The 72,089-nt window shown below is 42.2% G+C and overlaps 3 protein-coding genes across 3 annotated transcripts in view; 1 reads left to right on the forward strand and 2 right to left on the reverse strand.

Moving 5' to 3' along the window:
- The first annotated feature begins 18,501 nt into the window (after window positions 1–18,501).
- Window positions 18,502–40,982, forward strand: LOC124278831 (protein O-mannosyl-transferase 1-like). The gene is made up of 20 exons (XM_046714606.1): window positions 18,502–18,570; window positions 20,016–20,098; window positions 21,865–22,046; window positions 23,024–23,127; window positions 23,354–23,404; window positions 24,210–24,356; window positions 24,654–24,762; window positions 25,999–26,064; window positions 29,016–29,109; window positions 29,465–29,620; window positions 30,658–30,890; window positions 31,932–32,024; window positions 32,954–33,050; window positions 34,524–34,616; window position 34,660; window positions 34,761–34,874; window positions 35,678–35,895; window positions 36,854–36,980; window positions 37,554–37,731; window positions 40,367–40,982. The coding sequence occupies exons 2-20, from the start codon at window positions 20,033–20,035 to the stop codon at window positions 40,545–40,547; spliced, it is 2,310 nt and encodes a 769-aa protein (XP_046570562.1). The 5' UTR covers window positions 18,502–18,570; window positions 20,016–20,032; the 3' UTR covers window positions 40,548–40,982.
- Window positions 40,983–49,546: 8,564 nt separating this feature from the next.
- On the reverse strand, window positions 49,547–52,920 carry LOC124278812 (E3 ubiquitin-protein ligase TRIM56-like). The gene is given in 3 exon segments (XM_046714583.1): window positions 49,547–50,661; window positions 50,664–51,374; window positions 52,749–52,920. Coding segments are annotated over 3 exon segments (1,650 nt in total). The 5' UTR covers window positions 52,792–52,920; the 3' UTR covers window positions 49,547–49,765.
- A 13,886-nt stretch (window positions 52,921–66,806) lies between these two features.
- The window catches only part of LOC124278832 (L-proline trans-4-hydroxylase-like), a 10,004-nt gene continuing 4,721 nt past the window's right edge, over window positions 66,807–72,089 (reverse strand). Inside the window, exons 5-10 of the mRNA XM_046714607.1 lie at window positions 71,424–71,534; window positions 70,879–70,970; window positions 69,755–69,845; window positions 68,980–69,109; window positions 67,997–68,148; window positions 66,807–66,986 (exon numbers count right to left, since the gene is read on the reverse strand). Coding sequence (XP_046570563.1) covers window positions 66,885–66,986; window positions 67,997–68,148; window positions 68,980–69,109; window positions 69,755–69,845; window positions 70,879–70,970; window positions 71,424–71,534 — 678 coding nt within the window. The 3' untranslated portion in view covers window positions 66,807–66,884. The remainder of the gene's footprint in view (window positions 66,987–67,996; window positions 68,149–68,979; window positions 69,110–69,754; window positions 69,846–70,878; window positions 70,971–71,423; window positions 71,535–72,089) is intronic.

Here is a 72,089-nt window from a genome sequence, read left to right on the forward strand (position 1 = left end):
TTTCATGCCAAACTTTCGTAAAATGTATCTCACATCTCGGGTAAAAGTCTCCATTTTGCCGATGACATTGTAGTTGATGTCGCACGGACGACAGAAATGTCTCTGTGGAGAGAAGTGCCATTCACTCATGTCGGGTATATTGTAGGAGAGAATCATATAGAGAACGGCATCTGTGAATGTGACGGAAGATCCGCATTTTTCAGCTTCTGTGTCAGAGTTTGTCCTCACGCGATCGATTGTTCGCTGCGCAAAACTACCTTTTTCGTAGGAAGGAATGTACAGTCTGTCAATAAACGCTGAAAAAAGTCTTTCGTAAGGATCTCGAACGAACATAAACGTTTTGTAAGGAGACAGGTCCTGTACTCTTCGGAAACGTTGTCTCATCCCAGCGACGTAGTGGATGGCGTTCCCGTTGATTGAAAATGGAGACGACTCAGACTGATTTGAGTGCAACCAATAAATAAGTCTTTGCAACGTGCTAGAGCCAACTTTAGGGATTTCACAAAACGCAACCGCACTAACTGGATCAACAGTGTATACCAAGTTGTACCACGGCTTAAATGAATGCTTCTTGCAAACGCTTTTAACACGTGCAACACGGACCGCATGTTCCAGTTGAAGGTCATCCATACTTTGCCACCGAGCGAGATCTACTCTGTCCTGTAAACGAGAAAACATATACTGATTAGATATTAGTGATATCAGAATTTTTTTTTGAACGTATGCTTTCTTGTGTTTTGTTTTTACTATGTTCAAGTTCCGAACAGCATTCTGTAGTCTGAACCAGACAATCCAGTGATCATGAGTATCGACCCACAGAAGCGGGATAAGGGGACATCAACCAGTTCGTCAAGCCTCACCGCCCGATCAGGTGATTGTGCTGATTGTGTATCATCTTGGTGATAACGAAATTTGGTGCTTCTTTTTGGCCAGGACTCTATTACTTGCAGACATCTATCATACTGGGGCTCCTTTCACCAAGCAACCTTTACTAATGTTAACCTTACCTCCCATTCTTTAACATTACACTAAGGTTACCTAATTGACTTACGGTCGCCTTAGTGCTTTGTGAAAGGAGGTCCAGGTTGGGCAACCCTGTGTGTGACGTTAAACAACGACACAAAGGCTGTAGTCCTTATGCTTGGTTGGTTGTTTACACTCGATATCTTAGTTGTGGCGCATGAAATTATTTTAAAGTTCCTACCTTCTGAGAAAACAAAATCTATGTCAAGAAGAATGTGTTTTGGAAGCATGTTACCTGTATGAAGCACGTATACTGTAAGACTATTGCATTTTGTGTTAGATGTGTCTTATGTTTTGTTGGTTCGTTCTTTAACGCCGTACTCAGCAATATTCCAGATATATAGCAGCGGTCTGTAAATAATCGAGTCTGGACCAGACAATACAGTGATTAACATCATGAGCATCGATCTACGCAATTAGGATACGATGTGTGAACCAAGTCAGCGAGCTTGACCACCCGATCCCGTTAGTCGGGCCTTACGACAAGCATGGGTTACTGAAGATCAATTCTAACCCGGATCTTCAGGAGTCCATATCAATCTAAAGATAACAACAACAACCCCCCACCAACCAAAAACAAACCCCAAAACCAAAAAACAAACAAAACAAAACAAAATTGAAACAAAAGCGAAACAAAACAAAAAAAACAAAAAACAAAACAAAATAATAACAATAAAAAAACAACACTCAAGTCCCTTTAACTTGCCTTCGTTGACACGGAGGACGTCACCGACAGATCATCTGAAGCAAACATGCAAAGCCCTTTTACTGGCCTTACAAGAAATATATCATTCTACCTGTAATCAGTTTTAAAGTTAGAACAGTAACGTGTTATCGCGGCGCATCAGTTGAAAAACACATTTGAAAAACACAAGTCAAAACATTGATTATACAACAGTCTCCATTCCTGTTAACTGGGTTACGTCCTATTGCGCAACTTAGTACAATAACCACTCCAGAATTTTGAGACCAATTCATTTAACTGGATACATAAATATTAATCAGTATTATCTGATACATCTAAGCACTTGTATATAGCAACACTACGCTCCTTCTAATCCTTGCAAACACGTCGTGCAGCGTGCTCTGTCGTACAGAGAGTTCTGACAAACGGAAACTTGGAAATCGTGGAAATCTCAAAACGAGGCTCTGCCGCTAGAAAAGTTTGGCGGTCTGGTACGAAATTGATATTATATCAATCACATTGTGCGTTACAGAAATACACTGAATAAGCACAGAAAAACACATAACAGGTGTAACCAGTAAGCCAGATGCATTGTGAATCATTTTACGACCTCATCAAACTGGGGCAGTCTGTGACGTCTTTGTTAAGGTGATGCTGCCTACACGTCGCCAAACAATATAGAAATACGATGTTATTGAAGTTTAAAATTAAAATTCATTTGTAAATACCATTTTCTTATGGAACAAAAATTGGAATTCAGTGTAACCATAGTTGTTTGTGATGTCTATTTTCACTTTCACACGAGAAAATTCGGATCGGCTGTAGGTCATTGTCTGAATAGGTTAATGAGACTCATGTTTCGGTTTGAATCCCGTCGTGATTCAAGTGTTAGATAAATGGGCACAAGTATATTACTAATGGACAAAGACCAGTAATAAAAACTTGACCAGACTTGACCTTAAGCAGGTGATTGACATCATGAGCAACAATCTAGTAATTGCAATACGATGACATGCATCAACCAAGTCATTGAGCACGTCGCCTCTGACGACAAGCCTGGGTTGCTGAAGACCAATTATAACCCGGATCTTCAAAGGTGAGTCACATCGTGAAAATAGATGAGCAATTTCCAGAGCTACCTGTGAAGATCCGTGTTAGAATTGATCTTCAGCAACCCACGGGATCGGGTGGTCAGGCTCGCTGACTTGGTTGACACATGGCATACATCGATTGTCATGCTGTTCATCATGGGGTTGCCTCGTCCAGACGCGATTATTTACTAACCGCCGTCATATCGCTGAAATATTGCTGAGTGCGGCATTAAACAACAACCAAACCAAATCCAGAGAGCAACACTGAAAGTTTCAACATCTTACCTTGAAACACTAATATAAACACGACCAGCGACGCCAGGGCAACGACTGTGAAGAATGTAGTTGCCAGATGAGAAATTGACGCCATTTTCGTTGTCTAGAACAAAGTTGAGAAATCAGAAGTTGTCATTCACTGCGGTGATCTGGGAATGATAAACAAACATCAATCACGGTTGTGTGTGAGTGAGTGAGTGAGTGAGTTTAGTTTTACACCGCACTCTGCAATATCCCAGCTATATGGCGGCGGTCTGTAAAGAATCGAGTCTGGGCCAGACAATCCAGTGATCAACAGCATCAGCATCGATCTGCGTAATTGGGAACAGATGACATGTGTCAACCACGTCAGCGAGCCTGACCACCCGATCCCGTTAGTCGCCTCTTACGACAAGCATAGTCGCCATGGTTGTGTGTGTTATCAACCTGTAAGTTTTGTGACAGCAGCTGGTAATTAATTCAGTCTGGACCAGACAATAACACAATTCATAATATGTTTTCGTTTATTGTTTAACGACGCACACGGCAATATCCCAGCTATATGGCGGCAGTCTAAATAATCGAGTCCAGACTAGACAATCCAGTGATCAACAGCACCGATCTATGCAAATGGGATACGATGACATGTGTCAACCAAGTCAGCCAGCCTGTCCATCCGATCCCGTTAGTCGCCTCCTACGCCAAGCATGGGTTACTGAAGACCAATTCCAAACCGGATCTTCACGGTAGGTCACGCGATTAACCGTTAAGCGACAGACAAAGTATCTTACTACAAAGCCCCATGTCATTTGGGGGTTAAACGACAATCAAAAAACCTTACTGCACTCCATGTCATTTGGCCTCAAACGACAAACAAAATATCTTACCACAATGTCCCATGTCATTAGGGGTTAAACGACAAAGCAAATATCTTACCGCACTCCATGTCATTCGGCGTTAAATGACAAACAAAATATAGTATTAAAAAAAGAAACGCATAACCCAGAAGTCTGTTGCGAAAATGTTGTATTTTCGAACATGTATAACTCGTCCACAAATAGACTTTATAGAATGAATTTTTGCATCAGTTTAGAAAAAGGAAATGTCTATACAACCAAGTGGATAATTTTAGATAACGGAGACGCTGAGCGCCATGGTGACGACATAGCACGGGCCCGACGTCGGATCTCCTGGCTCTCAGCCCAATCTCTCTCAACCTGTTCCGTACAGTTTGACCGAATATCCTCCAAAGTCCAGACACCCTGGATGCTTTGCTCTCACCCGTGGCAGTACGATCACGCAAATGTAGTACCCGGATGTACCGATCTTGGGCTGCAGTGGTGACTCGAGGTCTGCCTGTACTGGGAGGGTCATTTGTTATACCTGTTTGGTTGTAACGAGCTGTAAGCCGTGATATCGTACTCAGACTAACATTCAGACGCCTGGCAACAGAAGATTGGTGATCTCCAGCGTGCGTTCTTTCGATGGCGATGATGCGTAGTGATTTGACCTTGAAACTCCTTCAAAACAAATGCCGATTTCCGAAAGTAATCTGGATTTTTATAGCCAGACAGTGTATGCTCTTTGCTGCACAATTTCAACTGGAAGGTGATTTCTGTTGCGGTGTGGTGATGCCTTTTAATCCTTGTAAGAAATCTCATCAATATCAACATTTTCAGGTAAAGTCGAATTTTTACTTGTGCAATGGTGTAAAATCATGTTATCAACACTTTCGTTACATATTTTGACGATTGTTTGAACACAATAGGTAAGTGATTGATTTTAAAAAATACAAGACGCCTATGCTTTTCTATTTTTGGATAGTATATCTTTCCACAACGCTTCATGTCATTCCGCGTTAAAACGACAAACAAAATATTTTGCCACAAGGCTCCATGTATTGGTCCAAAGAGATACTTTTATCACAGATGCGTGGATCCAGTTTCTGCTACAGAAGCACTGCATGTACTCACCGTTTTCTGTGCTATTGTGTTCTGTCTGGCTTCGTGTTGGTTCCAGTACGAAGAAGAATGGATATGACGTCATACGCCGGGCCCTGGATAACTGCGCACTTGTCAATGGACCCAACCTCATATGTCGATGTATTTCCTTCGGGTACATTTAATTTAAATGAAAATGTTTTCAAATAATGTTCAGCTACACATATATAAGACATGAGTTTACACTATATGCCATGTCAGTAAGGGACTCATTTACGTTTATGGCAAAATTAATTATACCTTCGAGACACTTACTAAAGATAGCATCGTGTTGAAGGATTTAATCAACGTGAACTTTCAGTAATCTTCAATCTTTGATAAAATTAAGATGTTTATATATTGTGGAATTAATTAGATGTGACGATATTTATGGCGACAGATGTTCTGTTGAAGGTGTTAAGATGTTCCTCTGGTCACTGTAAGGCTGATATAACGCCGATGGGACGATGCATTTCGGCTTCATCGCATTCCTTTATCTTCCGTCTGGTAGTAACCTGTCGGTCTGTTGGATTGGTGTTACCAGATGCAACCGACCCCTAAAGATCGGTGTTAGAATTGATCTCCTATAACCCATGCTTGTCGTAAGAGGCGACTAACGGGATCGGGTGCTCAGGCTCGCTGACTTGGTTGACACATGTCATCGTATCCCAGTAGCGTAGATCGATGCTCACGCAGTTGGTCACTGGATTGTCTGGTCCAGGCTGGATTATTTAAGGACCGTTTCCATAAAGTTGGAATATTGCTAAGTGCGGCGTAAAACTAAATTCACTCACTGAAACAGATGTAACCTGTCTCACCATTCACGGACTGCAGGAACCGTAGATCGCGGTGTAATCAAACGACAGCTGAACGCCGGCATAACCCATCTCCATTAGACTAACGCTCGGACTTTATATTATTTTGACAGAAACAAACAATTCCTTATAAAATGAAAAGGAGCCCCAGTGAGAAGGGAGATCCTGACCTTGAGGATATGTAGACTTGCTTCAGTTACGGCTTTAGCATTGCAGAAAGGGCGGGACAGATGGAGAAATGATACGGTTCATGGCCCGTGAAACAGACTATTACACAGCCTCTCTGCTCCTGAGGACTAACAGTTAAACTTACTACCAGCTAACAGGAAAAGATCATGACTTAGGTTGTTTTGCTCGGGAGTTTGTCATTGACAGTTGGTTTTGTTTAGTACGGACTTGGTTTTACAATGATTTTTCCCCGTTTCTTGTTCAGCGAAAGTTTCTGATGTAATCCATGTCCAACATAATGAAGTTAAGGTTTGGTGGTCATTATATTCCATCAGATAGTGTAATTAAAATTGATTTTTGCCTCTCCTGAAAAGCTGCAAAAGGTGACTTAGGTTGTTTTGTCTGGTAAGCTTTCAGTATGCAGATACAGAGAAGTTTCCCATGACGTTGCGAGTGTATCCCCAGCTCTCTACCGATGAAAGAATACCACGAGAAGCGACATTTTGCAAGAAGCGACTCATGCAGTTATCACGAAACGAAGCACGGAGCACATCGCCAACCTCGTGCTTAATTGGAGAGATGACACCGAACATACAATGAACAGCATTTCGGTACATGTGATGATTTCGGGGAGACAGGATGTAAACATCTTTGTTGTTAACTTGGGAAGAAGAACACAGTTTGCCACCTCGTAACGTTTCTCGTAGCACATTCTTACGATTTTATGGGCGTTTCACGAAACTCTCGTAGGCTTGGCGTGGTATCGTAAGATATATCGTAGGTGTTACGAGATCTTAGATTTACGAGAGCTTTGTGAAACGGGGCCCTGGTCTTTGACAGTTACGATAAACAACATTCTATTAGACGTTTGAATCAACATATCATTTTGGATATGGATCTCGCATTATTAAAAATTATCAACCTTGCATACTACCAATGCTTGCCGAACAACATGAGTTAAACAACAAGTCATCCAACCAAGCTACGCTTCAGCTATTGCTGCCTGGACCAGACGTTCCCATGATTGACATCATCTGCGCAGTTCTGACACGAATACCTGCGTCAAACAAATCAGCGAGTCTGACCACCCAACTTCCTCTAGTTGCCTCTCACGACAAGCAGGGGTTGCTGAGGACCAATTTTCAGGAATTACAGCTATTTAAGAATTTGAACATAAATGCTTGTTTGGGGATCAAATTTGGGGATCACTCTCCTTATCTATAGGAGAGGTGTAGTGCAAAGTCATGTTTTGATATTTTCACTTAATCGTCAATTGTGACATATTACATCACTTGAACTCGGGGAAGTTTTACATAAATGAATATGTTGAGATGTGATTCTCTTACAGTCTAAGTGTCTTTTCAGTACTTTGTCAGACCTCCTTGCCCTGCAATACACGACTGAATGCGCCTAGGTACACTACCGATCAAAGTTTGTAGGAAAACGTGTGACAGCGCATCCCAATATTCGACCACTTCTTTCTTCATATGTCTAAGTCCTTTTTGGTTTACTCTGTCCTTCATTAGTCCCCATACATTCTCAATAGGGTTAAGATCTGGGCTGTAGCTGGGCCAGTCTAAAACTTGAACATTTTCGTCCGACAACCACTGTTTTGTGTAGCCTGCAGTGTGTTTTGGGTTGTTATCATGCTGGAAAATCCAGTTATCGTCATACAGTGTTCGGGCCGTTGGAAGGAGGTGACCATTTAAGATGTCAACATATCGTTCCTTCGTCAAATTTCCAGTGACAATACACAACGGCGTCACTCCACGTGATGATATCCCACGCCACATGTGAAACTTTGGGCTATGTTTCTGGCGTTGGTGGATAGGTTTCAAGGTATTTTTTGTCCAAATTTTCACACAGTTCGGAAAAAAAGATAGAACTTTCATCAGAAAAGAAAACATTATCCCAATCTTGATTTTCGCGAGCCCTACAACAGTATTTAATCGATACTGCTCATTTTCATCGGCCGATGTGGAAAGTTCACGGGTGTTTAGACGTTTATATCGGATTCAATCGTGACCAACTCGTGTCTTTCCAGATATAGAACAAGCCCAAAGGGGGCTCGTGTTTTCATAAAAAAAATAAACCTCTTTGATAATAATACTAAGAAGAAGAAGAAGAATTCTTGAACATTCTATATATTCTAACGTAATCATTCTCAGTTTTCATTTCCAAATGTATATTTCTAAATACTGTTTTAAAGTTGAAAAAATACAGACTAATATATCCCCACTGAAATTAAGTTTAATAATTAAGCACAATAATTAAAGTTACAGCTAATCAGTTATATATAAGTTTATATTGTTTTAAAACAAATAGCTATTTAAATCACTTAAAAATATTTCTCACATACAAATGGATATTCTAAGATGCCTAGGGGTTAGAACAATCGAAAAATATACATTATCAGACATTCTAATTCAACTTAGTATGTAACACGAGTTCTGATTGGTCAATGCTATAAATTTCCGACCGTATAATCAGCATATACGGTCGCAATTTGAAAACCGATTCACCAAAACCTTTAAATGTATCCCTACACTTTTGGGGTAACGCTGCTTTGCAGGACATTGTCATTTGCAGAAGCCATAGGTCAATTAACTGCCCTATCCAGTTGTGTTAAAAACGACAAAATAGTATCATAAATTTAATTCAAACAACTTACTCGCAACGGGCTGTTGACCCAACACTGTTTGACAACAGAACTGATAATGACCCGTAGTTAAGGAATCAGCGGGCCGCTCGTTTCTGTAACTAGAGGGCGGTTTCATCATAATTCCTTCCATTTTATCTATAATACTATGATCTATTCATCATTGTCAGATTTAGTCTGTGTGCACATAATAAACGTGTGTAGTTTGAAAAGGGAACTACTTTTTCTGGCGATGGTGTAAGTTCAAGGAGTGATATGATTAACCTTTGACCTAGAGGAACTTTGACCTGGTTTAAATAATGAATTTCTTTCACGAAAAAACAGCGTAAAACGAGTTGAATTAGAATGGGGATAACTGTACTGTGTTTGACGAATTGGGGACGTATACCGGTGGTTATATAGCCGCAAATTTAACGTTATATTAAACGTTATATCGGCTCCGCTTGCGCGTCGCCAATTTGCAAACACAGTACAGTTATCCCCTAAATAAAGGTATAATTTTTTGATGACGTAACAATTGAATGACGTTATCCCGTCACTGCGCCATTCTAGTGTGCCCCCTCGTAATCGAACCATTTTACATTACATCACAATGTAAGCGACGTCACGATGCATGTCAGTTGTCATCGCCTCGTACAGCCTCCTACAGTAAACTACTGCGTTGCATCCCGTTTCTTGGTTTGCAGTTGCTTCACTCACCTAACATGACTGGTGGAAACAATACGGTTATGTTTTCTGACGTTTTAAATGTGTCAATTCGACTCACAAGTTTTCAGCGACACGGTAACGTTCGCAATGTTTACATTCCCACAATGCAATCGCGGAAAGTCGCTTGACTACTCAGCATCGTCTGGATGTACTGATCTAAACATACGTTGGTAGTAGAAATGCGACGTTCAAATGGTTTACGTTAATCACAGATGTAAAATAATTTAGAGAAGATATTTAATCCGAACGTAAACCGTCATCAAACTGTTTATCATTCGTTTTTTTCTGGTGACGTTCGTCTTAACGGGGGGGAAGGGAAGACACATCAATAGAACAGCGCGCCAGTTAGCCCTGTGCGAGGATTCTTGATTTAGGTCACCGACACCGTCGTTTGTTTTCTGCCTTAAATTAATCGTAATTATCCTTAGAAATTATTAAATTTGGCATCTTAGAAAAGAAATACAGTTCGCTCTACCACCATGTATAGTGTAATGAAACACAGTTTTGCCCTGAACTATTATAGTTAAAGCACGAGGACGCTTGCGTCCGAGTGCTTTAACGTCATAATAGTTCAGGGCGAAAGTGTGTTTCATTACACTATACATGGTGGTAGAGCGAACTGTATTTCTTAATAAAACTGCAATGAATTTATAAAGCCAAATAGATCGTCCGAGAAAACACTCGGTGGGAAACACGAGATACGTTAAGTAAGTTTAAAACAAAAGCAAGTTTGTGGATTTGAATCTCTCTGACATCTCTGTCCACGGAGGGCAGGCTGCAATCACTGTTAATTGGTAGAGGCCTGAAGATGCATTCATTGAAATCTCTGTCCATGGAGGGCAGGCTGCAATCACTGTTAATTGGTAGAGGCCTGAAGATGCATTCATTGAAATCTCTGTCCATGGAGGGCACGCTGCAATCACTGTTAACTAGTAGAGGCCTGAAGATGCATTCATTGAAATCTCTGTCCATGGAGGGCAGGCTGCAATCACTGTTAACTAGTAGAGGCCTGAAGATGCATTCATTGAAATCCCTGTCCACTGAGGGCAGGCTGCAATCACTGTTAACTAGTAGAGGCCTGAAGATGCATTCATTGAAATCGCTGTCCATGGAGGGCAGGCTGCAATCACTGTTAACTAGTAGAGGCCTGAAGATGCATTCATTGAAATCTCTGTCCATAGAGGGCAGGCTGCAATCACTGTTAACTAGTAGAGGCCTGAAGATGCATTCATTGAAATCTCTGTCCATGGAGGGCAGGCTGCAATCACTGTTAACTAGTAGAGGCCTGAAGATGCATTCATTGAAATCTCTGTCCATGGAGGGCAGGCTGCAATCACTGTTAACTAGTAGAGGCCTGAAGATGCATTCATTGAAATCTCTGTCCATGGAGGGCAGGCTGCAATCACTGTTAACTAGTAGAGGCCTGAAGATGCATTCATTGAAATCTCTGTCCATGGAGGGCAGGCTGCAATCACTGTTAACTAGTAGAGGCCTGAAGATGCATTCATTGAAATCTCTGTCCATGGAGGGCAGGCTGCAATCACTGTTAACTAGTAGAGGACTGAAGATGCATTCATTGAAATCCCTGTCCACTGAGGGCAGGCTGCAATCACTGTTAACTAGTAGAGGCCTGAAGATGCATTCATTGAAATCTCTGTCCATGGAGGGCAGGCTGCAATCACTGTTAACTAGTAGAGGCCTGAAGATGCATTCATTGAAATCCCTGTCCATGGAGGGCAGGCTGCAATCACTGTTAACTAGTAGAGGCCTGAAGATGCATTCATTGAAATCCCTGTCCATGGAGGGCAGGCTGCAATCACTGTTAACTAGTAGAGGCCTGAAGATGCATTCATTGAAATCCCTGTCCATGGAGGGCAGGCTGCATTCACTGTCACTTGGTAGAGGTCTGAAGATGCATTCATTGAAATCTCTGTCCATGGAGGGCAGGCTGCAATCACTGTTAATTGGTAGAGGCCTGAAGATGCATTCATTGAAATCCCTGTCCATGGAGGGCAGGCTGCAATCACTGTCAACAAGTAGAGGTCTGAAGATGCATTCATTGAAATATCTGTCCATGGAGGGCAGGCTGCAATCACTGTTAACTAGTAGAGGCCTGAAGATGCATTCATTGAAATCTCTGTCCATGGAGGGCAGGCTGCAATCACTGTTAACTAGTAGAGGCCTGAAGATGCATTCATTGAAATCCCTGTCCATGGAGGGCAGGCTGCAATCACTGTTAACTAGTAGAGGCCTGAAGATGCATTCATTGAAATCCCTGTCCATGGAGGGCAGGCTGCAATCACTGTTAACTAGTAGAGGCCTAAAGATGCATTCATTGAAATCCCTGTCCATGGAGGGCAGGCTGCAATCACTGTCACTTTGTAGAGGTCTGAAGATGCATTCATTGAAATCTCTGTCCATGGAGGGCAGGATGCAATCACTGTTAACTAGTAGAGGCCTAAAGATGGATTCATTGAAATCCTGTCCATGGATGGCAGGCTGCAATCACTGTTAATGAGTAGAGGCCTGAAGATGGATTCATTGAAACTTCTGTCCACGGAGGGCAGGCTGCAATCACTGTTAATTGGTAGAGGCCTGAAGACGGATTCATTGAAACTTCTGTCCACGGAGGGCAGGCTGCAATCACTGTTAATTGGTAGAGGCCTGAAGATGGATTCATTGAAACTTCTGTTCATTGAGGGCAGGCTGCAATCACTGTTAATTGGTAGAGGCCTAAAGATGGTTTAATTGAATCTCTGTCCTTAGAAAGCTGGCTGGGTTCACTGTTAATAGGTAGAGGCCTGAAGATGGATTCATTGAAATTTCTGTTCATTGAGGGCAGGCTGCAATCACTGTTAACTGGTAGAGGCCTAAAGATGGATTCATTGAAATCCCTGTCCATGGAGGGCAGGCTGCAATCACTGTTAACTAGTAGAGGCCTGAAGATGCATTCATTGAAATCCCTGTCCATGGAGGGCAGGCTGCAATCACTGTCACTTTGTAGAGGTCTGAAGATGCATTCATTGAAATCTCTGTCCATGGAGGGCAGGATGCAATCACTGTTAACTAGTAGAGACCTAAAGATGGATTCATCGAAATCCCTGTTCATGGATGGCAGGCTGCAATCACTGTTAATGAGTAGAGGCCTGAAGATGGATTCATTGAAACTTTTGTCCACGGAGGGCAGGCTGCAATCACTGTTAATTGGTAGAGGCCTAAAGATGGATTAATTGAATCTCTGTCCTTAGAAAGCTGGCTGGGTTCACTGTTAATAGGTAGAGGCCTGAAGATGGATTCATTGAAATTTCTGTTCATTGAGGGCAGGCTGCAATCACTGTTAACTGGTAGAGGCCTGAAGATGCATTCATTGAAATCGCTGTCCATGGAGGGCAGGCTGCAATCACTGTTAACTAGTAGAGGCCTGAAGATGCATTCATTGAAATCTCTGTCCATGGAGGGCAGGCTGCAATCACTGTTAACTAGTAGAGGCCTGAAGATGCATTCATTGAAATCTCTGTCCATGGAGGGCAGGCTGCAATCACTGTTAACTAGTAGAGGCCTGAAGATGCATTCATTGAAATCCCTGTCCATGGAGGGCAGGCTGCAATCACTGTTAACTAGTAGAGGCCTGAAGATGCATTCATTGAAATCCCTGTCCATGGAGGGCAGGCTGCAATCACTGTTAACTAGTAGAGGCCTAAAGATGCATTCATTGAAATCCCTGTCCATGGAGGGCAGGCTGCAATCACTGTCACTTTGTAGAGGTCTGAAGATGCATTCATTGAAATCTCTGTCCATGGAGGGCAGGATGCAATCACTGTTAACTAGTAGAGGCCTAAAGATGGATTCATTGAAATCCCTGTCCATGGATGGCAGGCTGCAATCACTGTTAATGAGTAGAGGCCTGAAGATGGATTCATTGAAACTTCTGTCCACGGAGGGCAGGCTGCAATCACTGTTAATTGGTAGAGGCCTGAAGACGGATTCATTGAAACTTCTGTCCACGGAGGGCAGGCTGCAATCACTGTTAATTGGTAGAGGCCTGAAGATGGATTCATTGAAACTTCTGTTCATTGAGGGCAGGCTGCAATCACTGTTAATTGGTAGAGGCCTAAAGATGGTTTAATTGAATCTCTGTCCTTAGAAAGCTGGCTAGGTTCACTGTTAATAGGTAGAGGCCTGAAGATGGATTCATTGAAATTTCTGTTCATTGAGGGCAGGCTGCAATCACTGTTAACTGGTAGAGGCCTAAAGATGGATTCATTGAAATCCCTGTCCATGGAGGGCAGGCTGCAATCACTGTTAACTAGTAGAGGCCTGAAGATGCATTCATTGAAATCCCTGTCCATGGAGGGCAGGCTGCAATCACTGTCACTTTGTAGAGGTCTGAAGATGCATTCATTGAAATCTCTGTCCATGGAGGGCAGGATGCAATCACTGTTAACTAGTAGAGACCTCTGTTAACTAGTAGAGACCTAAAGATGGATTCATCGAAATCCCTGTTCATGGATGGCAGGCTGCAATCACTGTTAATGAGTAGAGGCCTGAAGATGGATTCATTGAAACTTTGTCCACGGAGGGCAGGCTGCAATCACTGTTAATTGGTAGAGGCCTAAAGATGGATTAATTGAATCTCTGTCCTTAGAAAGCTGGCTGGGTTCACTGTTAATAGGTAGAGGCCTGAAGATGGATTCATTGAAATTTCTGTTCATTGAGGGCAGGCTGCAATCACTGTTAACTGGTAGAGGCCTGAAGATGCATTCATTGAAATCGCTGTCCATGGAGGGCAGGCTGCAATCACTGTTAACTAGTAGAGGCCTGAAGATGCATTCATTGAAATCTCTGTCCACTGATTTCTGACCAGTGAGTCACATCCTCTAGCTTCCTAGGCGATTGGGTCACATCTTCTGGCTCTCCGTAATGCTACAATAAATAGTGTATAGAGGACCTATCACGCCAAGATCACGTCACACGACCCGTCAAGCTAATAAATTTTAACAGGTAATATTGAACATATTTACAGATTGTTTCTTTTACAAGAAGCAACCTTCGTATATGTGCATTTTGTATGCTATACTGCATACATGTACAATATGACCGATCTCGCAAAATAGTGTATTTACTGGCTGAAAGATATTTATCATAAAACACAATATATATATGGGAGTTTGCAACTTCTAAAGAAGTAATTCAAGTATCACATTTCGTATTTTCCGCATACCTTTAACGTTACTAATAACCTGCCACAAATCAATTCCTCTTACAATAACATATTTTATTTTCTAAACTATCTTTGCCACATTCGTCACTATATGCGGCAGAAGTAAGCAGGCTGTTGTCTAAGCAAGTCGCAAGTACATTTGCTCACGTGCATTCATCTTAACACCAAATAATCAACCGTTACTGAACGTCAGTGGTGACTGATGTCAATTCGTGCTCATTGCCTTCGCTATTGAGCGGGTCACCACCCCCCCCAACCCCCACCCCCTTCCATTGTCAGCATTGTCTCCAGTTGAGAAGAATTAAAAGATAAATTGACTCTACTGAACCTTGTGTTATATTTTCCGCCCAGGAGTATATAACTAGACTAACGCTTTGTCCCTGAATATATATAATTTCGATAGTAACAAATAAACCTATTTAAATTGAAAAGGAGCCCCCAAGTGAGTTGGGAGATTCCTGAGGAAATCTAGACTTGCTTCATTTAGGGCTTTGGCATTGCTGAGAGGGCTTGGCTGTAGGGGAAATAATGTGGTTCAGGGACTGTGAGACAGACAAGTTTATAACTTGTGCTCAAGTTACAGTAATGACACTGACTTATTAGAAACAACTTATCAGAAGACAATTATTTTCGTGGAAACATACAGTGTTCGAAACAGTTTCCAAATTTTGCTAGCCAGTCGGTCTATAGCTATGCCTGAAAGTTACTAGCCCACAAAATAACTCACAAGCCCGAAATTTGAATGTAGAAACTAAACAAATAGATACGTATAAGATATTGTCGGCATGACACGGATTTCATCATTATCATATTTATCAGGCCATAATCTTGCGTGTTTTGAAAGTGTATTATAACTTAACAAGTCGGATAGTGATATATTTACAAAATGACTCCATGAAAATTCACTAGCCAGTCGGGCCAGTGACTGTGGAGATTTACTGGTCCGACTGGATTTTTAATAGCTACGGGCTAGCGGGCCAGTGGCTATTTCGCACACTGGAAACATACCTTCACTCTTGGTTCGCTGTGAATAGCTGCAAAATTGCCGTTGCCGCGTAAAGCAGCTTTCAAGTTTCACTCGCCTTCACTCTTGGCTTTGTCGTGCGGAACTTATCTCGGAATCCTTGTGCCTTAGACTCCCTCTCTTTCTTCTCTAGCGGCTTATAATTGGTAGCTGGTCTTAAGACGTTCCCTGCAGACTCTCAAGCGGGGACTCCTTTAAAGGTGAGTGAGTGAGTGAGTGAGTTTAGTTTTACGCCACACTCAGCAATATTCCAGCTATATGATGGCGGTCCGTAAATAATCGAGTCTGGACCAGACAATCCAGTGATCAACAGCGTGAACATCGATCTACGCAATTAGGATACGATGGCATGTGTCAACCAAGTCAGCAAGCTTGACCAGCCGATCCCGTTAGTCGCCTCTTACGACAAGCATGGGTTACTGAAGATCAATATTCTAACCCGGACCTTCACGGGCGCACTCCTTCAAAACCTAATTGGGGTTGTTGCCCCTTAGTTCCTGAATTCACGCAGTCGTAGGAAATCCTGGAACTGTGTAAAGAGTCACACTGGGCTTGCAGGACATTGCATCTTAATAGTATAAGAACTACCTCCATGGATGGCGCAGACTTTGACCAAGTGAAATTTTATCATCCTCCTCTCATGAAGTTTCAGTTGCATAGCTTCGGATGAAAATACCATGAGAATAATTAGGTCCATTTATCTAAATCAAAATTCACTTGGGGTTCATATTTTAGTGGTTATATTGTTACTTTGAGCAAGATTACAGTGTGTTACGTGGTATAGTTCATTAAATATTTCATTATGATTTTTTATTCCCAATTATGTTTGTGTGTCATCACGTAAATCTGAGTAGGTAAATTAATTTCTCTTTCAAATGATCACGAAGTTACCTACAATGTGTTTATTTTTTAAAGCCATTTACCTGAGTAGGTTAATTACTTTACTCCACAAGATTCAGTTAAATAGCTAATCCCTAATTAGCTGGGGTTAATCCATTCTATCAGATAGGGGAGTAAGGTGTGTTTTCTTTGCTACTTACCTTCTCCACTGTCTCACAACTGGGAGTCTCACAACTGGGAGTTCTCACAAATGGGAGTAGACCCAGGAAGATATTTTTACAGTATATTGTAGTACCATGGGATTTCGCCCGTCTGTCTGTTTTGGGGCTACCTACAACTTGACAACTATTTCGCATTCGTGACCAACTCGTGTTATTTCCGAAACAAGCTTGTAGATTACGGAAAGGGGTGAGTGATGACGAATGAACTATTTCGTAGATTATTTTCAAACTTGGTGAAAACTTTCTAAACCCAAAACATCTTGCTTCCAAAGGTTGGATTTTTTGAAAGAATACGTCTATTTTTCATGCTTTACTTACACAGTTGTGAGATATTTTACTTGAAAACAACTGCATGGATCTTTTCAAATTTAGGGAACAGTTTCCGTAATGACAGAGGAGGTGGAATGCAGAGTTACATTTCTTAGATGTGTTTGTTTGGATTTTTTTAACTTGATCATTTGAGCAACCTGAAACCTGAAACCCTGAAAACTACTTCATAGTTATTTTTCCACAGTGTTTCAGTGTTTTGATTTCGATCAGTGGATATATTCCCCCAATTTTAAAATAAATAAATAAATAAATAAATAAATAAATAAATAAATAAATAAATAAATAAATAAATAAATAAATAAATATTTCACTTTTATAGATTGAGAACATGTTCAGGCCTCCGACCTAAAAGTCCGGAGATATATTGTTGTACCAAAGAAGTGCGCCGTCCTTTCGTCGGGTGATCTTGAGATACTAGTTTTTTATATGTTTTTTACTTTCGAATTGCGAAAACACTAATACTTGAAAACTGTTGCCCGGTTTATTTTAACATTTGGGAAATCTTTCTTACTATTAGGGAGAACCAGTGCCAAGATATTATGTGATGGAAGAGATGTCCAATTTTGCTTTCTCTCTCTCGAATGGACATATGTACGGTTAAACATTCAAACATTTCAGAGACTTTTCATGACGAGCAATTTCTACTTATCATTTTTGTAAGGGTCCTTCATTGACTGACTGACTGACTAACTGAGTATGGTTTTACGCCGTTTTTAGCAATATTCCAGCAATATCACGGCGGGGACACCAGAAATCTTCATTGACGTCTTCCTCCTGAATGGAAAGACCTCATCAGTGACCTTTGCCACGTATCACTAAAATAGAAGGTCACAAAACCTGTTGCCTAGATGATGTGACCGGGTTAGAATTGGCCTTTTGAACAGCAACCCGGGCCATGCTTGTAGATTGAGATTGATTGATTGATTGATTGATCGATTGGCAGCGAAAAAGAGTCGGCCTTCTAAATTTATCACAAGCTTGAGAGTTCTATTACATGTACTACAAATGCATTTTATATAGTATTGAATGCTACATAGGGGCTGTTATTTATTATTTGGAGTTAGGGTGGGATGGGGGTAGGGCATGTCACAATATATCGGAGGTCGGCAAACATGATAATGGAATATCATCCCACCCATCACCATCATACATTATCAGTCTCTTAGCATTGTAACATGTATTTGTACTTTGTAGACTGTGTTCAATATAAAACCGAATATGTAACCTTAAACGGAGCCCCATAAACTATTAATAGAATAACCCCAGAACAGGAACTTTCTACAGCATATCCATGGGATCGTGTTATTGTTGCAGAATGATATAACAGTATACGCTGGCCTCGTGTAATGTTATTTTACGTGAAATTTCATTTTTACGTTTGAGTCGTAAATGTGTCTGTCAATCTCTGTTCGGTCACTGTAAAATATTTAATTGTGGTTGGCAACTGACTCGCGAATTTAGAGTTACCTCCCATGGAAGCCAATCACGACCATCAAGTAGAGTTGCAACCGCACTTGAGAAGATCGACACTTGGGAGTTATTTAGAACAGGGTATAAATGTTTCACGTTTTTTCATATTCATGAATTGATTCTATGTCGACATTTGTGTGTATTTGCTGAGGTTTTCATCCCAGACAGTAGACATCGTAGAAGAGTCCAACGTCATCTGCATCCACCTGTCAACGTATCCTCATTATGTCATTTACTTATTCATGGTAGTTGACAGGTGTATTTCAGTTCATATGAACATAAGAAATATAACCATACCCCTTCAGTGCGACCTTTACTCCTGAGTGTGTTCACGATTTAAAAAAAATTCAGGCAGCAGGTGTGATACCGTACGTATTTTGAGGCAAGGTTTAGATCTAACATGTTTAAAGTTTAAAATTACTGGATCTGTATGTTAATATATGTCGTCATTTTAACTTGATGTTTATGTGGACCTGTCTGTACCACACTTTGAGTCAATGTCACATGATCAAATGGCTTGTTTGTTGTTTTGCTGACATTTGTTGTAAGAACAAGAAATACAGGTTAGGCTAGGTCATGCATCTGTCCCGGTGATGGATTGAGATGACTCCATGCTACATTCTCAGGATGGGTTCATTTATACTTGTTTAGATGTCAACTGGTATTTACAATTCCCAAACTAATTTAACACTGGGTCAAAATACTCCATCATCATGATCATGATCACAAAGCCTTGTAGTCATGGTAATGCAGAAACTAGCAGGTATGGGACGCAATCTGTGTGAGTACAAAACAAATCCACCATGACACTATCTATATTACCTTACACGTTGATGTCAGATTCATAATGACTTGGACCCGTTCTACTATTTCACAGTATCATGTAAGCATTACTTATGTTCCTGTCTCAGATTGCCAGATTTCTGATATTGAATATGGTACAAACCAACTGCAATGTTGTATTTTGAAATAATGATGTATGACACCAAGCTATGACCATTCATGATACTTTTCATGTGAAGTAGAAATAGGGGAAACAGCTCTTAGTATTTTTCTGTCTTTTGCTGTTTCTTGATGCATGTTAATAATGATCAAAGTGGATAAAGCTGAAGGCCTAACTGTGGTATTCTTACCTATCACCACAGCAGACAATACATGTATACCAACAATATTATTTGTTGTGTGGGAAGATACTTTCATCATTCATTGTCCACTGCAGGGGGAATGATTGGATGTTCCCTCTTATGTTAGTTCATGTTCATGAGTCATGAGTTTCTTGTACAATGTTGTAGCCGTGTGTTTCAAGCCAGTGTGATCAGGACCATGCTCCATTTAGAGTTGCTTTGAGTTAGAGATAATTATTGCAATGAACGTGTTGAATGTAATGTGTCAGTACTTTTTCCATGTTCTAAAATACCTTTGAATTGAAGAAAATAATGACATTATTACAACAAGAATGGGTTGCTGAAGATCAGTTCTGGTTTAGTGTATTGGCCTCTCATGATGTGTGTCCTTGTTTGTTTCAGAGTCTGACAAATCAAAGATGGAGCAGCTGAGCAGTGAACATGGTGAAGAAACAGATTCAGTGTCTCTAGGCAGACGAGATCAGGTAATCACACTGCTGTTGAATGTCTGAGCTGAGCACTAGTTACTGACTGATATCGGGTTAGGGTGGCCCAGTGGTCTAAGATACCACAATTTATGGTCCACAGTTTGGCCCCAGGTATGCCTAGAAAACCAGGGCTCAATTTAAGCATTTAGAACTTGCACTGGTGCAACCTGAAACTGCTAAATGCAACCTCTCATGTATATCAACTTGCACACAGTGCATGTTAATATTTTGTGTACAAAGAACACAGACTTCAGCTGGAAAACAGAATGATGAGGAACTGACTTGGAACAGTGACTCTGATTATTGCAGGAACAGTGATTGAAGGACTTACTGTTCATGAAAGTTTAGGAATATTGGATTATAATTGATAATCGTTCACCACAATCCTCCGATAATCGATAGTGGACTTGGTTTCCTATTCCCAACACTAGTGTCAACAGGGATGGATCTACTGAGAATGTCTGCTAGCCTGAATAGTGATAAGGGGCGGTGGGGTAGCCTAGTGGTAAAGCGTTTGCTCGTCACGCTGAAGACCTGGGCTTGATTCTCCACATAGGTACAATGTGTGAAAACCGCCTTCCGTCGTGTAGTGGTTAGAGCGTCCGCCCGGAGAGCGGAAGGTCGCGGGTTCGATCACCGACCGCGTCATACCAAAAGACGTTAAAATATGGTACTTGTTGGTCCCTGCCTGGCGCTCGGCATTAATGGGTACAACAAGGACTGGTCGGCTCGGAGTCAGTATAATGTGTCTGAGTGGGGTATTCATGCTTCACTGCGGCATGGTATCTCAGTGGGCTAGCACTATAAAACCAGCTTCAGTCTGGGCTAGTACAAGCAGCCGCACATACACATACACGCGCATGCATGTCATCATATGAGCGAAATATTCTCAAGTACGACATTTAACCCAATTTCACCTCACCTCACAATGTGTGAAGCCCATTTGGGGTATCCCCCGCCGTGATATTGCTGGAATATTGCTAAGTAAAAGTGTTGTAAAACTAAACTCACTCACTCACTCACTGAATAGTGATAACAAACAGGAACTCACTTAAAATTAACAAAGTCTACCAGCCGTCAGTATTTCAGCATCAGTGAAATGAATTGTACTTGTGGGCTATTGTAAATTCTATCCCAGTAGTAAGCAAGCTACAGTCTATTCAATACTCTGCTGAATATATGTTTGTTTCTCCTGGTGTTTCTCCCACGAATGTCTTCTGAATTGTGATGGGGTATTCTTTGGGGGCAGTAGTCTAAATAGTTAAATAGTCCAAAGTTATCTCCCTTTGGCCCGACTATATATGTACATGTCAGAACAACAAAAGTAATAAGAACACAAAGATCAGTTAACTGTTGGTTTCCCTGATTTAGCCTTCAACTTTGTCATCTTATTAGTTTTGTTATTCTTACATGTACATATGTATGCTCTCTGCCTCCCAGCATTGATGAAGGAGTAAGGATATACTCCGAAATGCTGTGTTTCTCATAATGGAGAAGTTTTCATCCATAAAACTCTCCTCCTCATCTTTATGCTTATGTTTCTTATTCTTATGTTTGTTAATTCAAGACATAAACAACTGCTGCAGTTTCCTTACTCGTAAAACTATATTGTTTCAACAGGGAGTGTCCTCGATCGTCATAATCGTAGTATTATTGGTGCCTGTTTCGTTTGCACAATGTTATGATTGTGTCCCATTATTTTTGAGCTCCAATTATCGATCTGCATGTTATGAGCAATAACCATCACTAATGTTTTGTTCCAGGGTGATGGAGCTCCTATTCCCGGTGAAGTGACTGTCAGTGACTGTTCTGCCCTTGAGTCGACTCCCAGACCCCGAAACAAACCCTTCACTGTACAGCTGGAGTGTGATGTCATGCAGTTCATTCTCACAGCTGTCTCCTTGGCAACACGGACCTGGCAGCTGGGGCTACCCAGAGCTGTTGTGTAAGACATGCTTCAAATTTCTGCGCACCTCCATTTTCCATAATGTGACCTCATGGCGGTTGGGTAGTCTAGTGGTTAAAGCGTTCACTCATCACGTCAAAGGCCCTGGGTTCGATTCCTCACATGGGTAAATGTGTGAAGCCCATTGCTGGTGTCCCCTGCTGTGATATTGTTGGAATATTGCTGAAAGTGGTATAAAACTAAACTCACTCACTCACTCATAATGTGATCTCATAGTAATTATGTAAACAACCAACCAATGCATAAAGTAAATATACATGATTTTTTTTTTGGTGATAGAATATTTTATTAGTCAGTGTTTCAAGCATGACACAAATACTTTCTGCCTGTGATTCAATTATGTCAAGGAAGAATAGTTTCTTAGTCAGGACATGTTCATGCTCATATTAATATTCATACGACTTTCATTACAAATTTTGAAAAGGATCTTTAGGACATTGTGGATCACAGTCAGTGAGTATGCTAGAATGTGAACACATCTGAAATTGTTAGCCCAAACATGAAGAGTTATACCTGAAACAGTGTTTGTTAGATGTGAAAGTTGTTTCTGTCTTAAGAGCTGAGATGATGATTAGGAAAATCTTCAGAATCCCTGTATTGTTCATAATCAATCCAAACTGAGTAGACCCGTGAAGATCGGATTAGAACTGGTCTTCAGTAACTCATGCTTGTCGTAAGAGGCGACTAACAGACTCACTGACTTGATTAACACTTGTCATCGTGTCCCAATTGCGTAGATCACTGCTCATTCTGTTGTTCACTGGATTGTCTGGTCCAGACTCGAATAATTACAGACCACTGCCATATAGCTGGAATATTGCTGAGTGCAGTGTGAAAACTAAACACACTCACTCACTCATACTATCAACCACTGGTTTGTCTGGTCCAAGCTGAACTAATAACAATACATGATATAGTCTGTTGCTGACAGATTGCTGTTGCTGATTATTTTTCAGATTTGATGAATTGCATTTTGCCAAGTTTGTGTCCTTGATTCTGAGGAATGTGTTCTTCTTTGACATCCACCCTCCACTGGGGAAGATGCTCCTTGCTGCTGCAGGTAACTCAAGACTAGATGATGATGTATTGGCATTTCCTTAAGGTTTAAAGATCCGGGTTAGAATTACGAATCAGCTGAACTATCAACCTTCGTTCATCTTTTCATCGTGATCAGTGATTGGAAATAGAGTGACAGAGTAGATAAAAATGATGAATTGACTTAGATTTGTTTTGCAGTGCTTCATTCTGACATTCAATGCCATGTAATGCTGTGCTTTAATTTACAGGAAGCTACTCAGGATTTGAAGGCAATGTCAGCTTTGACAGAATTGGATCAGGTATTGATGGGTGGTCATGCTTGTTTGGGTGGGATTGTTGGCTTGAGTAGGACTCCTGTCTATTAGTGTGAGATCAGGTGGTGAGGCTCTGTGACTCGGTAAACACACTCCACTGCATTGCTCATGATATCAATCACCTGTTTGTACCAGACTTGATTTTTATGCCCCCGGCATCATTTTGTTCCAGGAGCATAACTGAAAAATGTATGATTCGTTCAATATTCTTCAACAAAACATGGTAGATATATCAAAGAGAACCTAAAAAATGGTGCCTTTTCCTATTTTCAACAAATTTTTGTGGTGTCATTTTTATTTTTATTTTTTTTTGATTTCCATTGAAACATGTTGGATTTAGTCTCAAAAGGGAGGGGTGGGCTTCATTTCCGGAGCACAACTCTAAAACCTTTCACTATCATTCAACAAAAGTTAGCCGATATATCAAACAGATCTTGAAGTGGTGCCTTTTGTTATTTACAGATGTTTGGCATTTTTATTTGTCATGATTTCCATGGAAACGATTTGGACTTAGCAATTTAAAGTCCAGCTTGATTTTTTTAGACTGTCAGATGATTTGTCCTTTCAAATATGTGGGGGCCGGGGGGATTTGTCATCTACTGATGACTCTTGTTACAGACTGTTGTTATATATCTGGGATATTGCTGGGTGGGGCATTAATGATGATACACAAGAAACACGCATGGTAGCAATGTTCTAGTCATAAAGTAACGAGTAAATTACTAAGGGTGGCAGGGAATTCTTGAACTCTGACAAGGCAGGGGTTTTAACTAATTTTACTTGTTTACAGAGTACCCAGACAATGTTCCTGTTCTGCAGTTGCGTTTAATTCCCGCTGTGTTGGGCAGTCTCATAGTACCGCTGGTGTATCAGATAGCTGTGGAGCTGGGTCTGTCTCGCTGGGCAGCTCTGCTAGCCGGTGCCTTCGTGCTGCTGGGTAAGTGAGTGTGTTATACCAGATAGCTGTGGAGTAGTTAGTTTGGTTGGCCTCAGTTACCATGGTCAGTCCTAGTTAATCCATCTCCTACTATCACTGATAATGTTAAACACCACTAATCAGAGGTTCAGGTGTCTTTTGTTATTAAGTTTCCTTTCAGAGTTTTTTGGTTGAAAACTTAAAATAATATAACGATGGTTATAGTTGTCGAAAGTTTTCCTTCATATGGGTTCAGGATGAACTTTGTATGTATCAGGATGAACTCTGTGTGTCATAAGGTCAATGTTATTTGTTCAGACAATGCCCTGCTGGTTCAGTCGAGGTTCATGCTGATGGAAGGCATGCTCATCTTCTTCTCCTGTCTCGCCGTGCTCAGCTACCTCAAGTTCAGGAATCTCACACACAGGTGGGTACTGAAAAAATGACAGGCGGGTACTAACATACTGACAGGTACTAACACATTGACAGGTGCGTAGTGACACAATGACAGGAGGGTGCATACACAATGACAGTTGGGTACTGACACAATGACAGGTGGGTACTGAAACAATGACAGGTGGGTACTGACACAATGACAGGTGGGTACTGACACAATGACAGGTGGGTACTGACACAATGACAGGTGGGAACTTACTGACACAATTGACAGGTGGGTACTGACACAATGACAGGTGGGTACTGACACAATGACAGGTGGGTACTGACACAATGACAGGTGGGTACTGACACAATGACAGGTGGGTGACACAATGACAGATGGGCAAAGACAGAATGACAGGTGGGTAGTGAAACAATGACAGGTGGGTACTGACACAATGACAGGTGGGTACTGACACAATGACAGGTGGGTACTGACACAATGACAGGTGGGTAGTGACACAATGACAGGTGGGTACCTACAATGACACAATGACAGGTGGGTACTGACACAATGACAGGTGGGTACTGACACAATGACAGGTGGGTACTGACACAATGACAGGTGGGTACTGACAGGGTGGGTACTGACACACAGGTGGGTATGTGTGCTGACACAATGACAGGGTACTGACACAATGACAGGTGGGTACTGACACAATGACAGGTGGGTACTGACACAATGACAGGTGGGTACTGACACAATGACAGGTGGGTACTGACACAATGACAGGTGGGTACTGACACAATGACAGGTGGGTACTGACACAATGACAGGTGGGTGCTGACACAATGACAGGTGGGTACTGACACAATGACAGGTGGGTACTGACACAATGACAGGTGGGTACTGACACAATGACAGGTGGATACTGACACAATGACAGTGATTGCAGACACACGCACACATGCACAGTTGGGACATGGAACATGTGTATTCAGTGTTTTCAGTGTCCCTTTAAAGGACAGTTTTACAGTTACGTTAACGTTGTACCTATGGTGGTAATGATGATGGTACTGATGATGAAAGGTACTAGATTGATATCAGATAAAAAAAGGGAAAGTTAATAATTAAAAGGGGCAGTGTTTTGTTTATTTTAGATCTCTGTAGATACTGATGCTACTGTAGGATTACATCAATATTAACTGTTGGCATGACATCTTGGCATTGATTGATTATCAGTTCCCTCTATCTATGAGTACACCTGTGTTGTCTGTGTTTCAGGGAGTTCAGTGTACAGTGGTGGTGCTGGCTCTGTTTATGTGGGCTGGCGCTCACCTGCACATTCAGGTGAGTCAGACAGTTAGACAGTCAGTGAGACAATACAGTGGTGGTGCTGGCTCTGTTTGTGTGGGCTGGCCACCTGTACATTCAGGTGAGTCAGACAGACAGTTAGTGAGACAATACAGTGGTGGTGCTGGCTCTGTTTGTGTGTACAGCTGGCTGGCTCACCTGCACATTCAGGTGAGTCAGACAGACAGTTAGTGAGACAATACAGTGGTGGTGCTGGCTCTGTTTGTGTGGGCTGGCGCTCACCTGCACATTCAGGTGAGTCAGACAGTAAGACAGTCAGTGAGACAATACAGTGGTGGTGCTGGCTCTGTTTGTGTGGGCTGGCGCTCACCTGCACATTCAGGTGAGTCAGACAGTAAGACAGTCAGTGAGACAATACAGTGGTGGTGCTGGCTCTGTTTGTGTGGGCTGGCCTTCACCTGCACATTCAGGTGAGTCAGACAATGAGACCAACAGCGACACACACAGTTAGTGAAACAGGAGTGAGACAATACAGTGAGACAGGCCATCAGTGAGCCAGACAGACAGTGAGACAATACAGTGAGACAGACAGACAGTGAGACAATACAGTGAGAAAGGCCATCAGTGAGCCAGACAGACAGTGAGACAATACAGTGAGACAGGCCATCAGTGAGCCAGACAGACAGTGAGACAATACAGTGAGACAGACAGACAGTGAGACAATACAGTGAGAAAGGCCATCAGTGAGCCAGACAGACAGTGAGACAATACAGTGAGACAGGCCATCAGTGAGCCAGACGGACAGTGAGACAATACAGTGAGACAGGCCATCAGTGAGCCAGACAGACAGAGACAGACAGTGAGACAATACAGTGAGACAGGCCATCAGTGAGCCAGACAGACAGTGAGACAATACAGTGAGACAGGCCATCGGTGAGTTAGACAGACAGTGAGACAATACAGTGAGACAGGCCATCAGTGAGCCAGACAGACAGTGAGACAATACAGTGAGACAGGCCATCAGTGAGCCAGACAGACAGTGAGACAATACAGTGAGACAGACAGGCAGTGAGACAATACAGTGAGACAGGCAATCAGTTAGCCAGACAGACAGTGAGACAATACAGTGAGACAGGCAATCAGTTAGCCAGACAGACAGTGAGACAATACAGTGAGCCAGGCCATCAGTGAGCCAGAGAGACAGTGAGACAATACAGTGAGACAGGCCATCAGTGAGCCAGACAGACAGTGAGACAATACAGTGAGACAGGCAATCAGTGAGCGAGACAGACAGTGAGACAATACAGTGAGACAGGCCATCAGTGAGCCAGACAGACAGTGAGACAATACAGTGAGCCAGACAGACAGTGAGACAATACAGTGAGACAGGCCATCAGTGAGCCAGACAGACAGTGAGACAATACAGTGAGATAGGCCATCAGTGAGTTAGACAGACAGTGAGACAATACAGTGAGACAGGCCATCAGTGAGCCAGACAGACAGTGAGATAGGCCATCAGTGAGTTAGACAGACAGTGAGACAATACAGTAAGACAGGCCATCAGTGAGCCAGACAGACAGTGAGACAATACAGTGAGACAGGCCATCAGTGAGCCAGACAGACAGTGAGACAATACAGTGAGACAGGCCATCAGTGAGCCAGACAGACAGAGACAGACAGTGAGACAATACAGTGAGATAGTCAATGAGACAATGGAGTGAGACAGACAGTCAGTGAGACAGACAGAGAGTGAGACAATACAGTGAGACTGACAGACAGACAGACAGTGAGAGTCTCCCAGTGAGACAATACAGTGAGATAGTCAATGAGACAATGGAGTGAGACAGACAGTGAGCCAGACAGTCAGTGAGACAGACAGACAGTGAGACAATACAGTGAGACTGACAGACAGACAGACAGAGGCTCCCAGTGAGACAGACAGACAGTGAGACAATACAGTGAGACCGATAGACTCCCAGTGAGACAATACAGTGAGACAGACAGACAGTGAGACAGACAGACAGTGAGACAATACAGTGAGATAGACAGACTCCCAGAGAGACAATACATAGACAGACAGACAGACAGACAGACAGTGAGCCCGACAGTTCGTGAGACAAGACATTGATACAGACAGACAGTGAGACAGACAGACTCCTAGAGACAATACAGTGAGTCAGACAGACAGACAGTGAGCCAGACAGTTAGTGAGACAATCCAGTGAGACAGACAGACAGTGAGACAATACAGTGAGACCGATAGACTCCCAGTGAGACAATACAGTGAGACAGACAGACAGTGAGACAGACAGACAGTGAGACAATACAGTGAGATAGACAGACTCCCAGAGAGACAATACATAGACAGACAGACAGACAGACAGACAGTGAGACAGACAGACTCCTAGAGAGACAATACAGTGAGTCAGACAGACAGACAGTGAGCCAGACAGTTAGTGAGACAATCCAGTGAGACAGACAGACAGTGAGATAGACAGACAACGAGTCAATACAGTGAGACAGACGGGTAGTGAGAGAGACAGACAGTTAGGGGGACAATCAGGAGACAGACAGACAGTGAGAAAATATAGTAAGCCAGATGGATGATGAGAGAGACAGAAAGTGAGACAGGTAGTGAGGACAGACATATTGGCAGACAGGCAGGAGTGAGACAGACAGATAGGTATTGAGTGAATGAGACGACAGACTGAGACACACAATCAGACAGACAGTGAGACAGTCAACACATTTGTACTTAAAGTAGCGAACCCTGTACCAAAAGCCATGTTAAGATATTTGGTGATCTAAAAATATATTAACCAACTCAAACAGGAACATAATAATGACAAGCAATAGAGTTACTTCCCTTCCCACAAAGGCTGATGTTTCTTATTACAACACCAAAAAGCTGAAGAAAAATATTGTATTGTAGATGGAAGGATCCAGTAACCATGGTAACCAAGTAATTATCAGTAAAATCTGTTTCAGCATCAAGTATGTGGGTTTCTTCACATCGGTGCTTGTGTTGTTTCACATCTTCAAGGACTACTGGAATATGTTGTCTGAATTTTCCAGATCAGAGGTGAGGTCGATTACAAAACTCTTGTCCCTTGATAGTGTTTAGGATGACAGTATCGGAATCTCTGGGCGTGGCATCCCAAGTCATAACAAAAGGATGTTTGTTCGTACCCAGCCTGATGCTCACCTATAAGGATGCTTTAAGGTGTACACTGGATTCCTCACAGTCTCCAAGGCAATGCCTAGCAACATTTTCTGTTAAACTGACGTTGTAGAGATGAAGGGTCAAAACGTCATAGCAACATTGGATAAAAGTCTTTAGAATGTGCTTTTGTTATAAATGAAAAATTAATGAAATTATAATTGCTTTGACGTTTGATGCTTCGTACTGGTCTATACAACATTTGTGTTTTATTCAGATTTCTCTAACAAAGCACCTGGTTGCCAGAGTGATGTTTGTCATGGCCGTCCCGGCTGCTGCATACATTGCCATGTTCTTCTGCCACCTCTCCTTTCTCACCAAGGCAGGGCCACATGACAACATCATGACAAGTGCCTTTCAAGCTAGTCTGGAGGTGAGATATGTCTGTTTTCTTTGTAAACTCAAATGTTGTTACCCCACAAAAAGAGAGTGATTCTTTTTCAGAGAGATCGTCCTTGGGGTACATATATGCTTTTTCTGCGGCTGAAAATGTCCTGTGACAGTTGTATCAATGTTTTAATAAAATATTGTACAATAAATAAAATCTTTTTTATCTATTATACGGCCCCCACCACGTGGAGTTACCTCCCTGCTACGCATGCACAGCCAACTAGGTAAGCACCTAGGCCCGTATCATCATTCCTTCTGCTGAATAAATCAGTGAACAGAATTGCGGGGAGGTGGGCGGCCCTACCCCCAAGGACGACTCTCTTCAAAGAATTGGAAACCTCTGCAGGTTTAGTTATTTTTAGTTTTACGCACATTCAGCAATATTCCAGCTATATAGCGGTGGTCTGTAAATAATCAAGTCTGGACCAGACAATCCAATGATAAACATCATGAGCATCGATCTACGCAATTGGGAGGATACGATGACATGTGTCAAACAAGTCAGCGAGCCTGACCACCCGATCCTGTTAGTTGCCTGTTATGACAAACATGGGTTACTGAAGATCAGTTATAACCCAGATCTTCATATGTTTGCCCCCCAAAAATGTCAAGATGTTATGTTGCTCAGTGACAACAGTTTGACAAATGCAATCCACGCCAGTCTGGAGGTGAAATATGTCTGTTTTCTTCCTAAGCTCTAATGACAACAGCTGTTACCCCATGAAAACCTCACAATGCCTAATGTCATGTTGGTCAGTGCCAACAGTTTATAAAATACCCACAGCAATAAAAAGGCATGGACTTTATTAGTTGCATTCAGAACTGGCCTCTTAAGTTTGTTATTGAGGAACAGAAATCAGATATGGTGGACTGTCCTTCTTACTGGGAAGTTTGAAGAAAATACGTGAAGTGTCAGAGGAATTGAAATTGAATAAAAGACCTGGTTTGAATGAAATTGCTTTCCTTTCATTTCTGTAGTTGCATAGCAAATTCCATGTATGCTTCCCATTTTATTTCCAGGGAGGTTTGGCAACATTAACCAAGGGACAACCTCTCTATGTGGCGTACGGTTCCCAGATTACCCTCCGTCACACACATGATAACGTGCCAGGGCGGCCATGTTGGTTACACTCTCACCAGACTGTTTATCCAATCAAATACCCTGATGGGCGTGGCAGCAGCCACCAGCAGCAGGTCACATGTTATATATTCAAAGACGTCAACAACTGGTGGATCGTTAAGCATCCCGACAGGTGAGTTATGCTGGAAGAGGGACTGGTGCTCATTTCATGGACGGCATGTTGTTGGTTCGGTCCTTGTGGCTTAAAGGACTTAAAGATGCATCTTCTTGTTTCCCTTCCAGTGCTTGGGAATAATGGGATAAATTCTGGAAATGTTCGCTGGTTTTCTGTGTACTGTGTTTGTGTAGGGATTCATGGTACACTGGTGTACTTCATGGAATGTGATAACGGCATTACTCCAGATGAAAACAAGCTGACCCCAACCCCCTCTCAACACACAGAGAGTGATAGGCAGACAGACAGACAGGCAGACAGACACACACACACACACACACACACACACTACTACTACTATACTACACACACCGCAACAACCACACACACACACTATACATACTACACACACACACATGCACCCATGTGCACGCACACACACTACACACACACACCGCGATGTGCACACACATGCATGCACAGCCATGCACAAACACACTACTATACTACTACACGCACAACCACACACTACTATACACTACTACTATAATACTACACACACGCACACACACACGCTCACTTCACGCACACACACTACTATACTACACTACACGCTACACTGCTACATGCTACTGCTACGCACACATGCGCACACACACACTACTACTACTATTACTACGCCACGCACACACACACACACACTACACTATATCACTACACACGCACTGCATGCTACATTACGCACGCGGCACACAATAATACACACACACTACTACTACACATGTGCACACACGCACATGCATGCATGCATGCACACACACATGCGCACACTACTACTACACAAGCACTATACACACAAGCACACACACACACACACTACTATAATACCACACCCACACGCCATGCATGCACACGCATCGACGCACGCACACACACACACACGAGTAATGATCTTAAACCCTGAGGTTATACCCCTTATCATCACACCTTATATTGATGGTGGACCATGGCTACTATGGTACCTAGTCAAATCAAATGCATCCTCTCTTCCTGTTGTAGAGACAGCCTGGTGGTTGATGAGAAGCCGCAGCCTGTAAAAGATGGCGACATCGTACAACTGGTCCACGGCATGTCAAGCAGGGCACTCAACAGGTGACTTTGTTTTGTAACATTTGGAAATTTGGAAATACAAGTCAAAATATTGAAGATGTCATAATCAGGCAGTGAGTGTAAAGATTTTGTGCTTGCAAGTATTCAGATTTTGTGCTTGCAAGTATTCAGATTTAGCGAAATCAGAAAAAACTTTCCGTGTTGGTTGTTGCACTACTGATTTTTCCTCAGGAAGCAGCCATTTAATATTTCACAAGGAGTTCCGGGGTTTGTGGTAAGCTACTTTATGAAACTCTGAAGAAAGAAGTCTAACACCTTGTTTTAACCACAGCGCCTTCTCTCTTCTCTGGACACCTGGAGACAAACTATGTCATTGATGTAAAATTTCTTTACATTTAGTTTGGTATTTTCTGGAACAAATTGTTAGGAAAGGTAGAGGCCATGCACTTAACCTTCCCCACCCTTTGAAATCAAATGGTCAGTCCTCAATGATTGCTCTATAGGTGGTATTGGATCCAGGTAATGTACAAAGGTAGATAACTCCATGGCAAATATACCTTGGCTGATGTACTGGTACATTGATGTTGTGGATCATTCTACATCTTGTTTTCCTGTTACTTGCTCAATTACGCTTTGTGTATTTGTTGAGTTCGTCTCTAGATTGAGACATGGGCTAGATGTATACCCCCAGACTTTTGGATATTTAATTATTTAATGAGAAACAGGAGTGGTCTAGTCATTTAATGCGCAACTACTCCTGGTACAGAGTTGTGTCCCTTAGCTGTAGCAGAAAGCTATGTTTGCAGGTTCTCAGATCCTATGATCCTCACGCTAACGCGTTCGGTTTTAAATTAAACATTTAGCAGTCTTAAATCAACGATAAAGGACCGCAAAATTGAAAACAGAGTAGCTTTATCTTCTAAATATTCACTCATGGTACAAGATGTCTAATAATGATGATCTGCCTTCAGCCATGATGTTGCGGCACCCGTGACGCCTCAGAACCAGGAGGTGACCTGCTACATCGACTACAATGTCTCCATGCCGGCACAGAACCTATGGCGAGTTGTAAGTGGACGTTTGTAGTTTTCGTTACAGATTCCGTCAACCAGAGTCATAACAGCAAACTGAACATAAAATAATGTAGTCAAATGTATTCTATTTATCCGGAATTCTCCATGTTTGGTGGATTAAAATTATGAAATGATACACCAATAATTATTCTAACTGAAGTAATTATTCATGATAGGGCTGTTTATTGGCAAATAAAATGAATTATATATTCGATAAAGGTACTTGTATTGCGATACATATTGTGATATATTGGAAGCTAAAGTGTTTAACAGTAAGTGACACTGATTGTACGGAGAGTATGTACATTGTATGTAAAACATGTTGTGTTGTCAGTTAATTGTGAAGGGAAACATAAGCTGTGTATAGCAATGAAATGGGATTCGTTCAATGTTATAATAATAATAATAGGCCATTTACATACCGCCTTTCCACGTCACAGGGATATGCTCAAAGCACTTCCTGAGCTTAAGTTAAAAGTTAAACTATATACAGCTGGCAGGTACGGATGATTGGAAGTCACTTGTAGCGGAGAAATAGATGAGTCTTTAGTCGTGTTTTGAATGTACTTAGGGAAGGAGATGATTTTAACTCGATAGGGAGAGAGTTCCACAGAGAAGCTGCTGCATATGAAAAGGTTCTTGAGCCAAATGATTTTAGATTGTAGCTCGGGACAGCAAGTAACAGTTGTTGTGATGAGCGTAGAGTTCTTTCTGGAGAGTAATGTGTCAGAAGGTCTTGAAGGTAGGAAGGTCCTGAGTTGTAGAAAGACTGATAGGTGAGGCAGAGAATCTTGAAATCAATCCTTTCATGAATACGGAGCCAGTGTAGAGAGTTTAGAATGGGAGAGATGTGACAGCGAGGACTGGTGAGAGTGATGATGCGTGCAGCTTTGTTCTGGATTTTCTGAAGACGATGGAGTTGAGACGAAGAGATGCCAAACAGTAAACTGTTGCAGTAATCCAGGCGGGATAAAATCAGTGTCTCTTTAAGGAGAGGAAAGAAGAAATAAATCAAACTTTGAAAATATTTGAGAAGCTTTTCCCAAAATAGAAAAACCAAGAAAGCAAAATCTTTATGAGAATTATCATAATAGGACTTTGAGGGCAAGGAGGGTTTTGAAAAAATATTTTATGAGTGTGTGTGTTTGTGTGTTTGATGTAATACACCGCACTTAGCAATATTCCAGCTATATGGCGGAGGTCTGTAAATAATCAAGTCTGGACCAGACAATCCAGTGATCAACAGCATGAGCATCAATCCACACAATTGGATTATGGTGACATGTGTCAACCAAGTCAGCGAGCCTGACCACCAGATCCTGTTAGTTGCCTCTTACGACAAGCATGGGTTACTGAAGACCAGTTCTAACTTGGATCTTCACGGGTCAAGAACACAAAATTGTGATTTGTTTTATTACCTTTGTGGATGAGGAGAGACAGTGAGACTACATCTCCACTGTTGTTGCAGGTTATCACCAACAAGGAAGGAAATGACGACAAGTGGCAGACCATCAAGAGCCAAGTACGACTCATCCACATCAACACGACCACAGCTCTCAAGGTAAGGAAGGTGAAGCAGACTGGGTTCAAGTCAATATGTGGAGGGTTGAGTTTGAGTGTGGACAAATCACATTTCCCCCTGATTCAAACTGAATTACTCGGTATTTTCGGTATTTTATGACAAAGTATGTATCCATGGTTACAGACAACGGGAAGCAGCTGCCGGACTGGGGTCATCATCAGATGGAGGTTGCAGCTGACCGAGTGGTAAACCAGGATGCCACCATCTGGAATGTAGAGGAGCATCGCTACACCAAGAGTGAGTTGTGTGGTCTGTGTGTGAGTGAGTATAGTTTTACGCCGCTTTTAGCAATATTCCAGCAATATCCCGGCGGGGGAAACCAGAAATGGGCTTCACACATTGTACCCATGTGGAGAATCAAACCCGGATCATCGGCGTGAGGAGTGAACGCTTTAACCACTGGGCTACCCCACTGCCCTGACATTGGAGTAATGTGGGGCGCAAATGAATGAAAGCTTGGGACATGTGTTGCTCAATTAAGTGAATGAGAGAAGCCATTGATGAGGGTATAATGATACACAAGTGCACTGGTGCAGTGTGAGTTTTCATGAAACAATGTGACCCTTGAGTGAGAGTCAGATGTGGTATTCTGAGTACACCCCACTTCGGATGGCTACACAGATTGCATAATCATTGTAAGTGATACAATTTGCAGTGCATCGCTATGTGTGGTAACCTGGTTCTAGTGGACTTACGTTGTTTCAGTGTAATATTGACTTTGATCTTCTGTTACATGAGGCACCGTGACAGTTTTCTCGCAAATTCCCCAGCATGCATCACCCCCGAGGTGTCATTGCGTCAAGAGTAACGAACAACCATTTGTCTATAACAGTCACTTATGAGGCATGCCAGAAACCTGTGATCTTGAATTTAAGTCCCAGATTTGTCCAGATAATGTTTCTAGTTTAGTCAGAATATATCCATGTTGGTGAGTCTCCCCAATGCGTTAACTTTTTTAGACAGGCATCTGTTTGGCTGGTCGTCGCACAAATAGTTCATGAATGTGACATTATACCAAACTAACTCCCTTTCCTTGACAGGTCTTGAGAAGGAAAAGCAGTCGCTGGACCTCCGCCAGTCCGAGATGATCCCCCTGGAGCCGACCCACCTGTCCTTCTGGTCCAAGTTCCTGGAGCTGCAGATGAAGATGATCTTCTCTAACCAGGATGCGGAGATGGAGCATAAGTACAGCTCCGACCCCACCGAGTGGCCCTTCATGGGCAAAAACATTGCTTACTGGATGAGCCACTCCTCTAATGTAAGTTGGACAGGGTCTGAATGACAAAGAATAATCTACAGTTGACATAACTCTATTTGGGAAACACAGCAGGTTTTTGCAAATATGTTTAGCAGAAGCATTAGTGGAAAGTTATTTATGTATTGGGTGTATTTTATATAGCTGATTCAGCTGTATCTCTTTTTGTATTCATGTAATGTGTCTTCTAAGGCATTACATATAAAGGTGGCTTAATTATTTATGACAATGTGTTGGATCCAATGGTGTTTATTGTATCTGACAAATGAAATGTTTTGTCGAATTTTTCTTGGTCCGAGACAGATACCACATGACCCCCAGCTCACATTGTACAGATTCCATATGACACCCACCCACCCAAACAGAACCCACCTGGTTCCCCAATCTTACCCCAACAGAACCTGATTCCAGCCCAACCTGGAGCATACCACCTCTGATCCCCACCAGACCCTAAACCAACCTGAAACTGTGTCAGCCTGCTCCCAAATGCCAACCTCATCTCAACCTCATCTAAACACCATCTAACATCATCTCAACATCATGCCAAACTTGTCCACAAACTGCCTCATTTAACTGCTCCTGGACTCCAACCTGACCCCCAAACAGCCTTGACCTGAACAGCTTTTGATCTGACCCTGATACAGCCTTCACTACCTATCCCAAACAGCCTCGCACTGACCCCCAAACAGCCTTGACCTGACCTGACCCCAAACAGCCTTGATCTGACCCCCAAACAGCCTTGATCTGACCCCCAAAAGTTTTGATCTGACCCGAAACAGCCTTGACCTACCCTAAACAGCCTTGACCTGACCCCAAACAGCTTCGACCTACCCCAAACAGCCTTGACCTGACCCCAAACAGCTACTTCCTTCCTCACTGCCTCCAGCCGCCCATTCCTCCATACATCTATACTATCGGACGATGTTGCTGTGCACTGAGACTTCTGTGTGTGTTGTTCCAGGCCCAGATTCACCTGCTGGGCAACCCGGTGGTGTGGTGGTGTGCTTCCCTCAGTGTGGCTACCTACCTCGCTCTCATAGTGTTCTATATACTCCGGCGACAGAGAAACATCTACGACATCACTGATGGTAGGCTTTCTTCTCAGATGTTTTATGAATCCATTTGGTTTTATTCTGTAAACACCCAACTCTTATGTTTCATTTGTTTAGATTATTGGGGCGGTGGGGTAGTCTAGTGGTTAGAGCGTTGGCTCGTCACGCCGAAGACCCGGGTTCGAATCCCACATGGGTACAATGTGTGAAGCCCATTTCTGGTGTCCCCCGCCGTGATATTGCTGGAATATTGCTAAAAGTGGCGTAAAACCATACTCAGTCAGTCAGTGTTTAGATAATTTGACAAGGAAATCTGGGGTTATTTCTGTTATTTACTGAACTGCCTTGCCTGAACCTGAACCTGAACCTGAACCTGTTCAGAAGAAAGAGAGCACAGCTAGTATTATCCTGTGGTAAAGAATACAGTACTGACATGTTTTAAGTACCAGGAATGCACCTATTTAGGCCTTTATGGACTGCCTGTTCTTAGGAGTAATAGTTACTGAAAGTTAAATCCTTGGTTTAATGTACAAGTATGTTAACAGCAGAGATGAATAGCTTGATGTTTGAGACTTTTCTTGTTACCTTTTGGAACTGTTTGCGTTTCAGCGGAGTGGGATAACTTTGTGTTCCAAGGTGAACTGCTGGTTGGGGGCTACCTGTTGTACTATGTTCCGTTCTTCCTGGTGGACAGAACGCTGTTCCTCCATCACTACCTGCCAGCTGTTGTGTTCAAGATCCTGGTGCTGGCAGCCCTCATTGACCACCTGTCTCATATTTCTCACAGGTATGTGTTGTCTCATTATCTCTGGCATACCTTTATTGTCACAGTCACAGGTATGTGTGTAGTCTCATTATCTCTGACATACCTTTATTGTCACAGTCACAGGTATGTGTGTAGTCTCATTATCTCTGACATACCTTTATTGTCACAGTCACAGGTATGTGTTGTCTCATTATCTCTGACATACCTTTATTGTCACACTCACAGGTATGTGTTGTCTCATTATCTCTGACATACCTTTATTGTCACAGTCACAGGTATGTGTTGTCTCATTATCTCTGGCATACCTTTATTGTCACAGTCACAGGTATGTGTTGTCTCATTATCTCTGACATACCTTTATTGTCACAGTCACAGGTATGTGTGTCGTCTCATTATCTCTGGCATACCTTTATTGTCACACTCACAGGTATGTGTTGTCTCATTATCTCTGGCATACCTTTATTGTCACAGTCACAGGTATGTGTTGTCTCATTATCTCTGGCATACCTTTATTGTCACAGTCACAGGTATGTGTTGTCTCATTATCTCTGGCATACCTTTATTGTCACAGTCACAGGTATGTGTTGTCTCCTTATCTCTGACATACCTTTATTGTCACAGTCACAGGTATGTGTGTAGTCTCATTATCTCTGACATACCTTTATTGTCACAGTCACAGGTATGTGTTGTCTCATTATCTCTGACATACCTTTATTGTCACAGTCACAGGTATGTGTGTAGTCTCATTATCTCTGACATACCTTTATTGTCACAGTCACAGGTATGTGTTGTCTCATTATCTCTGACATACCTTTATTGTCACAGTCACAGGTATGTGTTGTCTCATTATCTCTGGCATACCTTTATTGTCACAGTCACAGGTATGTGTGTAGTCTCATTATCTCTGACATACCTTTATTGTCACAGTCACAGGTATGTGTGTAGTCTCATTATCTCTGGCATACCTTTATTGTCACAGTCACAGGTATGTGTGTAATCTCTCATTATCTCTGGCATACCTTTATTGTCACAGTCACAGGTATGTGTTGTCTCATTATCTCTGGCATACCTTTATTGTCACAGTCACAGGTATGTGTTGTCTCATTATCTCTGGCATACCTTTATTGTCACAGTCACAGGTATGTGTTGTCTCATTATCTCTGGCATACCTTTATTGTCACACTCACAGGTATGTGTGTTGTCTCATTATCTCTGACATACCTTTATTGTCACAGTCACAGGTATGTGTTGTCTCATTATCTCTGACATACCTTTATTGTCACACTCACAGGTATGTGTGTAGTCTCATTATCTCTGACATACCTTTATTGTCACAGTCACAGGTATGTGTTGTCTCATTATCTCTGACATACCTTTATTGTCACAGTCACAGGTATGTGTGTAGTCTCATTATCTCTGACATACCTTTATTGTCACAGTCACAGGTATGTGTAGTCTCATTATCTCTGGCATACCTTTATTGTCACAGTCACAGGTATGTGTTGTCTCATTATCTCTGGCATACCTTTATTGTCACAGTCACAGGTATGTGTTGTCTCATTATCTCTGGCATACCTTTATTGTCACAGTCACAGGTATGTGTGTAGTCTCATTATCTCTGGCATACCTTTATTGTCACAGTCACAGGTATGTGTGTAGTCTCATTATCTCTGGCATACCTTTATTGTCACAGTCACAGGTATGTGTTGTCTCATTATCTCTGACATACCTTTATTGTCACAGTCACAGGTATGTGTTGTCTCATTATCTCTGGCATACCTTTATTGTCACAGTCACAGGTATGTGTGTAGTCTCATTATCTCTGGCATACCTTTATTGTCACACTCACAGGTATGTGTTGTCTCTCTGGCATTATCTCTGACATACCTTTATTGTCACAGTCACAGGTATGTGTTGTCTCATTATCTCTGACATACCTTTATTGTCACAGTCACAGGTATGTGTTGTCTCATTATCTCTGGCATACCTTTATTGTCACAGTCACAGGTATGTGTTGTCTCATTATCTCTGGCATACCTTTATTGTCACAGTCACAGGTATGTGTTGTCTCATTATCTCTGGCATACCTTTATTGTCACACTCACAGGTATGTGCTCATTGTCATACACTCAGGTCACAGGTATGTGCTCATTGTCATACACTCAGGTATGTGCTCATTGTCATACACTCAGGTATGTGCTCATTGTCATACTCGGAGGTATGTTTATTGTCATATGCTCAGGTATGTTTATTGTCTTGTCATCTGGCGTGTTAATTGCCATTCTCATAGGTATGTACCAACATTGTAGATCTGCATAGTTGTTTCCCTTACTTGTACCAGGATCTGGTGATTGTTGATTTTATACCAGGTCTGCCTTGGTAATGATCCTGGCTCTGAATTATATGTTTCAACAAACATATAACTGAAATACTTTTCTGTTAAACCCCTTTCCACCTCAATCTCCTTTCATTTCATGTACAGATTTGTGTCCCTTAGTTGTGCCTGGATCTGGTGCTTGCAAATTTTCTAATGCCCAGTCTGCCTTTATTAAGATCCTTGCTCTCTGGGCACTGTGCCATTGCCAAAATGTTTATATCAAATACACAGATACAACTAAAATATTTTAGTGTTAAACTCTCACCCTTTTTCTTTCAGAAACAGAATAATATCATCTGTAGTCACATATACAACAGCGGCACTGTTTGCCTGTGCTGTGTATGCTTTCTATCTGCTGACACCATTTACGTACGGGAACCAGCCTCTTTCTGAGGAGGACATACAGCGCTTGACGTGGCAGGAGTCGTGGGACTTCCTCGTTCATGCAAGGAAGGTGTGACAAGGTGGATGGGGAGACATACCTCAAAATGCATCGAGATAATAGAGGACTTACCTCATAACAATAACACATGTAATATATTCAGTAACCAGGGATACAGATGTCAAACCCTGGAACAGTCCTTGAAACAAAAAGTGATAAAAGGACATGCCTCCAAAATAGGTGCAATTATTGTAAGTCTGTGTTACAGATGGAACTTACAACAGTCATAGAAATCTTAGCATTATAGTTATCGTAAGTCTGTTACAGATGGAATTGCAAACGTCATAGAGATCTTAGCGTTACAATTATCGTCAGTGTTACAGATGGGACTTACAAGGGTCGTAGAGATCTTAGCGTTACAATTATCATAAGTCAGTGTTACAGATGGGACTTAAACACTCATAGAGATCTTAGCATTACAGTTATCGTAAGTCAGTGTTACAGATGGGACTTTTAAGGGTCGTAGAGATCTTAGCGTTACAATTATCGTAAGTCAGTGTTACAGATGGGACTTTAACACTCATAGAGATCTTAGCGTTACAATTATCGTAAGTCTGTGTTACAGATGGGACTTACAACAGTCATAGAGATCTTACCATTACAGTTATCGTAAGTCTGTGTTACAGATGGGACTTACAACAGTCATAGAGATCTTAGCGTTACAGTTATCGTAAGTCTGTGTTACAGATGGGACTTACAACAGTCATAGAGATCTTACCATTACAGTTATCGTAAGTCTGTGTTACAGATAGTTACAGATGGGACTTACAACAGTCATAGAGATCTTAGCATTACAGTTATCGTAAGTCTGTGTTACAGATGGGACTTACAACAGTCATAGAGATCTTACCATTACAGTTATCGTAAGTCTGTGTTACAGATGGGACTTACAACAGTCATAGAGATCTTAGCGTTACAGTTATCGTAAGTCTGCATTACAGATGGGACTTACAACAGTCATAGAGATCTTAGCGTTACAGTTATCGTAAGTCTGTGTTACAGCGCAGTGATGATCATAACTCCCATACTCTAACCTAGCCTTAAGATGGTCATAGTACTAGTTTCACTTATAGTTTCATAAAGGGATCTTAGCACTAAGATGATCATAACAACACATATTTTAACATAGACTTATGGCAGCTGAAACACTAACATCTTTTTGTAGAACAGTTCCCTGGGGCCACTTAAAATAACAGTCTAAGGGCTAAGACTATTGTCAGCCTAACTATGGGAGTTATCAAGGTCCTGTCTAAGACTGTTGGACAAAATTTAGTCGAGATAAAATGGTACTGTTAGGTGCTAGATAATTACCTACCTTTCCATTACCAAGGAAAAAACTGTGTAAAACATAGGCCAATAACCTTTTCTTGATACATTTTGAAAAATAAAATAAAATGAAGAATCTATGATAAAAAGTATCATTTAATTAATCGCATGTTAACATTTGAGAGAAAATATCAAAATCTGCAGTTAATTAGAAAATAAATCTTTGAAGGACATTTAGAAGTGGAATGCATAAGAAAAGCAAGATTTATGGATGTCTGCTTCTTTATTGTGAATAACACGACATTTTGGAGCGTATGCTTACTCCTTCATCACCTGAACTTCACAATAAAGAAGTTGCATAAATCTTGCTTTTCTTAACTAGAAAATAGTTAGGTATTGTAAAATACTTGTCCCCAGAATTGTGATTTGGGGGAGAAATGTGGCAAGCAGGTAGTTTCTTGTGCTTGTGGCCTTATTGTACCTAGTTAATCAAACAGAGCTGAGATCACCAATTGTCATCTGTCCGTCCATATCTGATAGGTGTTGTAACATGTTTTATTGTTGTATATAAGACATTCAAGGTGGAATTGGTCAAATGTCCCTTGTTTTCTAAACTGTGTACAATTTAGAACATTTGTATTTCTTAAGTCTCACATCGATTTATCGAGGCCTTTCACACCCAAGCTCGAAGCGGATGTCAGTTGTACCAAATTGAAATTAATCATTTGAATCAATTATTCCATCAGTAAAGAGGAGACTCCAATATTAACAGTTGATTAATTGGGAACATTGTGGTAGCCCAGTTGTTAAAGTGTTCATTTGTTCTGTTGAAGGCCAAGGTTAGATTTCCAAAATAGGTGCAATATGTGAATTTCATTTCATGTGTCTCTTGCTTGATATTGCTGAATTATTACCGAAAGACCCGTGAAGATTCGGGTTAGAGTTGGTCTTTAGCAACCCATGCTTGTTGTAAGAGATGACTAACGATCGGTGGTCAGGCTTGCTGACTTGGTTGGCACATGTCAATGTATACCAATTACATAGATTGATGCTCATGATGTCAATCACTGGATTGTCTAATCCAGACTCGATTATTTACAGACCGCCATCATAAAGCTTGGAATACTGCTGAGTGCTGTGTTAAACAATAAACAAACAAAGAGTGAGTGAGTGAGTTTAGTTTTACGCAGCACTCAACAATATTCCAGCTATATGGTGGTGGTCTGTAAACAATCGAGTCTGGACCAGACAATCAGGTGATCAACGCATAAACATCAATCTAAGCAATTGGGATACGATGACGTGTCAACCAAGTCAGCGAGCCTGACCACCCGATTTGTTAGTCGCCTCTTACGACAAGCATGGGTTACTGAAGATCAATTCTAATCCGGATCTTCACGAGTACAAACAAACACTGAGTTTGCACTACTCCATTGAAGGCAATCCTGAGTTTGATAAATGACGGACTTTTGTTAAAGTTCCCTGATCTGGAATAAAATAGGAAGGTTGTATATATTTTAGGAAATGATTCCCAGCAGTCAAACTACTATAGCCGCCATGTATACAGAAATATGTCTACATTCCTCCGTGATTGTATTTTCATTTGAGGTCTCTCTGTTGAAAACAACTAACCTCAAATCAGTTCTGACATTTTTGTTTTACATTTTATTCTTGCTGTACCACAAAAATCCAACATAATTTGACAAACCCATGTTGATCATTTTAGCTAAAGTATTGTCTCCAATGTAGTGTTCACAGTTGAGGGAGGGATAGTCAATCAAACTGCCAAACAGTGTTATGTGGTATAGTTTCCAGAATAACTGTATATTTTAGTTTGTGTTGTACACTGTGGCAGGTCCAACAACTGCCCAGTTGTTTTAGGCTGCCATGTCGTAACGCCTTATACTCTAACATCGACGATCGTGTAGATGTTATGTGTAATGTTCATGTTTGTGATGAGGATGCTCACTGATCTGCATGGGATCCATTGTATGTCGTAAGTATCGTATATTAGGCTCCGGTGGGTATTGCAGAGAATTTTCATATTGCGATATATTGCAGTGTGAAAGCATATATTGTGATATGTTTTGCAATATATTGCAAGAAGTTTTATTAAACAAAAAAGTACTTATAATCGAGTTAATGCTTGATTTATAAAGCAAAAACACCACAAAATCACTATGCTTGGTTCAGATCCAAAACATTGCGAAACACTTGAACAAAAATTAAGAACACAACTTAAAACCGAACTTAACAATCCAGTTAAGTGTAATTTTCACCACGATCATTCCCACCACCAATACTACAATTGTCACAATCATCAAGGTTTCTGAGTGTTACGAAGTTTTCTGAATGCATGTCAAAATACCGGTTTTCGACCAGTGTATTGCAATGCGTATCGTTTTCATGTCTGAACTGGTAAATATCGGTTAACCGGTTGCTAGTATATTGTGCAGCCATAATATTAGGAATAACAAATGTGTTGTAAATAGGACTGTGTATTGGCCCATAAATTGTATTGTGATATATTGCGATACTGGTACCCGTATTCCAATTTATCATCCAAAACTGTGTTCCACGGGAGATATTGCTTGTGTGAGATCATATGATATCTCCTAGGACATATCGTTTTCACAGTAGATTTTGTACAATGCCCTGACAATGCTATGATGTCATCAACTTGATGACGTCACAATGCTATGACATCGCTGCACTGCAAGTCTAATGTTAGTACAGTATTGAGAGATGTACATTTGTCATTGAAAACTAATGAAGAATGATTTTGGATGATAAATAGATTCTCACTCTCATGTCTACTGATATCAATTATATCAACACTCGTTGATAAAGGTAAAGATATTTGTAACTTTATCAACTCGTGTTGATATAATTGATATCAGTAGACACTTGGGTGAGATTCTGTATATATTGGGAGCTAAAATGTTTGACAGTGAATAACACTGATTGTACATGCAGAGCCAATTTTGTGCATACTAAACCCTAAAATACATGTTATGGTTCTGATAACAGAAACCTCGAATTAAAATTTGGTTTTAAGGGATTGTATTTACTTTCTATTGTATGTAAAGTATGCTGCTTTGTCAATTAATTACAATGGAAAACCTCAGTGTGAATGAAAGTCTGTGTCGATTTTTCTTAAACCATGGAGATAATCACAAACCCCATATATTTTTATTACCCAGTATACCAGTTCTGAGAAAAAACATTGCAATACTTATCATTTGAAAGGCTTATATTGCGATATACCGGTATAACGGTAATACCGTGCATTCGTAGTTGTAAGGCTGACTGACTGACTGAGTTTGGTTTTACGCTGCTTTTAGCAATATTCCAGCAACATCACGGCGGTGGGCTTCACACATTGTGCCCATGTGGGGATTTGAACCCAGGTCTTCGGCTGACGAGCCAACGCTTTAACCACTAGGCTACCCCCACCCTCCCCAGAGTTGTAAAGAGCCTTTGGTGAACTTAATGTACATTTGTGTTTTTTTATATATGTTACGATGCTGAAATGCACAAGGGTGTTAATCTCTTCGTCATATAACATCATCCTTGTTGTAATTTTATGTTTAAGTTGTAACTTCATTCAATGACTTGACTTTTGAACCATGAATATAATAACCAACCATGAATATAATGAACATATGATCCAAGAAATCAGGGCCCTGTTCCTCAAAGCGATCGTGTGCATCAGGAACAGTTTCAGCGTAAGTCTACTTTAAAATGTCATTTTCCAGGTCAGACATGTTACAGTTGTGTCTTTAGCTCGTTAAACATCGTTTGAAATAGAGCAGGAAGCTGTATTTCAAGTGGAGGAACACTTTGGAGATGCACCATTTCAGTGTAGATCCTAACACCATTACCAAGCAAATGCTACCAGTGTTAAGATCTACACCGAAATGTCGCATCTATTCCAGTAAAGAAGTTGTCTATAAAGTGTTCCTCTTCATCATACCAGCTTCTAAATTCCACTTAAAGAAGGTGTTTGTCACCTGACACTAGCAGGCGCGTAGCAAGCCAATTTTGTCGCGTAAGGCCAATAGGTTGCAAAGCTATATATTTAAATAGCATTGAGGGCTTGCCCAACTTTATAGCCACACTCATGTGTAAACCCGGGCTTTTTATGATAATGGTTGCTACGCCCCTGACTAGCAAGACTTGTGAAATCAGTGTGAGAAACAAGCGGAAGTGAAAACCATTGAGGGGCAACAATTGTCCCGGAAGCTGTGTTAGTCATCAAAGGCACCCGTGAAGGTCTGGGTTAGAATGAACCTTCAGTAAGAGGCGACTAACGTTGTCAGGCTCGCTGGCTTGGTTGACACATGTCATCTGTTCCCAATTGGGCAGACCGATGCTCATGCTGTTGATCACTGGGTTGTCTGGTCCAGACCGCCACCACATAGCTGGAATATTGCTGACAGACCGCCACCATATAGCTGGAATAGATCTAGCTTGTTTCAGGAATAGTCTTTGGCCAATGGGCTAAAGATGTGTTTTCAATTGAAATTGTCAGATTTGTTTCAGGGATCCATGTGATGTGGTTTGGAGAATATGAATTGTGTTTGAAATGATAAGTATTTTGAAGATGATACATGTTTTTATATCTGTACGTTGATTAATGTCAGTGATGTGTCATAACTGTTGTATGGTCTGTGCGATGAAGTCACAATTTGTTGTTTTATGTAACTGCAATATGTGTGATGTATTTATTTTGTGCAGAATCTCAATAAATGTATATAATTGGTGGTTGTTTTATCATGGAAAATTAGATTGAGCAGTGCCCCAGCAATGTATGTAGAGGAGAGTGGAAAGTTCCTCAGCAATGTATGTAGAAGAAAGTGGATAGTGACCTAGCAATATCTGTAGAAGAGAGAGTTTAGTGCCCCAGCAATGTCTGTAGAGAAGGTGGATAGTGCCCCAGCATTGGTTGTAGAGAAGAGTGGATAGTTCCCAAAGCAATGTCTGTAGAGGAGAGTGGATAGTGCCTCAGCAATGTCTGTAGGGGAGTGGATAGTGCCCCAGCAATGTCTGTAGAGGAGAGTGGATAGTGCCCCAGCAATGTCTGTAGGAGGAGAGTGGATAGTGCCTCAGCAATGTCTGTAGAGAAGAGTGGATAGTGCCTCAGCAATGTCTGTAGAGAGAGTGAAGCCCCAGCAATGTCTGAGTGCCTCAGCAATGCCCAGCAATGTCTGTAGAGAGGAGAGTGGATAGTGCCCCAGCAATGTCTGTAGAGGAGAGTGAGTGGATAGTGCCCTCAGCAATGTCTGTAGAGGAGAGTGGATAGTGCCTCAGCAATGTCTGTAGAGGAGAGTGGATAGTGCCCCAGCAATGTCTGTAGAGGAGAGTGGATAGTGCCTCAGCAATGTCTGTAGAGAAGAGTGAATGGTGCCCCAGCAATGTCTGTAGAGAAGAGAGGATAGTGCCTCAGCAATGTCTGTAGAGAGAGTGAATGGTGCCCCAGGAATGTATGTAGAGAAGGGAGGATAGTGCCCCATCAATATCTGTAGAGCAGATTGTAAGGTGCCCCAGGAATGTATGTAGAGAAGAGAGGATAGTGCCTCAGCAATGTCTGTAGAGAAGAGCGGATAGTGCCTCAGCAATGTCTGTAGAGGAGAGTGAATGGTGCCCCAGGAATGTATGTAGAGAGGAGAGGATAGTGCCTCAGCAATGTCTGTAGAGAAGAGAGGATAGTGCCTCAGCAATGTCTGTAGAGAAGAGTGGATAGTGCCCCAGCAATGTCTGTAGAGGAGAGTGGATAGTGCCTCAGCAATGTCTTTAGAGGAGAGTGGATAGTTCCCAAAGCAATGACCCTTGAAGACCCGGGTTAGCAATGATCTTCAGTAATGGATGTACCCAGAAGGTAGGCTGTGCCCCATCATGTGTCTGTAGAGCAGATTGAATGGTGCCCCAGGAATGTCTCAGTGTAGAGAAGAGAGGATAGTGCCCCATCAATGTCTGTAGAGCAGATTGAATGGTGCCCCAGGAATGTATGTAGAGAAGAGAGGATAGTGCCCCATCAATGTCTGTAGAGCAGATTGAATGGTGCCCCAGCAATGTATGTAGAGAAGAGAGGATAGTGCCCCATCAATGTCTGTAGAGCAGAGTGAATGGTGCCCCAGCAATGTATGTAGAGAAGAGAGGATAGTGCCCCAGCAATGTCTGTAGAGCAGATTGAATGGTGCCCCAGGAATGTATGTAGAGAAGAGAGGATAGTGCCCCAGCAATGTCTGTAGGGGAGAGTTGATAGTGCCCCATCAATGTCTGTAGAGGAGAGTGGATAGTGCCCCAGCAATGTCTGTAGAGGATATGCCCCAGCCTGCAGGATGTCTGTAGAGGTGAGAGTGCCCCAGCATTGTGCCCCAGCAATGTCTGTAGAGGAGAGTGGATAGTGCCCCGGCAATGTCTGTAGAGGAGAGTGGATAGTGCCCCAGCAATGTCTGTAGAGGAGAGTGGATAGTGCCTCAGCAATGTCTTTAGAGGAGAGTGGATAGTTCCCAAAGCAATGACCCTTGAAGACCCGGGTTAGAATTGATCTTCAGTAACCCATGGTTGTCGTAAAAGGTGACTAACGGGATCGGGTGGTTAGACTCGCTGATTCGGTTGACACATGCCATCGTATCCCATGATGTTGATCACGTGATTGTCTGGTCCAGACTCGATTATTTACAGACAGACGCCATAAAGCTGGAATATTGCTGAGTGCGGCGTAAAACTAAACTCATTCACTCCCAAAGCCAAATCTTTAGAGGAGTATAGCGCATCAGCAATAATGGAGCTATTCAGTACAGTCACTTTATCAAACCACACGTAAAGATCCGTGTTAGAATTGGTCTTTTAAAAGCAACAAGTGCTTATCGTGAGAGGTAATTAACGGGATCGGGGGGTAAGGCTCGCTGACTTGCATTTCATATCTCAATTACATAAAACGATGCTCGTGATGTCAATCACCAGATTGTCTGGTCAAGACTTAGTTGTTTTCAGACATCTCTCATATAGCTGCAAAATTGCTGAGGCAGCGTTTAATCAACTGACTCTGTATTAAACCAACGAATCAAGCAACGGCCAGGTGTCAGCAACTGGGATACCACCAAGTTCATAGACAAATGAGCGCTCAGGTTACAGCAACTATATATTTCATTCAACAATCACCATGCGTCGTGCCCCTCGGCCACCTGCTCTGCACACTGCTTCACAATCAGGCCATGGTAGATTATGTACAAAATTTGTCGGGTTCATTTGTCTTCCATGATCTGCGCACAACAATTTTCATTACCTGACTAGGTAAGGAACTCGTCACTATATGACCCCATGTCTGTTGTATGCACAACATGATGGACAAATTTAGTGTATACAAATCCCCATAAAATGGTAGTTCCCGCAGATATTCTACGATATTTCACTTGAAGTCCAACATGGACATTCTTGTCATTCCTTAACAATTGTGCAGCAAATAATTTCCTATCTGCCAGGATCTGATGGGCGAAGATCCAAGATGGTGTTCCGATTATGATCTTGGGTCCCGATCCACAAAGCGTTTGGCGTAACACTAAACTCACTCACTCACAAAGCGTTCGTAATGTTACGACCTATCGTAACTCTATACTACATCATTGGCTGACGAATGACGTAGTGCTATGAACGCTTTGTGGATAGGGTCCCTGTAGGTTAAGATAACAATTGTTAGATGCCAGAAACTGACGCAAGAGCCAAGAAACATCATGAAATCAAAGTCGATGAAATATATGTTTACTTCCCAAAAAATCTTTGGTTTTTATGAAAGATTGATTTCAGTTTCAAACAAACAGTTTTGATTCATACACGCACACCCTTCCCTACCCCACAACACCCCCACGCCCCTCCTAGTAGTTTTAATCCCTCTGAACATGACCCAATTAAAACTTCATGATTCTAGCATTACAACATCTTTAGCAGAGTTAGCTCATTAATTTTCACGATAGTTTCCCCAAAACATAACCACTGAAATGATCCCACAGGAACATCGTACAGAAAATGTAGATAAACAGTGCATGGGACAAGAAATCAAAGACAGAAGCATCCCTCTGCCCTGGTCCCCGGCAGTCATAGCTTGTATCCACAAGACCATTTGCCGTCAAAGCTACAGGTGCTGAACCATCTTCAGACCCCCGTCCAGCCCCACAAGCCCAGGTGTTTCCTGCAGCGCCTGCTGACCTGTCTGGGGACAGATTGTTGTCAACAGGTGTGTGGAGGATGTTTCCATCACCGGTGACCGCCTGCTCCCCACCTGGGGGACCTACAGCTGGAGAATCCCTCTCTCCCTCAACACCAGCCTCTTGTGACTCCTGGTCATCGAAGTCTTCTGAAGTGTACTGAGTTGATACTTCATTGGTTCGAATTTCTGCCTGTGTGAAATCAGTTTGTGTTTCTACTTCTTGGACTGATTTTTCTATTTCTGGCTTGAAGATACCCAGCGAGAAGTCCCCTTGGAACTTGTAGTTCACAACAGTGTCCTCGATACGTGTGTTGGAGTCCAGCTCTTGTATGTCCACCTGGTTCTCTACCAGACTCAGCTGATCCAGCCTCTTCCTCAACATATCCCCGATCTCCAATACTTCCACAGGCTTGCCGTTCGACAGAACGCGGCGACAGAATTCTACAGAAGATTTTTCCTGTTTTATTTGCTTCTCCAGGTTCTCTTTAACTTTGGTTAATGTGGCAAGTCGAGATTCGATCAGTGTTTTGGACGTTTGTTTAGTCAGTGTAATCTCTCTTTCTGCAGCTCGAAGCACAGCCTTGCCTGTCTCCATTATTGTTCTGATGACCTCGCGGCTTTGTTTATCGGCTTCATCATACATGTGCTCAACGTGTTTTTAGTTTCTTCAATCTGGGTCACTTTAGACTCGACTTGACAGAACATGGTCTCAAGAAGCTCCTTCTTGCTGGTGTACGCTTGTGGAATTGTGGAGTACGTATGGTCCTTGTGATCCACTAGTAGGCAAGACAAGCAGGCCACCTTCTCGCACGTCTCGCAGTAATACTCCAGCTCCTTCTGGTGGGACACGCAGGGGAAGGTCTGGGCCTCCCGAAGATGCTGATCGTAGTCTCCAGATGCGAACTCTCCCAGAGGGAGAACCTTGTGGTGGACGGTAGTTGTGGATAGTTGATGTCCTTTACTGCAAGTGTCACACAGGCCGTCGCCACAGGTAGTGCATTTACTCACTGCTGTCCTGTTTTCACGCCTTTGCTTGCACACGGTGCACTTCAACACCTGCCTCTTGGTGTTATAAATCTCCATCAAACTGTTGATGAAGAAGCTGCACCGCAGGTCCTCCACGCCTGCCTTGTACAGTCTCACCTCCTCCCTGCATTCCGGGCACCTGATAATGCGGACCTTCTTGTTTTTGATCTCCACCATTTTCATGAGACAGGCCTTGCAGTAGGTGTGGAGACACGGCAGCGTCCTGGCCTCCGTGAGAACCTCCAGACAGATGTGGCAGGACAGAACCTCTTCCCGAATAGACTCCGCCATGTTGTGATTCTCTACTGCCTTCGACATGCTCTCATATAAGAAAGCCTGGCCTGAAATAGATATATAGCCGATGCATGAGTGAGTGAGTGTGTGAGTGAATGAGCGAGTAAGTGAGTGAGTAAGAAATAAGCTAAAGGTCGCGGGCGACGGGTTCGATCGCCGTCATACCTAAAGACGTTAAATATGCTATACTTGTTGGTTCCGTCCTGGGGAACCAACCTTGGACTGGTCGGCTCAGAATAATGTGTCTGAGAGGGGTATTCATGCTTAACTGCGGCATGGTATGTCCGTGAGCTAGCACTATAAAATCAGCTTAAGTCTGAGTTAAGTCTGGTAAGTTAGAAATATATGCGTAAAATAGAAATATATGCGTCTTTGAAAAACACGGAGCTACGGAATTCTGGGAGTTGGAGGAATGAACGTGGGAAAGTTTCCTAACCCTAACCCTATTCGTTAAACTAGTCCTAAAGAAGATAATAACGGGTATCCAAGTCCAAAAAAGGTAAGTACACTAAGATAGCGAAGTACTTACAACTCGAGTTGTGTTCCAACATTTTCTGCGCAGTTCTAAAGTTTTCAAAGATGGCGGAGGTATCCGGTATATTCTGTAATCTTTCCAACCCAACCACATACAGCTAAGTTAATGACTAATAATCATTAAACAACTTGAAATGACAAAGCTAAAACTGATGCTAAAAATAATGTAAAGTATTGTAAATACATGTTTTAATCTTTTATAGATCAAGCAGCTAATATACCTTTAAATTCATCAGTATGACATATCTAAATGTATGTGAGAGCATGATTTGACTGGTAGTTTGAATGTAATTCTAAATAAGAAGTTGGCTTTTTTCAATGTAAATGTCACCATCATAAGATATTGTATTTATTATTTGTTTTAGGAATGTGATAATCCCGAATATAGTGTGTTTACAGACACACCCCGGTGTCATTCACAGGGTATATACACATGATTTATCATCAGTATGTTCAATTAAAAAAAATATGTAGCGTTTTATGTATTAGTAATAATAGCCGTAAGTATTAGTAATGATAAGTAATTTATAAGGAACTAGTTATGTGTAACTGTATGTGTTGCATGTATAGTTTAATGCTATAGTATATTACAGGTGATTGAGTTATCAATTCAGTGATTGATTGCAGTGGAATACACCTCCAAACACACCCGCAGCATGTCCTTTGTGATGAGTGAGTTTAGATTTACGCCACTTTTAGCAATATTCCAGCAATATCACGGCGGGGGACTCCAGAAATGGGCCTCACACATTGTACGCATGTGGGGAATAGAACCCGGGTCTTTGGCGTGACGAGCGAACACTTAACCGCTGGGCTACCCAGCGCCCCTCATTTGTAATGACTGACCCCTGTAACTCCTGTCGTTTCTAATATAACTGCCTACTCACGTATGTCGTATGATATCAAGCTTTCTGCACCAGCACAGTCCATGTGTTCCTGCTGACAACATTTCGCACTTCGGCCGGACTTGCAAAGTTCATCATAACGACAGCTGGCCACTGCGACTTATCCACGCTGTCGGTCGCTAGTCCTCTGGGTGTGCGAGTCATATGTTATGTTATGTTGTCATGACAGCTGTCAGCTAGGATGATATTATGACGTCATTCAATGGATGACGTCAAGACATTGTGGCGTCATAGAGAATCCGGTCCGATCTCTACCGATGTTGACTGGTTCCCCGATCTGCCCCCTGTCTCTCATATCGCTTTGGTTGACGCGCCAAGGGAACCGGATACCGTCTTTTTAATCGCCTAGTGACACTTATGGCACTTTCATGATATGAAGCCAGCGAGGTCATTGTTGCGCCGGAGAATGTAGATTATCGTTACACTTATACTAAAGTAACTTTTAAATCGACTTATAATATTCGCAACGTTATTTTAAAAATCCCTCAGTGAAACGGGACCGAGCATTTTAAGCATACCTTTTTTTGTTGTTCGTTGCTAGGCATCAAAGGTCCAGCCTATGGGCGATAATATCGGATTCATTTCAGTCACCGACCTGCATGAATACGTCTAAATGAGGTATACCACCAGATGACCAATGCAGCTGCATGAACCCTTTGGAGGTGACACCGTGATGGTGTGGGGGTGCGTTTCGCATGGCTGCATCTCATGACGGTACTTTGGACACTCTGCTTGTCGTAAGAGGCGACTAACGGGATCGGGTGGTCAGTTTCGCTGACTTGGTTGACACATGTCATCGGTTCCCAATTGCGCAGATCGATGCTCATGCTGTTGATCACTGGATTGTCTGGTCCAGGCTCGATTATTTACAGACAGCCGCCATATAGCTTGGATATTGCTGAGTGCGGCGTAAAACTAAACTCACTCACTCACTCACTTTTGGACACTCAATGAACAACATTACCGAAAGGAAGTACATCATACCGCCGTCGTGTCTCATTTTCACAACCTTGCCGGCTGACAACGTTAGATCGCGCCGTTCTGGAGCTGTCATCGCAAATTTGCAGAACAACGTCATGGATACATTACCATTGAACCCCGGTATCCACCCGAATATCAATATCGACAAGTTCGACAAGTTCGAGCTGGAAATCCTTCTATTCAAACCAGGAATTACTGCAGGAGCTCGATGAGGAATGGCAGAGAATACATAGATTTGTATTGACACACTTTAAACGTTTTTTATTTCTGATCTGCTTGTGTATGGACGAGTTATTACTTTTCAGAAGTGAAATAGTAATAACTTGCGGTTTTAAAATATACACTATGATGAAGCAGATTGGTTAATCATATTTAAATTTAGACGTTTACTACTTTAACGAACCCTGCGAGGACGGGAGAAACCAAGGAAACCTTGATGACCTGGATTCGAACTCAGAATCATGTCAGGCACAGCGAAAGACGACCGGGACATGTTTGTTCCTTTTTGGGTTAAATATGTGAACAATGGTTTCTTCACAAATTGAGAGTCCATTGGACACTCGTGTATAGTGTTGTGTAAATAATACGGCCCGAACTAGACAACCCGATGATTGACATCATGAGAACCCACGAACCCCTCTGGCACAGAATTTATATTGATATTGTTTCATTCTATTAATGCCATTATTTGCACAGTGCGTTTTTTAATTAGCTTTGCTGTATCACGCACTGTCAGGTTAATGTCGCAGGAAGGTGAGTGAGTGAGTTTAGATTTACGCCGCACTCAACAATATTCCAGCTATATGGCGGCGGTCCGTAAATAATTGAGTCTGGACTATACAGTCGCAAATGAGATACGCTGACATGTGTCAACCAAGACCACCTGATCCCGTTAGTCGCCTCTTACGACAAGCATGGGTTACTGAAGATCAATTCTAACCCGGATCTTCACGGATCGTCGCAGGAAGGCACAACGTAAACCCGGCCCCAGAGTCGATTATTTACAGATGGCAGTCTTGAGCTGGAATATTGCTGAGTTCTTCGTTAAATAACAAACACATCGTAAACGTAGGTTTTGCTTTTGTGTGTATGTTTGTCAGCACTATTCCAGTTTTATGGCGGCAGTCATAGGTACTCGATTCTGGGCCAGGCAATCCAGTGAAATCATGAACTTCACCTGCATCAGCGAGCCTGACCACCTTTTCACGTTTGTCTCCTCTTACGACAAGCATGGGTTTCTGCAAAACCAATTCTCATCCGGGTCTTCACGGAGCATAAAGGGAATCGGATCACCATTTTCGTAAAATCAACAAGCACGGATAACGCAGTCAAACCAAGGACCAAATCAAGCTGTCAAAATCATATCTGACCGTACTCACTACTTAAATTCGGAATACAACCTTCTTCCTTCAGGCCGCCGATACAAAGTTCCAATTGTGAAAACTAAGAGAGCCCGTACATCCATTATTCCAAGTACCATATCTCTCTTAAACAAATGTGAAGATGCCTAAATCAAAGAATTTATGTAAATATGTTTGGTATCTCTCTAATGTGTCAGTAGCTCTGCTGATGTAAAACAAATTCCTGAAAAGGCATTAAAGTATTATTCTATTCTATTCTATTCTATTCTATTATCAGGGCGAATTTCAAATTCGAAATACGATCAGCGGATCCTGTCACGGACGAGGGACGTAACTCTTCACTCGTGCATTTCGAAAAATGAAAAGACAACGCTCGAGCTCATCATAAACTTTAATTAAAATTCCTCACAAACATAAGTAATTTAATCTGAAAACATAGTTCCGTTACATTTGCGGACAGGAATGTACATGTGGTCAGGTAGGTACTACTATCAATGTTCACATACGTACATGGCGTCGTCTTTGTCTATGAGCGATCGAGTCAGCATGGAAGATCATCTTAGAAACCTACAATGTCGATTTCAGTGAGTGAGTCTAGTTTTACGCCACACTCAGTAATATTCCAGCTATATGGCGGCGGTCTGTAAATATCGAGTCTGGACCAGGCAATCCAGTGATCAACAGCATGAGCATCGATATATAGAGAATCTCACCCAAGTGTCTACTGATATCAATTATATCAACACGAGTTGATAAAGTTACAAATATCCGAGGCTTGCCGAGGATATTTTTACCTTTATCAACGAGTGTTGATATAATTGATATCAGTAGACACGAAGGTGAGATTCTATTTATCATCAAAAATCATTCTTCATTAGTTTTTATTGAAAAATGTACATCTCTCAACACTGTACTATCATTAGACTTGCAGTGCAGTGATGTCATAATATTGTGACGTCATCAAGTTGATGACGTCATAGCATTGTCAGGGCATTGTACAAAATCTACTGTCAAAACGATATCTCCTATGATATCATATGATCTAACACAAGCGATATTTCCTGTGGAACACAGTTTTGGATGATAAATAGAGAATCTCACCCAAGTGTCTTCTGATATCAATTATATCAACACGAGTTGATAAAGTTACAAATATCCGAGGCTTGCCGAGGATATTTTTACTTTATCAACGAGTGTTGATATATTTGATATCAGAAGACACGAGGGTGAGATTCTATTTATCATCCAAAATCACTCTTCATTAATTTTCAATGAAAAATGTACATCTCTGAACATGGTACTGCCATTAGACTTGCAGTGTAGCGATGTCATAGCATTGTGACGTCATCAAGTACATGACGTCATAGCATTGTCAGGGCATTGTACAAAATCTACTGTCAAAACGCAATTGGGCTACGATGACATGTGTCAACCAAGTCAGCGTGCCTGACCACCCGATCCCGTTAGTCGCCTCTTACGACAAGCATGGGTTACTGAAGATCAATTCTAACCCGGATCTTTACGGATATGAATAGCGAAGACATTTGGCGAGGACTGTCGGGATGCCTGCTCTCATACATCTGCAGATCTTTTTACGAATGACGAAATGGTTGAAGAAGGTTCGTTTGGAACCGCCTTGACTGTTGTCACTGTCAAATCAGTCGGAGCCTACCAGTCCTGCTTTTATTCTTTTTATGCCGCGTGCCAGCCACAGGTTTGACATTTTAACGTCATTTCATGAGGGTGGAGTGTGATCGATTGCAAAGACTGAAGAAATCTCAGTTGTAGCAATAATTCATCTATATCCAGGCGGTCTGTAAATAATCGAGTCTAAATAATCTAAACTAGACAATCTTGTGATTAACAGTATGTGCATCGATCTACGCTATTGGGATACGATGACATGTGTCAACCAAGTCCTTGAGCCTGCCCACCACATCCCGTTAGTCAACATGCATGGGTTGCTGAAGATCAAACCTAACCCGATCCCGTTAGTCGCCTTTTACGTGCTACATTTCTACATAAATCGAAATATATAAGCGAATATTGAATTTCGAATGTCACCATATTTCACAATCCGTAGCACGATGTTATTTAAAGGGAGGGGTGGTGGGGTAGCCTATTGGTTAAAGCATTTGCTTGTCACGTTGAAGACACGGGTTCGACTCCCTACGTGCCTACATTTTCTGAAGCCCATTTCTGGTGCCCCCCCCCCGTGATATTGCTGGAATATTGCTAAAAGCGACGCAAAACCACTCACTCACTTACTAATTAATGGGAGATAATTAGGATTGTGTTATGGTTTTGATTTTCCGTTTGACATCTAATTCGTCGTTGAAAGGGCACATTTTCATGGAATATATCATATACTGAGGGGTTGTGAAATGTGAGTGAGTGAGTGAGTATGGTTTTACGCCGCCTTTAGCACCATTCCAGCAATATCACGGCGGGGACACCAGAAATGGGTTTCACACATTGTACCCATGTGGGGAATCGAACGCGGTTCTATCATGATAATGGCAACGCTCAACCAACTATGATGCTTTGGTAGGTATTACTAAACTTCATAGTTTGTCGGTTTCCAATAAACCGCATTTTAACTTCGTCGCGTTGTGTAGTTTGTGTAATTAGTGTTTTGTTTTCGAAAACAGCCATATGTAGTACATATTTGAAATGCTTTTCAGAAACAGCTTTGGGCTTAGTCTTCTGTTCTATGTTATAAACAAACAATCTCCCATATTCGTCTAACCACGACAGCTCGTAACTGGGAAGCATTGCTAAATTATTGGGCTGGGAGTAGTGAGGGAATGATGTTATTACAATGGTGGACTTGTTGGATGTATCGCCATATGATATACACATCACCAAAACAGTGTCTCTGTCTACAGCAATGAATAGCTTTTTCTTTTTGGGATAACCCGTAAGACAATTCGGCAAAATATCAACCCCCCTTTTAAATGTATGAAGAACGCTTCGGATCTGTTTAGGACCTACCGAAATTTGTTTTAGTGTCGTTTTCCGTTTCTGGGAACTGAGATAAAATAGTTGTTGGGTGTATTTATCTAGAAACATTTCTGGTGCCATATTGTCATCAGATTTAGAAGTGTGTGTCCTGTTCACAACTGTACCCTCAAACGTTACAAAGTAAATCATTTGACTCATACCAATGTAGAACCTGCGGCGACGAGAATCGACCACAGCATTAAATGGTAAGTAATTTAATGTCAGTTTAAAGATATGTCGCCAGCTGTCAGTTTTAAAGATGTATTGGTAAAAATGAAACTGTCTGCTTTCGACAGCATAAGAGTAAATATGATCAGAGGTATTGTACGGTGACCGTTGTTTTGTGCTGTTCCTTAATATCAGGGGTGTTTCTGCGTTAGATGGTCGAGCAGCTTGCTGCTTCGTGTCCGATACCGGTGTCTTCACGTCATCTGCAACAACATGCACGTCATCATTCACTTCGATCTCTTACCGCATCAGGTAAATATAAATGATTAAATAAATTGCAATAAGTGCTTAATTAGGATGATAAATACGAATTTTAAACTTAAATGAAAACGTCTATTAAGCAGAGATAAACAAATATGATTACATGTATATGCAATTGCTGTTTAATAATTATTATAAAGCCAAACCATTATATGATCAAACTGAAAAGAAACTAAACCTTTCAGGTGATTTATCACACAGAGTGAGTGAGTTAAATTTGCAAACACTCAATTTATTATTATGTATTTCATGTGTACCGCTTTATATCCCAGCATCGGACTTAGCTCATACAAGGAATCAACCCCGGGCCTTTATTCTGTTTAAAACAAATATATGAGTACACAATCTGTATGATTGAAATATATTTACCGCTTGTGTACTTTGACCTTCCATATCTGTCATTAAAACAAACCAGATGTTGCCCACTCAGCAGACGTCCTGGACATGTGGAGAATTCCTTCTGGAAATGAAAACTGAGTTATTGATTATATGTTTTCTATCATGCGGTGGGGTAGCCTAATGGTTAAAGCGTTCGCTCGTCACGCCGAATACCCGGGTTCGATTTCCCACGTAGGTACTATGTGTGGCGCCCATTTCTGGTGTCCCCCGCCGTGATGTTGCTGGGATATTGCTAAAAGCGGTGTATTCCAGTACTAACATGGCGGGGGACACCGGAAATAGGCTTCAAACATTGCACCCATGAGGGAAATCGAATCCGGGTCCCGGCGTGACGAGCGAACGCTTTAACCATTAGGCTACCCCACCACTCACGCCATCTGGAAACGCAATCAGACACGACACAAGTACAATAACCTAAATCTAACTTAGTCGCCTCTTACAAACACTTGCCTAGATTGGGATGATACCCACGACTTATTTCGATTCGGAGCTTTTGACAAGTAGCTAAAAAGCCCAAACAAAACAAAAATAAACAACAAAAAACAACAACTCGAAAACACACACATAAATGTGAAATAACTGGAAATTCCGGTTTACGAAATAGTAGCTAAATTGACGCTATCAAAGTATCACCACTGGGCTTTCGTATTTTGGGGGTGGCAAGATCAGAAAACATATTCTGACTGTCCGAAAATCGACGCTGTGATCGGTCGGAAGAAAGGTCAATCTGTCGTGACCCGTGATAGAATGTGATAAGATATTTTGTTTAGCAACAACCATACTTAAACTCACCCAAACTCAAACTCACCCAAAAAGCCACACTCAAACCCAAACAGCCACACTCAAACTCACCCCAACAGCCACACTTAAACTCACCCAAACCCTGACACTCAAACTCACCCAAACCCTTAAACTCACCTAAACAGCCACACTCAAACTCACCCAAAATGAGACGGTCATACACAACCAAAAGTCACACTCAAACTCACCCAAACAATAAAGTCAAACTCACCCAAAAAGCCACACTCACACTCACCCAAACAGCCACACTCACACTCACCCAAACAGCCACACTCACACTCACCCAAACAGCCACACTCAGACTCAACCAAACAGCCACACTCAAACTCACCCAACACTACACCCAAAAAGCCACATTCAAACTCACCCATACAGCCACACTCACTCAAGCACTGACACTGACCCAAACCCCTAAACTCAAACCCCAAAAGCGACATTCACCAAAATCTCCACACTGACCCAAACACCCAAAACTCACAACCCAAAAGCGACATTCACCAAAACCTCCACACTGACATTCACCCCAAAACCTCCACACTGACCCAAACACCCAAAACTCACAACCCAAAAGCGACATTCACCAAAACCTCCACACTGACCCAAACACCCACAAACCCCAAAAGCGACATTTACCAAAACCTCCACACTGACCCAAACACCCAAAACTCACAAAACTCACCAAAACCTCCAAACCCAAACACCTAAACTCACACCCCAAAAGACATTCACCAAAACCTCCACACTGACCCAAACACCCAAAACTCACACCCCAAAAGCGACATTCACCAAAACCTCCACACTGACCCAAACACCCAAAACTCACACCCCAAAAGCGACATTCACCAAAACCTCCACACTGACCCAAACACCCAAAACTCACACCCCAAAAGCGACATTCACCAAAACCCCAAAGCACACTGACCCAAACCCCAAAACTCTCACACCCCAAAGCGACATTCACCAAAACCTCCACACTGACCCAAACACCCAAAACTCACACCCCAAAAGCGACATTCACCAAAACCTCCACACTGACCCAAACACCCAAAACTCACACCCCAAAAGCGACATTCACCAAAACCTCCACACTGACCCAAACACCCAAAACTCACACCCCAAAAGCGACATTCACCTAAACCTCCACACTGACCCAAACACCCAAAACTCACACCCCAAAAGCGACATTCACCAAAACCTCCACACTGACCCAAACACCCAAAACTCACACCCCAAAAGCGACATTTACCTAAACCTCCACACTGACCCAAACACCCAAAACTCACACCCCAAAAGCGACATTTACCTAAACCTCCACACTGACCCAAACACCCAAACAGATCGAGCTATCACAACCACAAAACCTACCTCGTGGTATGATATTCCTCCCCGATGATCAGCACCTGTGGACATGGTCATTCTCAGAGAACTCACTGAGCTATTTGATAAACCGCACGTTAAGTGTACAGCGTCATAGACCAGGGATTGACAGGCACTGTATTTACCACACTGCTGTTGGCATAATTTGATGCCCAGTCCAGTAAGATGAAGAAAGATGTAAGACAGGTTGAAATACATGCTTCAAGAGTAAGCTGCCAGATACTCAATAATATCCTCCCTTCAATGAATCATTATGTATCTTCTTCAAAACTATTAAAATGCTTTTATTTTTATGTATATTTTCAGACAGTTCTAATGGCCTGAGCCTATTAAGTACACGCGTAACCATTATACCAGTGTCACCCTTGATTTATTTTCATTATACTTCCTTGCTTCAATACACGTATATTACATTTTGAATAAACGTATCCAAAATTAGTTTCAAAATGCACCTATCCTGACATTTAAATCAAAATCTCATTTCGACAATAAATGGAAAAATATGCTGAAGGGTCCATGTTTAGCTCAGTGGTTAAAGCGTTCTCTCGTCACACAGGAGACCTGGGTTCATGATGTTTAGCTCAGTGGTTAAAGTGTTCGCTCGTCACACAGGAGATCTGGGTTCCATGATGTTTAGCTCAGTGGTTAAAGTGTTCGCTCGTCACACAGGAGATCTGGGTTCCATGATGTTTAGCTCAGTGGTTAAAGTGTTCGCTCGTCACACGGGAGACCTGGGTTCATGATGTTTAGCTCAGTGGTTAAAGTGTTCGCTCGTCACACAGGAGACCTGGGTTCCATGATGTTTAGCTCATGATGTTTAGCTCAGTGGTTATGAAGTGTTCGCTCGTCACACAGGAGACCTGGGTTCCATGATGTTTAGCTCAGTGGTTAAAGTGTTCGCTCGTCACACAGGAGACCTGGGTTCATGATGTTTAGCTCAGTGGTTAAAGATGTTCGCTCGTCACACAGGAGACCTGGGTTCATGATGTTTAGCCCATGTGGTTAAAGTGTTCGCTCGTCACACAGGAGACCTGGGTTCCATGATGTTTAGCTCAGTGGTTAAAGTGTTCGCTCGTCAGTGTTCGCTGATGTTTAGCGTCTCGTCACAGGAGACCTGGGTTCCATGATGTTTAGCTCAGTGGTTAAAGTGTTCGCTCGTCACACAGGAGACCTGGGTTCCATGGTTATGTTTAGCTGGGTTCCATGTGTTTAGCTCAGTTTAAAGTGTTCGCTCGTCACACAGGAGACCTGGGTTCCATGATGTTTAGCTCAGTGGTTAAAGTGTTCGCTCGTCACACAGGAGACCTGGGTTCCATGATGTTTAGCTCAGTGGTTAAAGTGTTCGCTCGTCACACAGGAGACCTGGGTTCCATGATGTTTAGCTCAGTGGTTAAAGTGTTCGCTCGTCACACAGGAGACCTGGGTTCCATGATGTTTAGCTCAGTGGTTAAAGTGTTCGCTCGTCACACAGGAGACCTGGGTTCCATGATGTTTAGCTCAGTGGTTAAAGTGTTCGCTCGTCACACGCTGGGTTCGTGTTTAGTGGTTAAAGTGTTCGCTCGTCACAGTGGTTCCATGATGTTTAGCTCAGTGGTTAAAGTGTTCGCTCGTCACACAGGAGACCTGGGTTCATGATGTTTAGCTCAGTGGTTAAAGTGTCGTCACACAGCTCGATCAGCTCAGTGGTTAAAGTGTTCGGGAGGAGACCTGGGTTCATGATGTTTAGCTCAGTGGTTAAAGTGTTCGCTCGTCACACGGGAGACCTGGGTTCATGATGTTTAGCTCAGTGGTTAAAGTGTTCGCTCGTCACACGGGAGACCTGGGTTCATAATGTTTAGCTCAGTGGTTAAAGTGTTCGCTCGTCACACAGGAGACCTGGGTTCATGATGTTTAGCTCAGTGGTTAAAGTGTTCGCTCGTCACACGGGAGACCTGGGTTCATGATGTTTAGCTCAGTGGTTAAAGTGTTCGCTTCAAAGTGGGTTCGCTCAGTGGTTAAAGTGTTCGCTCGTCACACGGAGAGACCTGGGTTCATGGGTTCCATGTGTTTAGCTCAGTGGTTAAAGTGTTCGCTCGTCACACGGGAGACCTGGGTTCATGATGTTTAGCTCAGTGGTTAAAGTGTTCGCTCGTCACACAGGAGACCTGGGTTCATATGATGTTTAGCTCAGTGGTTAAAGTGTTCGCTCGTCACATGTTTAGCTCAGTGGTTAAAGTGTTCGCTCGTCACACAGGAGACCTGGGTTCATGATGTTTAGCTCAGTGGTTAAAGGGAGGAGACCTGGGTTCATGGTTATGTTTAGCTCAGTGGTTAAAGTGTTCGCTCGTCACACGGGAGACCTGGGTTCATGATGTTTAGCTCAGTGGTTAAAGTGTTCGCTCGTCACACAGGAGACCTGGGTTCATGATGTTTAGCTCAGTGGTTAAAGTGTTCGCTCGTCACACAGGAGACCTGGGTTCCATGATGTTTAGCTCAGTGGTTAAAGTGTTCGCTCGTCACACAGGAGACCTGGGTTCCATGATGTTTAGCTCAGTGGTTAAAGTGTTCGCTCGTCACACAGGAGACCTGGGTTCATGATGTTTAGCTCAGTGGTTAAAGTGTTCGCTCGTCACACGGGAGACCTGGGTTCATGATGTATAGCTCAGTGGTTAAAGTGTTCGCTCGTCACACAGGGTTCCAGACCTGGGTTCCATGATGTTTAGCTGTTTAGGTCCGTTTAAAGTGTTCGCTCGTCACACAGGAGACATGGGTTCCATTCCCTGTAAGTGTACTATTGCGAAGCCCATTTCTGGTGTTCCCTTTCAGAACAATGTTGGAAAATCTATACTCCCCCACAATATTTAAAGGCACAATTTCACACATTTTCGACAATATTCTGGCCTATATTATACATTTTGGGCCATATGCAATCACTTTAGCTTCCTATTGATGCAATAAAAGACTTACTATCCCTTGCCGGAAGTCGATAATTAAAACTTTGGGGCGAACTCCTTCCAAACAGAGAACGCTTGCCATATATGGAATGTAAACAATTGCTCCGCACATCGAAAACTGTCGCACGCAGTGTTGTCGGTGTTTGCCGAACTGGTTTCAATCACAAGTTGCGTTATAGGATATTCGTAAAGAGCGCTCCAAGGGACATAACTCTATGGGGTTCGCTTGAAATAATATTCGGCCGGTAGAGGGCGCGAGAGTCGGTTTAATGCAACGTTGCATTTATTTATAAGAATTTTAAAATTTAATATTGTAATCGGAATATGTGATTTTTTGGGATATAAATTATTCCCTGAGGTCTGATAGTTAGTAATATTGAGAGAAATGCATTATTTACTGGGAAAAAGGTTGTCTACCAAATCAGTTAAGTCGTAACGATTTCTCTAAGTAATGGGCTTCCTAAAACAATAATGTCCATCGGTTGATTGATAATGTGATGCTTACACACGGTTGTTCGTGCATTATCAAACAAAGAAAATCTTTCAAGCGTAATTTAATCTTTCTTTGGGTATTTCTAAGCTCTAAAACTAAGTACTCGTGCATTATAAAAGAGAAAATGTGAAAAAGAGGTGCTTGATAAATACGCTCATCGACGGGCGTGATTAGATTGATGAAACTTTTCATTTGTGAGTTTTTCTCTTAAACTAAGTACTCAAACCTCAACCATTCCGGAATATTTTAGTTATTTTGACCAACGACCAGGGATAATGACGTCCTCTATAGATTCAGTGGGTATTTATAGAGATTCATGTCATTGACAACATAGACTGTCAGCTTGAGACACAGCTTGACCAACCAACCAAACCAACAACCACTAACCAACCAACCAAACAGACACTAACCAACCAACCAACCAACCAACCAAACCAACAACCACTAACCAACCAACTAAACAGACACTAACCAACCAACCATCCAACCAACCAACCAACCAAACCAACAACCACTAACCAACCAACCAAACAAACACTAACCAACCAACCAGCCAACCAACCAAACCAACAACCACTAACCAGCCAACCGACCAACCAACCAATCAAAATAATAATTAAAAAAAATTACAAAAAACCCAAAAAAAACACCAACCAACTACTAACCAACCAACAAAGCAGGCAAATCAGTTCACCGGACCACCTTGTTGTTTTGCCTTGCTGCTTGAATTGATGTTTACGACAAGAGGAGTTTGGTTGCCCATTGATCGTACCGAAACGTACGTTTACGATTGGAGGAAAATAACAAAATTTATCACGAAATACTAAGTGTTTCCCCTGAGAATTAATGAGGCATGCTATATCCTCCTGCGTTATAATGTGAATGCTTAATTGAGGAAAACTCGTCAAATAAATTAGTAATTTTTGTGAAAGGAACTGCCACTTATTTTTCGCATATGATATCTTGAACAGACAAATGATAATTATTCTGTATGTTTATTTTAAACATGTACTTACATGTGTTCTAAACTGTCTATCTTGTAAGGCTTGATCTGACACAAAATGACATTATTAATAAATTATTGGGTACTTAATAACACTAAAACGTGATATTACTTCCAACTGAAAACATCAGGATTACCTCCCTTTGCTTGAAGTCTCCTTGAATGAGGTGCGAGTCATCATTTTGCCCTAGACCCAATCGGTCCATCTTAATACTTAAAGCCACAATGTCACACATTTTCGACAAAATTTTGGCCTATATTATATATACTCATGCCAATAATGGTTGTCACCCCCTTCAATTTTTTTAATTGGAGAGGGGTGGGGTGGGTGTGTGAGGTGTGTGTGGGTTGGGGTGGGAGGGGGTGACAACCATTATTGGCATGAGTATATATTGGGCATATGCACTCACTTAAGCTTCCTATTGATGCAACCCGTGAAGATCCGGGTTAGAATTGATCTTCAGTAACCCATGCTTGTCGTAAGAGGCGACTAACGGGATCGGGTGGTCAGGCTCGCTGACTTGGTTGACACATGTCATCGTATCCCAATTGCGTAGATCGTTGTTCATGTTGTTGATCCCTGGATTGTCTGGTCCAGACTCGATTATTTACAGACCGCTGCCATGTAGCTGGAATATTGCGGAGTGCGGTGTAAAACTAAACTCACTCACTCACTACTTATTTACTTTGTGGGTGCATAGTTACTTCGTGGGTGTATATTTACTTTAGATTGTGTACTTTATGGTTATAGTTTGTGTTTATGAGCAGAGGTAACAGTTTGGAGCTGTAGAACTGCCTACTGGTTTAACATAGGGTGACCCTCCGGGTCAGATCAATTATATCAATATATACTACTGTGATGGGGTTTGCGGCCAGCCGTCATTCGCGACCAACTCGTGTTATTCCGGGACAAGCCGAATAGCAACTTCTTGGAGGTTACGGAAAGGGGCGAGTGGTGACGAATGGCCAGCCGTATTGCCCATGGTTTTCACTTTCATCGAGAATGCTCAAGTCAACACACATCTTCTGTGTCAATGGAGTTTGAGATACAGGAACATCCGGGTACTGATTTAGCCAAACGTCATCAACGCAGAAGTCTTGTTCGCCAACATTCTGTTGCTTCGAACAAGCTGGACCATATGTTTGGAGATCCTTGGAATAGGTTTCCTCTTTGAATGAATGAATAAATTAACACAAACAGGCGGGACGTGTTTTTATAACCTCTTTAACATTGTCAAGGGAGACAACCGTGAAATTTCAAAATGCGAATCTTCTGACCTAGTTGTCTACCTTGATTGTCTTGTTGGCCGAGGGGTCCATGAAGCGTTTGCCGGTCATGTCGCTGTAGTTGGTGCAGGCAAGAATAGCGTCGTCGCTCACCTGTGGTAAGGTTTTGATTTGAACATATATTTTATTCACAAGGAAAAGGATTGGGCACACATTTCCATACCTTAAACCCGGGAAGATCCGGGTTAGAATCTTCAGTAACCCATGCTTGTCGTAAGAGGCGACTAACGGGATCGGGTGGTCAGGATCGCTGACTTGGTTGACACATGTCATCGGTTCCCATTTGCGTAGATTGATGCTCATGATGTTGATCACTGGACTGTCTGGTCCAGACTCGATTATTTACAAACCGCCGCCATATAGCTGGAATATTGCTGAGTACGGCTTAAAACTACATTCACTCACTCACTTTCTTGTCACTCTCCCAAATTGTTTTCCTGATCCGCGTTATTAAATATGTCAAATGAGATGTGTATAATAGAGTGAGTATATACGTGTACATACTCAGACAACATAGGACAGCATAATGATGCCACTTTTGTAGCATAATTTGTTTCAGCGAAAACAATCGTTGTGTCGATTATTTACTCGTTACTTCACGTTTCTTGTATTTTCTCGTAGGTTCAACTTTCCTGGGAATAATAGTTGAAGCAACGAGTATATACTCGAAATTTCGAGAAAATAATTGAAATAAGGAGAAAAATAATTGAACCAACGACAAAATATTCGACATTTCTAATTGTGTCCCGATTGAAAATGACAAAAATCGAATTACAATTAACAATTACTTAAAATTTAATGCCTATTCTCACTACAAATACGACACTTTTGTTACATTTTGGTCGTCTTACCACAGACTATTTACATAGATAATGACTGTAATTTGACTTGCTGTATAATACAACAATTATGCCGACCTGTTAAACGTGTATGAAATGCTGTACCTAGATCAAAAAGAAATAAAGTGATAAAAAATAATTGTGTCCCGATGGCATGGTGCGTATGGATCAGGCTTATTTATACATGCCGTTCTGATATACCTAGAGTACTACTGTTGTGGCGTTCGACAAGAAACAAAACAAACAACATAAATAAATGCTTACGATATCTATCTTGGTTCCAGGAGGATGGTGGTGCTCCACGACGCTGTTGTTGTCGAGGGTGTTGAAGGCTGTGATGAGGACCCAGCGTCGTTTATCGCTAGTGTTGGCGGCACTGTTGTGGAGCAGGTTGCAGTGGAAGAACAGGGCGTCGCCTAGCAACCAGAACGGGAATGGCTGATGAGGAAGAAGTTTTAGGGTCGAAACCAAGACAGCTCTTTGATTGCAATGTGCCTCGAAAAAACGTAAGGGAAAAAGTACGTGTTTGTTTTATTTTGACAATGTATCTTCTGGAAATAATTGTGAGAGCGTTTTGTCGCTATGAATAATAATTCAGTTGTGGTACGACGAGTCCGATTGCATGAGGAAATAATGCGATACAGGTCTTAGCCATTTTAAACTTGGGTAAAACCCACGAGCAGGGGTGTGGCAGGGTGTTTAGTTTTACGTCGCACTCAGCAATATTCCAGCTATATGACAGCGGTCTGTAAATAATCGAGTCTGGACCAGACAATCCAGTGATCAACAGCATGAGCATCGATCTACGCAATTGAGATACGATGACATGTGTCAACCAAGTCAGCGAGCCTGGCCAGCCGTTCCTGTTAGTCGCCTCTTAGAACAAGCATGGGTTACTGAAGATCAATTCTAACCCGGATCTTCACGGGTTAGAATTCTATGGGGTAGCCTAATGGTTAAAGCGTCCGCTCGTCACGCCGAAGACCGGGTTCGATTCCCCACATGGGTACAATGTGTGAAGCCCATTTCTAGTGTCCCCGCCGTGATATTGCTGGAATATTGCTAAAAGCGGCGTAAAACCATACTCACTTACACACTCTGTCACGCCAAATGGAAGCAGTTGAACACCATACGCATATGTCATTCGCGAACAAAGGTATTTCCACATGATTTTTCGACCAAATTTTAAACAAGCGTTTATTTTATGCTTTAACTTCGAGACTTCTGCTGGGAGTGGTCAGGTTCACCTTGTTCCAACTCGACGTATCTGTGCTTGCACGTGGCCTTGATCAGTTCCACGCGGTCGAGGTCAGCCCCGATCTGGCCAGCGACAAACTTGTGTTCGATACGACCACACTTGTGGGACTTCTCCAGAATCTGAAACAGCCAACAGTTAATGCCAGACTGTTTGATTGTTATGAATATAACAATGCCATTTGGAAAGTGGTCAAATGTAACATATGCTATATCTGATATTACACTTTCTCAGTAAAGTACATATTCTGGTACTTTTGTTGGGTTGAGTCTCATCCTGGATTCGAACCCACACCCTCAGAGTCAGGCAACTAATCGCCAGCTACTGGAAGTCGCGGCGGCGGTCTGTAGATAATCGAGTCTGGACCAGACAATCTAAGACACAACGACATATGTCAACCAAGTCAGCGAGCCTGATCACCCGATCCCGTTAGTCGCCTCTTACGGCAAGCATGGGTTGCTGAAGATCAGTTCTAACCGGGAATTCACGGGTCTTACCGAAAGTATAAATATTAGTATTTGGAATGAAACCGCACCAATTACGCAGCATCTCTGTTGTGGACGATTATACATAGTCTTGCCACGGTATAAACATATCATTATTGTAGATTTACAAACGCTAACTAATGTTATATGCAGGATCTTATTTCAACAAAACGATAGGGTCAGACTTATTTAAATATGAAATTATTCCTCTACTGTAAATTACAAGAGATTTTTTTCATCCTTCCCCTCATACCGTATCATTTCACGTGTACATGTGCTCACCTCAAGGCAGCCATTCTCCTTGTTGCACTTGTCGATAGCCGTGAACACGGCCAGCATGTCCGGCTTGAGAAGTCCGTTGTGGTACCAGTAGCTGTCAATCAAAACACTATAGTTTAGAGCGATTTAGAACATCTTCCCAGAAATATACAAGTATATATTTTGTTTGTTAGTTGTTTCATGCCGTTCTTAGCACAGTTCCAGCTAGATGCGGGGCGGTGGGGTAGCCTAGTGGTTAAAGCGTTTGCCGTCACACTGAAGACCCGGGTTCGATTCCCCACATGGATACAATGTGTGAAGCCCGTTTTCTGGTGTCCCCCGCCGTGAAATTGCTGGAATATTGCTAAAACGGCATAAAACCATACTCACTCACTCCAGCTAGATGCCGGATTGAAGCAGACACTCAAGTGATTAACAGCGTGCGTATCAATCTCTCCAATTGGGATTGATGACGTGTATCAACAAGTCAGTGAGCCTGACCACCCGATCCAGTTACTCGACACTCACGACAAGGTCGGGCGCTGATGGCCAAATCTAAACCTGATCTTCAGGGCTTGACCACAAACGAGACGGCTTACTTCAGTAGTCAATAAAGGGGTACAGATAAGGCACTAAAAGACCTTGCATCATAACCTAACTGATTCAAACCACCGATTAGCGGATCCAAGAGCAGCTAAGGGACACAACTCGTCGTTTGTGGTATCTTTGGTCCTAGGGCTACGAGTACCACCAAGAATAATGAGTGAATGGGTGAGTGAGTTTAGTTTTTCGCCTTACACAGCAATATTCCAGCTATATGGCGGCTGACCAGACAATCCAGTGATCAACAGCATGAACATCGATCTACGCAATTGGGAACCGATGACATGTGTCAACCAAGTCAGGAAGCCTGACCACTCGATCTAGTTATAGTCGCTTCTTACAAGCATGGGTTACTGAACATCAGTTCTAACCCGGATCTTCACGGGTCCCACAAATAATAAAAGAATAAAATCAAATGAAGGGGACATGAATAGATTAGAAAAAATTCCTCTTTAAGCAAGGATCAGCTCTTTAATTGCATTATAATTAAGAAATGTTTGCATGACAAAATGATGGGAATACGATGATGTATTCTTCAGAAGTACCCATAATCCTGATGCCACACAAAGCTTCCCCCAGTCTGCGCCTCCTTCATCATCAGTTTAGAGTGGTAGTGGTACACCTCGCCTCCAAGAAGCTGAAACGAAAGTCCCATGTACACTAGAAATCGCGATTACAAGTCGTAAAGTCCAGGATCTCCGAGTACTGCCGATATTCCGTTCGTGACTGCTCGTGTTCTTCCGGGATTAGCCGAATGTCGACACCCTTTAACCCCACTTCGTCTGCGAGGAAAATGATCCAGAAAACAGTGTGTTTATTTCAGGAGAAATGAAAGGTGGAATCCGATTGGTCAATAGAAGGGGTATAACCCGTAGCTGTCGCTTGTCGAGCGAGGCAGGTAAGTCCAGTTGGAGTGGTGGAAGGATACTGGGCTTTCATTGTCAGCTAACTCCCTTGTCTCGGGAAAAAATAGCACCACTATTGTCCTTGTGTCCCGAGGTACCACCGTATATTTTGAAACGAATAGCAAATCACAGGGTCAAATAATAATGTGTTATCAGTAACATCAGTTATCATGAAAACATTTTACCTTTTCCACAGTGCCAGCAACCCTCTCACTCCGGGACACAATGCCCGTGATGTCACTTCCGGGATGACTCCAGACACAGAGACGGCTCTTCCGGTTGTTTCCATCGGACAACTTTGACGCGCAATGGGTTTGATTATATTAGCATAGCTAGAAATGCGTGTTATGTTTGAATCAATTTCAAAGTAGCTCTCACTAGTCTATATTCAGCTGCAGCTCACACGTTACATTGTATCATTGTGATGGCAAGGACCGTGGGTATTTCAGTAAGCTGGATTTGCAAGTCTCACAATGAAAAGTACCATCCTTTACTTATTTATCCCTGGTATGTGCAAGAAGACAAATTCTCAAAGAATATTTTACACGTACCCACATCCACACCCATTCGTATACCCTTACCTACACCCATACTCACACCACACCACACCACACCTATGCAAGTAGAAAAACAACAACCAATGGCGTATTCCTTTGGCTTCTTTTAACACCTATCACACTTGCTACCTATAATGGGGCGATGGAGTGGCCCAGCTGTTTAAGCGATCACTCGTAACACCGAAGACCCGGGTTCGATCCCCCCACCCCATGGGTACAATGTGTGAAGTCGCCGTGATATTGCTGGGATATTGCTAATAGCGGCGTAAAACCCAACTCACTCACTCACACTTA

This window comes from Haliotis rubra, unplaced genomic scaffold, assembly GCF_003918875.1.
Source record: "Haliotis rubra isolate DU_JTF1 unplaced genomic scaffold, ASM391887v1 Scf242, whole genome shotgun sequence".
Lineage (NCBI taxonomy): Eukaryota > Metazoa > Mollusca > Gastropoda > Lepetellida > Haliotidae > Haliotis > Haliotis rubra.

Bases quoted from the DNA above. Each gene is read 5' to 3' on its own strand.
- LOC124278831 (XM_046714606.1), top strand. From the start codon at position 20,033: ATGGAGCAGCTGAGCAGTGAACATGGTGAAGAAACAGATTCAGTGTCT. The intron at 24,357-24,653 runs GTAAGTGAGTGT...TTATTTGTTCAG, and splicing joins CGGTGCCTTCGTGCTGCTGG to ACAATGCCCTGCTGGTTCAG. The intron at 34,875-35,677 runs GTGAGTTGTGTG...TTTCCTTGACAG, and splicing joins GGAGCATCGCTACACCAAGA to GTCTTGAGAAGGAAAAGCAG.